Below are 72,089 nucleotides of genomic sequence, written 5' to 3'. Positions count from 1 at the left end.
TTACCTCCCCCTGAGACCCTCTTAAGAGGAGACATAGTCCTAAGCTACAAAGCAGAGGTACTAGTACAAATGCAATCACTGTTGTGCTAAAACTCTCACAATATCTATATATATCTATATATATATACATATATAGCATATATATATATATATATATATATATATATATATATATATATATATGCTTAATACTGCACAACCTGATGCCGGGTAGGTGTCTTAGGTTTGCCTGGATCCGCACTTTAGGATGCTTACTGCGCACAGCTCTGTCCATCTGCTTACAGGGCTCTGGGCTCTTAAAAATTGCCACCTGGCGCCTGCGCAATGGAGTGCCATGCACGGCTCCGCAACCACACCCCCTCCGGTTGGCTGCCTGTAGGTGTAAAAAGCGCGTGTGCGAGGATAATATGGCAGCAGTTGTGAACGAGGAGGAGGAAGATGACCACTTCCAAATACCCCCGGGACCCCCGGACTACGTGGGACCCCTTATTTACATTGACTTGTGACAGAGCCTGCAGCGGGGGATGTGAGCGGTCCGGAGACCTGTCTTCACTGAGCATGTATCCTGGAAAGGCAAGTAAGTATACACCAGGTTGCTCTTTACTCCCTCTAGTGGTGGAAACCAGGTAAGACATACAACTACTCTGTGAAGAAATCCATAATATGCAATATATATATGATTAACTTCTCTTACCTGTTCCCGCCGCAGGAACTGCTGAAAACAGACAGTTTCCAATCTTCACCCATCACGCCAGGTAGTGTTGTGCCAACCTTCAGGGTTTTTTGGGTCCCTACTCAGAGGAACCTCTTACCTGGACCTGTAAAAGACTCTGCAAGAACTTTCATGACATTGTTTTAATAGTACACCAAGTCTGGTTTTCCCAGAGCCCAGTCCTCCAAGGAGAGACTTACAGGCAAAACCTTGTTTCTTCAGATGGCGAAGCCCAGGTACCATACCATCTTGGGAGTCAAAATATTGGGCCGAGATATGGATCCGGTCAGCATAGCCCTTAGCCCCCCGCAGGGACCTGCATAGAGCTCTCTTTGTAGCACATGTTTTCTTTTTTTTTGTTTAAACATTTTATTGAGTTTTGAGAAACAGAACAGAAATAAAAAAATTTTGCGGACACAGCCGCCAGATGTAGTTAACAACAAAAACGTATCCAAGGTCAGGAACATTCAGGTAAAAAAATGACAATCAAGGCACGTAAATTCGGTTAAGTAGTATAAGTTACAGTTATCTAGTGACATAAATATTTTATGCGGCAAGGATAACCTTTGTACTTATTTCCGTATTTATAACCCATATCAGAGTGAATAGGGTGCCTTAAGTTATATGTCAACATGGGATTCATTCTGAATAGTCCTATATTTTGTTGTATTTTATTTACAGTGAATTTTTTTCACCTGTTGTTTTTAAAAAAAAAATTTCTTCCATCAATTACTGGCTCCCCTGAAGAAGCCTCTGAGTAGGCGAAACATGTCGGGATTTCTCATCTGAATAGCCAAGAATTTCGTTATTTAAACTAACTGATGGATCGTGAACACTGTCTGTATGGATATCAATATTTGTAGTTTCAAAATTTTGAACTTACTGTACCCTTGTGGCCATTTTTAGTATATTTAATAAAATATTCTTTTTTACAAATATATTATTCTTCTCACTACTATTAGCACCGTAACAGTCCCATTTATCTTTCTCTCTTTTTCTCCATATTTATTACAATTGGGATGAGGTGCGCTGTTAGATCCTTGCCTGACCCAGTTCTCTTTCCATAAAATATCTTTGGTGTCTAAAACACACCTTCCAAACAGGCGAGGCATTGAAATTTTTTTTACTAAATATCTGATTGTTTTTTCATTTCTCTTTTACCAACTTTTCTGATTTTTTGATTTGAGTATATGTTTAATCACAACAAGTGAGGAGATGGGACTGTTGGCGGGGAAATAGGAGGAACTGAGAATTTATTTTTTTTGTTCTTTCCCTCCCTCTTTTCTTAATTTTTTCCCTCCTCCCTCCTTCCCCGTCCCTTTCCCTTCTTTCTCGTATCTAGGTCCGCACTTTAGCTATCATTAAATTTATCGGTTGAATTGTTACATTTGATGTAAATTAGACTGTAGTCGGACCACACCCTTCCTCCCCCCCAAAAAAAAACCCCTCCCCTCTTTTTTTCCTTCCCTTTTAAGTGTTAATTGTTGTATTTGTTTCTTATTTTCTATTTTTGGTGGTGGTGCTGTGTTAACATTCTGGTCTAAATATGGCTGCTTTTTGTGGAAACGCATGGGATGGTCTTATGACCAAAGTTCAGGCTTCGAGGAAAGATGCCAACATTACAGATGCGGAGCTAGACCGATCTTTTATGCGTTTACAACGCCTTTTAGAACGAAAAGCTAGAACCCATTGGCATAAAGCTTATTTTGAAAAATATGTTGAACATCAAATAGTTCCATGGGGTCTGAGAATCCAAATCTTCCCCAATATGAACAAAATGAGTGATTCACTTAAAAACTCTTGGGAGAGCAACCTCCAATCTTGCTCTTTTCAAATGATTTCACTCCTGATTGATCAATATGTATTAGAATTGGAACAACTTGATACTCAGATCACCTCTTGGTATGAGGACAATAGTTTAATAGAAAATCCCATTCGTTTTACACAACGCGAGAATAATTTACGTTCCTACCTTGAACAATACACACGGAACATCATAAGTGTTAAGGAGGGTAAATTTCTTCGAGACAAATTGGCATATGAAAATCACTTTGCCTACAAATGGCAAAATTCTAATCAAACCACCCCTAAAAGAAAACCATACACCTCAAATGTTCCTCAAACAGATACATTGATTCCTAATGTTGTTTCTTTTTCTTCCAGCACTTCCACATCTTATCGAGATTTAACCCAGGACAGGATTCCTAAGAAAAGGAAGGGAGACCGTTCGGATACGTCCACGGCTTCGTCACCCAGATCTACGGGAACGGTACACCAACCCACTAAGGCCCCACCTAAGGCACACCGCACACAGGCCTCCACTTATTGCACCTATTTTTTTAGTTCAGACTCCGGAACCCAAATCACATCCACCCTCACTACCCCATTCACAAATACACTGAATCTCGAGGTTGTGAACCTATCCTCGGTCTCCCTAACTAAGGAACAAATTGAAATTTTGAAATTTGGTCTATCGTTTTGTCCATCAACTGACCTAGACAAATTCCAATTTGTCAAAGACATACATCTTTTTGCTCGACGCCTCCTGTTTAAGGTACTATATGACAAAACTGAAGGGACAATTGACCTTAACACTACTTCTGTGGAACCATCGTCCAGTGAACTTCAGGCTATGGAAGACCTGATGTCACTATGGGGCGATGGTAACACAGATGATGAACAGCCTCCTGATTTAACTACTCCTCGAGTATCAGTTCCGGGAGTGTTATTTCCTGCCCCGGCGACATTTAAACCGAAATCAAAATCCTTTCCTCTGCTCCAAAGCAATCCCAACATATGGGCTTTTGTCAGTCAACTAGAAAAATGGACGATAACACCCCAATACAGGGTCAGAGGGCGCTGATCACCCCTAGTATATTGGAAAACAAAAAAAGAAAACGTATCCCCAAATGGGGTTTTTTAACAGCGTATATTACCTGTAAAGACTAATGAATATGTGTGTGGAAATAATCACATGTAGCAAATAATTAATAATAACAAATATTTATTCGTAAAAAAAGAAGAGGATTACATAGGTGACACAGTGGTCATGGACTGAGCTCAACTATGTGAATGAAGATATATGTATTATATATATATGAACAAAAATACAATCATAATACTAAAACTGTAATGTCACTAAAGGTACAATAAAAATAGATAATGTAGACCCTTTACGCGTTTCGACCCACTCGGGGGTCTTCTTCAGAAGGTTTTTATCTATTGTAGAAAAAGGGAGGAGACAAGCATAAATATATATCCATACATGATGCACTGTACTGAACTAGAGATAATCTGCTGTAGGCAGAATATACATCAAACATTGCATGGTTACATAATTAGCAGCCAAATAGTATATATTGCACAATAAATACCTATATCGTTCACATAGGGAATCCTCTTTAAAAGACAGAACTGAAATCCGCCACTTCTCCCATATCCTTCACAGATGCGCCAGACTTGTGTAGTTGGAAAAAGTCGCTAGCTCCAAACGAAGGGGAGAGTAAGGGAACTGGGTCCGAGGGGAAAATGGCTTACAGGGGATCACATCCCTATTACTACCTCCAATCAAGGATAGTGGAGGAGAATATAGGTATGGGTAGCCACAGGTGAAAAGGGGGGCAACCTACAATGAAAAGAAAAAGAAGTATAAAATGTATATGTATGTAAAAAACCCCTATGTGGGGACTATCACCTCTATATGAGGGGATAGAAAATATACCCATACATGATATCCGGGGTATATGGATATAAAAAAGTGTATAAACCCTATTGTTTAATATAGGGTACTATACCAAATTAAAGTATAGATGGGTGCTGGAGATTTAAAGGTTGAAAGTGCCCAAGAAGAGAGACCAGCAACAGCAAGAGACACCGAGTGAGAAAAAAATGAAAAAAGTGAAGAGAATATGAGCGCAGCATGTGCAAAATCAAACATAACACAGCGTGATTGTGATAAAAAGAGAAAAAAATAATGATATGAAAATCCACCAGTGCTGTAAAGTCTAATATACCACAGCTTAACACAAGTGATACTGGGATTAGACTATATATATGTACCTGTACGCAATTTCAGGTGAGTGCACGTTAAAATCACGGAGCCCAGAAAGGGCGATATAATGACAATAGTGAAAGTCAAAAACAGTAAGCTTTGCAGGGGTTTTATATCTGCAAGTAAGTAAAAAATGATAATGTTATGCTCCTGCAGGCAAGGCCATAAACAAGTAATAGAGAGATTGTGATAAAGCATGGTGAAGTGATATAGTGACTTACCCTGGCACGTGGAAATAGTGCAAGTGCTGTCTTGTGATAAGCAAAGTGAAATGGCAGTATGGGAAGGTGGGGTTTAAATACCCCATGTTTCCCTGGATAGGATTAATCCCCCTTAATTCGTTCCACCTGTCGCGCCATAACCTTGTAGGTCGCCATATTGGCCGACCGGAAGTGGTCCCCTGGGCGTTCCGGAAGTGACCTTCCCAACATGGTGGGAGGTACCCGGTAGCGTCGCACTGGCGTGACGTCGGCACGTCGCGTCGCACACGTATGACGCGCGTGCGCAACGAGGTGCCGAGTCCGGTACCGTTCCGGAATGCCGCCGACCAGGTATATTGTCCCGGAGTGACAGGTGGTACCTACCCGTACATGTCCCGGGACAGGTCGGGGGGAGGCATGTGCGCACCGATGCCGCCCCCCTCTTCTGGTCGGGAAGCCATGCCCGAGGGATCCGCCCTATAATCAGCAACATGAACCACAAGTGACAACAATGGCACCATCTAGTGGAGGAAGAAGAGAAATGCACCCGGACTTTCAGTCATAGGATATATGGATCAAGTACAACATGTCAAAAATAAATACAATTACATAAAAAAGCAACAAAATCATTTCATAAGCGATATATATAATTTACAGGTAATCCGGGTATACATGAGGAAAAGAAATCTACTGGTTAATACATAGAACATGGCAGACCAATTTTAGGATGATAAGAACATGTATATTCCGTTATCGTGTCACACATGTGTACACGCATGTCACTCAGGCCAGAACAAAGCAGAAAGAGTAATCAGCCATCAAAAAGGATGATTAGTGAGATATCTATGTATATGTGGGCATGTGCACGTGTGCGACACGTCAGCCATATAGATGCCCTGAGGGGCTGCAGAGAAGAACCGAACATAGGATAAAAATAGAAAAAAAATAATAATAATAATAATAATAAAATAAAAATAAATGTAGATAACAATCAATGTACAAAAAACTAGAACAGAGGCAGAGGCAAAGAATATTCATATTTAAAGGGAGACGTGGAGGACATGTGGTAAATTCACTCGGCATTATTGTGTTTTACCTGAAGTAAATCCTTTCAAAAAAGGAGCAAATGATATAGCTTCATTTAAACCTGGAGAGGTGGTCGCATTTAGTTTAAAGATCCATCTCTGTTCGAGTTGGAGAAGGGCCTTATTCCAATCTCCTCCTCGACTCGGAATATGTATGCGATCTAAGGCAACGAAGGAGATTATAGGCATCTTGTAATTATGTGTGGTTACCACATGTCGTCCAAGGGGTACATAGAAATTGCCAATCTCCATATGATAAACATGTTTGGCTACCCTCTTGTGTAGTTCCAACTTAGTTTTCCCTACGTAGTATGCCCCACACTCACACTCCATGAGGTACACGACCCCACGGGTCTGGCAATTAACAAAATGGGACGGACGAAATGTTCGGCCGTTCGGAAGACAAAAGATTTTGTCTCGTTTGATATACTTACAAGAAGAGCAATGCCCACAAGGAAATGAACCCAAAACTGAGCAGTGCCCTGCTCGCTTTGCTTCATCTCTATATTCACTTTGTACCAATTTATCGCGTAAAGAGGTGGCACGTCTGTAAGTAATTGAAGGATATCTCGAGACTAATTTCCCAATTTTTTGGTCATCCTTCAATATAGGCCAATGTTTCTGGATGATGTGACGAATCGGAACATGCTGTCTGGAGAAACGAAGGATGACCCTGGCAGTACGTATACCAGGGCCATCCTTCGCCTTCGGGTGGAGCTAGCGACTTTTTCCAACTACACAAGTCTGGCGCATCTGTGAAGGATATGGGAGAAGTGGCGGATTTCAGTTCTGTCTTTTAAAGAGGATTCCCTATGTGAACGATATAGGTATTTATTGTGCAATATATACTATTTGGCTGCTAATTATGTAACCATGCAATGTTTGATGTATATTCTGCCTACAGCAGATTATCTCTAGTTCAGTACAGTGCATCATGTATGGATATATATTTATGCTTGTCTCCTCCCTTTTTCTACAATAGATAAAAACCTTCTGAAGAAGACCCCAGAGTGGGTCGAAACGCGTAAAGGGTCTACATTATCTATTTTTATTGTACCTTTAGTGACATTACAGTTTTAGTATTATGATTGTATTTTTGTTCATATATATAATACATATATCTTCATTCACATAGTTGAGCTCAGTCCATGACCACTGTGTCATCTATCTAATCCTCTTCTTTTTTTACGAATAAATATTTGTTATTATTAATTATTTGCTACATGTGATTATTTCCACACACATATTCATTAGCCTTTACAGGTAATATACGCTGGTAAAAAAAAACCATTTGGGGATACGTTTTCTTTTTTTGTTTTGTCAGTCAACTAACCCTAGAAATTAAGAATCTTAAATTGGACACACAAGAACCCCACAACCTATCTTTCAAACATCGACAGGCACTTCAAAACCTTCAAAGTAACCCTGACTTAGTTATCAAACCCGCTGATAAAGGGGGTAATGTATGCGTTATGGATGTCCAGGCATATAAAAAAATGTGCCTGGACATCCTTAACAATAGGGATTGGTATCGTCCAATATCCAAACTCATTATTGAAAATTCCACCACAAAGTACTATCAACTTATCTTTCGGGCTTATCGACATGGCATTATTGATCTTAACACGTGGAAGTACTTAAATGTAAAAAACCCACAAATCCCTACATTCTATTCGCTACTCAAACTGCATAAATCTTTGGTTAATCCCCCAGGTCGACCCATTGTATCAGGGTGTCAGTGTTTAACTGAAAACGCTAGTGCTCTAGTCGACAAACATTTATTCCCGCATGTATTATCCTTGCCATCCTACGTAAAAGATACCATTGATCTATTACGAGTCCTTGACGGCAAACAATTTCCCCCAGAGACATGGTTGGTTGCCCTGGACGTCGAGTGTCTTTACAACTCTATTCCGCATTCAATGGGCATCCAAGTCATGCATTCTTTTCTTAAGGAACGGGGCTCCATCTCTGAGAGCTATGACAACTTTGTGCTCCAATTATTAGAGTTCATCCTTACGCATAACAACTTTATGTTTGATCGTTCCCACTACCTCCAGGTGCAGGGCGTAGCTATGGGCACCAAGTGTGCCCCTACCTACGCCAATCTGTACCTGGGGGGGTGGGAACGACAAATCTTTTCAAGTGACCAATCCCGGGACTGGAGTCAGTTCATCCTGGGTTGGCATCGCTATATTGATGATATTTTGATTTTATGGACAGGTACCCTCGACGAACTACATGAGTTCTTCGATGGTCTGTCCGTTAACCAATTTAACCTCAAATTTACTATGGAATTCAGTCAGACTCAGGTTAACTTTCTTGACTTATGTATCAAATTGGATAAAAACGGTGTAATTGACTCATCTCTTTATCGTAAACCCTCAGCGGGCAATACCATTTTACATGCCGCCAGCGCACACCCTAGACCACTTCTAGACAGTATCCCTTACAGCCAATACCTACGTTTACGTCGAAACTGCTCTCAAGATACTGATTTTCAACTAGCTGCAAGAGATCTTACTATGCGACTCAACCAACGCGGCTACAGCAAAACATTACTCAAAAGTACCTATAACAAAGTGTTAGAATTGAATAGAAATGATTTAATTTACCCTAAACCCAAATCTACTTCCAACACACCACTACGTATTATCACGCAGTACTCACGCCAACATCATCAAATGAGAGCAACTCTTGTCAAATATTGGCCCTTATTATTGGCGGACCAAACAATTCATAAATATATAAAACCTTTTCCCCAGCTTACCTACCGTAGATCCCAGTCTATGAAAGACCGACTAGTTACAAGTCACTTTAATATTCGACAATCTGTAAAACCAACTCGCACCGGCACCTATCCATGTGGCCACTGCGATATTTGTCGTTTTATTGCAGGATCATCACAAGTCACATTGCCAAATGGTTCCATCCATACCATCAGGTATAATGTGACATGTAAAACTGTAGGAATTGTTTATATTGCTAGCTGTCCTTGTGGATGCTTTTATATCGGTAAGACGAAGCGCCCGTTTTTTAAACGGATTCGAGACCACATGTTGCCTCTATCTAAACGACTATGCACCACAGCATTAAATAGACATATAGGCATCTCTCATAATTTCAATTCTAATGGTGTACATTTCTCAGCTCTGTAGCATGTACCTATTCATGCTCGGGGAGGCGAAATTGACACCCGTCTACTCCAATTGGAAACACAGTGGATATACACTTTAGAAGCCACCAACTATCCAGGCTTAAATGAATACATTACATATAAGCATTTTCTGTAATTATCATTTTACACATGAGTAAACGAATAATGTGTTCAAGTTTTATCCTATAGAAATTCCCACAGAGTTAAAACTGTAGAAATCTAGATATGAACCTTTCGCAAACTGCCAGACTCTTTACTAGGCCCTCTTCTTCCCCCTTGGTTCTTTTCCTTTTCCCCTTCCCCCCCTACAAAAAAAATTGTTTTCTCCCCTTTCCCCCCCCCCCCTCTCCCCCCCCCCCTTTTTTTTCTGTCTGTCTGTCATATCTGTGTCTTGTTTGTTAATATGTGAATTAGTCTGTTGGTTCATTTGTTTATCTGTCTGTTGGTTTGTCTGTTTGTCTGCTCATTTGAATGTGTCATATGAATGTTGTCTTTTGTCTGTTTGAATGAAAACATTTATGTTGGTGTGTGTCTACCTTGGCTACACTTCATCACATAATTCTCTCATATTTTGAACTAGAGTGTGATCAACTTTAAATTACTATACATGATGTAACTGCCGGAACTTTTATTGTTGAAAGTATTAACCAATTAGATTAAGCCATTTATGTCTACACACATTATTCTAATTTACTGTTGAGTGTCATCTTAACTGAAATAATGTAGCTGTTTTTTTTGTCATTGTTTAAGATATTTATGCATGTCTCTAATCAGCAATGTATTTCTCATCATTTTGTTTTCTTTATTAGTTTATGTACTTCCGTGGAATCGGCCGATAAGCACAGCCCTTCTCTTTGCATTTTGCCCACTTGTCTCAAAAATTAATTAATAAAACTAAATTTTAGCGAATAGCCATCTAAATTGTGAGTTGTTAATGTGTAGATCAGCCCCAATGGTTCTGTCACATTATCATTGTTCCTCTTTTTTTGCTGCTTTTGAGTCTGCCCCTTCAGTTGAGACCCCTTTTGGAAGAGCGCGCCTGTTCCCTTTATCTCCATATTGGTGCCTGTACGGACGCTTGGGTCAAGCTATGTGGAAGCTAGACCTATAAATATGCGGGCTGCAGTACCAGCATATGCACCCCGCTGTGTCCTTTGATCGACAGTATTGTGGAGGGCTCTTCTGAACCCTCCTACTGTCTTTCTCACGATCCCCGCTACTGCCTGAGACGGCGTTTCAGTCTCCGTGGTTACGTAGACGCCGCCGCAATGCACTGTGGGGGTTGTAGGCTCACTTGCTCGGGACGCATGCGCAGTCCCGCATCTATTGTCCGCTCACACCCAGCGTCACTGATGCGACGCCAGATGTTGAGGGAGATAAAAGGCACACTCACAGTGCAGGTGTGTCGGCCCTGCAGAGCTTGACTGTGATGATCCCGCCGTGAAGGTCAGTCCTTAGAGAAGCACATGATCTGTCCACACAGCTCATGTTGCTTCTCCAACCTTTAGTTACATTTACCTTTATCCTTATGATTTTTCAGGATCTGTCCTGGTTTGTTTTCTATATTTTAGATCAATTCCTCTAGCTGCTGTACCTGTTGTTCGACTGGTTCATATCATATTGGCTTCAAAAAATCCTAAGGACCTTTCTATTTGTAAACTCCAGTTTCCCTTACGTGACATACTTCACATTAAATTGTTCAGGTAGGTTTCCCTTAATTTTAAAATCTACATCTCACCGAAATGAATTTTTCATTCTTTATCTAATAAATATATTTATGGGAGCCTTTTCAGGCCCCATGATGACTTTTTATGAAATTGGACCTTTGTTTGTTCCATTTGTCTCCTGCAGTCACCTTCCTTTTTTTGGGGGTTTCGGGGACCGGCTAGCTCTCCAATTTTGAGTGGTGTCTTCACTCTAGTGTATAGGCGAGGCTTTTCCATTGAGATTGGTAGGTATTATTATGTATTTATCACCATACTGACATACATTATTGGCTTTCTTTTAAATTTATGAAACCCTGGGAGATAAGTGGGCATAGTTAAGTGTTTAGGCTGTGTTCTCTCATTATGACCGGATCCACTAATTTTGTTGTATTTTATTTACAGTGAATTTTTTTCACCTGTTGTTTTTTTAAAAAAAAAATCTTCCATCAATTACTGGCTCCCCTGAAGAAGCCTCTGAGTAGGCGAAACATGTCGGGATTTCTCATCTGAATAGCCAAGAATTTCGTTATTTAAACTAACTGATGGATTGTGAACATTGTCTGTATGGATATCAATATTTGTAGTTTCAAAATTTTGAACTTACTGTACCCTTGTGGCCGTTTTTAGTATATTTAATAAAATATTCTTTTTTACAAATATATTATTCTTCTCACTACTATTAGCACCGTAACAGTCCCATTTATCTTTCTCTCTTTTTCTCCATATTTGTTACAATTGGGATGAGGTGCGCTGTTAGATCCTTGCCTGACCCAGTTCTCTTCATCTTCCTATATTCTGTTACTGACAGGCATATTGTGTGGGTTCCTATAATCTGGGACGAAGAGCAAGATGCTGTAGAACCTCTTGTACAACCTTATTGATGCCGAGTTATAGTCCTACAGCCTGTCGTCAGTGTATGGATTAGGTAATTCTTGAGTGGGTTTTATGAGACCCACCGTGGTGGAGAATAAACCATAACTTCTACTCCTAAGGGCTAGTAAGTGAAGATTCTGGACCCTGGTATTCCACTCCCCCTCCCTCTCACCCCTACTGGGATCTGACTGTGAGAGGGGTGGGGAGTCCAATAAAAAAAAAAAAAAAAATTATAAGGTACAAAAAAAAAAAAAAAAAAAAAGAAAGAAAAATTACCTCGTCCCATTGTTAGTGAATAATGACAGCCCAATCGTCAACTAGAGATTGTGACATGAAAGGTTTGAAAGTAACTATGTCAGTGAGGTTTAGAGACAGTATAAGGGTCAACCACAGTTGCTACTAATTGTTAAGTATAGGGGGGGGGGGGGGTAAAGGAGGTAGGTTAAAGGGAATATAGGATAGTGAGATACAGATGTCAAATATGCATATCCTGAAGTAGGTACGCACGTGAGGATCACCCCTAGGTCAAGCTATTGGTTACATAGAAGTGTTTTGTATTCCTCTGATTGTTGAAACTGCAGCCAGCAGGCCCATGTATTCTGGAATTTATGCAAGGTTTCTTTGGCTTGGTGTATTAGGGCTTCCATCTCTGCAATTCTGGATACCTTCTGCAACCATACTGCGACGTTAGGAGGGGTGTTTGATTTCCAGTGTGTAGGGATGCAAAGTTTTGCTGCGTTAATTGGTGCATAAGGGACTTCCTGTATTGCCTTTGTGGTAAAGAGGTGTGGTGAAGCAAGAATTGAGCTGGAGTAAATGTTGGCGTGTATGTCGTGATTTTCGCGATGAGATGGTGAACTGCGACCCAAAAGGGTTGGATTCGGTCGCATTCCCACCAGATGTGCAAGAGAGTTCCCCTGGCTCCCTCACACCTCCAACAAGTGGGTGGGACCTGGGGATAACATTTGTGTAGCTGATCGGGAGTTCTGTACCAACGTGAGTATATTTTGTAACCGTTTTCTTGTATCGACACGTTTAAGGAGCCTTTCTGTATATTAAGCCAAATATTATCCCAATCCTCTTGAGTCAACATTATGTTTAGGTCATGTTCCCATCTCTGGACGTAAGGGTTTTCCGATTTAGATGGCGTTGGGGATAGCATGGTGTACAGTTGGGAGATAGGGTGTTTAACAGGGTCCCTGCTATTGCACAAGGTTTCAAATGGGGTGAGAGCTCTACTCCATTGTTGTGATGTGGACGTCCGAAGTAAAAAGTGGCGAATTTGAAGGAATTGAAAAAACGATAATTCCCATTCGGGGAATCGGGATGTGAGGGTGGAGAAGGGGACTAATTCCCCCTTGTCGAAAAAAGCTCCTGCCTTCCTGGCGGTGAATGCCTTATCGAGAGTAGTTGAACAATTAAGCAAGCCCGGAGGAAAATCTGGGTTTTCATCCAGCGGGGTCATTGGGCCAGGAGTTTGAGCTATGTGTGACCTCTGGCAGACACGACTAAAGGTGTGTATGGTTGGGCCTATTAGGGGGTGTTTTAAGGTGTCTGATAACGTGGAGCGAAAGTTGATCCAGGGTAGGTGGTGTATTGGGATTGATGAAAAAGCACTCTCCAGTCTCACCCAAGCTTTAATGTCAGCATGTATGTGCCAGTCAACTATTCTGGACAAGAGGCAAGCCCAATGATACTTCTGTACATCTGGTAGCCCTATTCCCCCTTGCCCAATGGGTTTTACTAAGGTGTCCCATTTGATGCGGGGAGGCTTGTCCGCCCATAAGAATTTTAAGCAAATACTTTTGTACATGGAAAAAAACGCTAGGGGAAGTTTAATAGGGATTGTCTGTAGAAGGTATAAGAGTCTGAGAAGGGCGTTCATTTTCAGGATCGCCGCTCTACCAAACCAGGAAAAGGATTGTTTATGCCAAAGTTCGAGGTCCTGTCTGAGGGTGTTAAGAAGTGGTAAAAAGTTTCTGAGGTATAAGTCTCCCAACTTGGCCGGAAGCTGTATACCCAGATATGTGATGGAATGCGATTCACAACTAAAAGGAAAATTGGCTTTATATAACTGTACAACATCTTCAGATAGAGTGATATTAAGGGCTTTAGATTTACCAAAGTTAATTTGGAGATTGGAAATTTCCTTGAACAGGGCAAAGTCTTGTAATAGATTGGGTATTGTGGTGATCGGATCAGTGAGGAACAGGAGTACATCATCGGCGAAAGCCGCTACTTTGTGTTGGATATCCTTGACCTGTACCCCTTTGACAGATGGATTTTCCCTGATTCTTTGAAGCATTGGTTCCATGGTGAGAACGAAAAGTATGGGGGAGAGAGGACAACCCTGTCTGGTTCCGTTGGACAGGGAGAAGGCATCCGACAGGTGACCGTTAATTTTGATTTTAGCCGACGGGGACGAATAAAGTGCTGTGATATATGTTAGGACATGTTCTCCAAATCCCATCGATTGTAGCACATGTTTTACGTGACCAAATACCTCATACACTGGCGAAAATACTGGGAGGGATTATATAGGGGAGGATATGGTGAGGATATCTGTAGGGGTGGGTGAGCATGGAACACTAATACTCCTACAGAGGCACCATCCCAAGAAAGATTTGGTTCTAAAAGATTATTTTGAAATATATTTATATAGGGGAGGAATTCTCCTTAATTGGGGTTAGCCAGTGTCCAATCACCGAAGGCTTCCCCAATGACGTGTGGGTGACCCAGCCCCCTCTGTCACCTGTCAGTCCGCCAGTGGAGACAGAGGATGGATGGACTGCGCTGTGCTGGACGGAGAGATCACCCATCGCTGGATCAGATAAGCCATCACTGGACCCCGGAGAGACGATCATCCGTCGCTGGATAGCAAGAGTGGATTACTACCGCTGGAATCTTTTTTTATTTTTTTTTTATTTTTAATAAAGGACTTTTTCAAAAGTGTGTTTGTCTTTTTTAACATTCTTTTACACTTACTTTGTGAAATGGTAGGGGTGCTTTTGTACCCCCTTACCATTTCAAACGGGGGGGGCGGGATCTAGGGGTCCCCTTGTTAAAGGGGGCTTCCAGATTCTGATAAGCCCCCCGCCCGCAGACCCCCACAACCACCAGCCAGGGTTGTGTGGATGAGGCCCTTGTCCTCATCAACATGGGGACAAGGTGCTTTGAGGGGTCACAGACCCCCAAAGTATCCTCCCAATGTTGAGGGCATGTGGCCTGGTACTGCTCATGAGGGGGGGTGCTCTTTCATCCGTCCCTCTTTTCCTGGGGCCTGCCAGGTTGCGTGCTCGGATAAAGGGTCTGGTATGGAATTTTAAAGGGAACTCCACGCCATTTTTTTTTTAATTTGGCATGGAGTTCCCCTTAAATTCCATACCAGGCCTGAAGGGTCCGGTAATTGAATTTGGGGGAACCCCATGCTTTTTTTTTTTTTATCAATGACTTTCAATGGCTGTTCTCTGTATTACGGGAGCCAACAATTCATTATAGCCTCGAGTGCTTTTAAATTACCTTTTTTCCTGCATAAATGACACTTTGTGCAGGGACAGTTCTAAGCACGGGAAACATGCACCCCTTTACAGGCATACTACACACATCCCCCAGGTATGAAATTTAAAGGAATATTACACTTTTATTGTATCACTTTAAGCATTATTAAAATCACTGCTCCGGAAAAAACTGGCATTTTAAAAACTTTTTTTGCATTGATACCTGTCCCCTGGGGCATGACCCAGGTCCCCAAACACTTTTTAGGACAATAACTTGCATATTAACCTTTAAAATTAGCGCTTTAGATTTTGAACGTTCAAGTCCCATAGACTTTAATAGGGTTCTAAAGTTCACACGAAGTTTAGGTCTGTTCACAGGTTCTCGTGTGAACCGAACCGGGGGTGGGGGTGTTCAGCTCATCCTTAGTCTTCAGTGACATACACAGAGGCTACAACATTGGGAGAGGCTGCAAAGCCTGACAGGGACACAAAATCATCCTGTGAGGCTGCCTCCAGTCTTTCAGGGGGGATGGTATCCTGCAGGCATGCCCAGAACCCCTAGATCTAGATGGTGATTTCTTAGTGCCTCTTTTACCTGCCCCAACCTTCACCCATCACGGCGGGTAACATTACGCCAACCTTCAGGGTTCTGGGCTCCTACTCACAGGATCCTCTTCCCTGGACCTGTAGAAGACTCTGCCGGAAAACCTTTTGCGCAACTTAAATTTTGTGCACCAAAGCACTGGATCCCAAAGCCAAGTCCTCAAAGAGAGATGTTACAGGCAAAACCTTGTTTCTTATTTCACGAGGCCCGGGTACCATCCATCCATCTATCCTCACAAGAGGGAGGTTACAAGTGTGCTGCCTAACCAAATTTATAATTAATCAACCACTTTATGCTACTTTATCATCTGCTCACTCACTGGAATACAAATACTGCAGTATAATATGGCTAGCTGAAGAAAGAAGACAAGAGACTATGCCATTCATTATAAGGCCTTCTGATTCTGTTACTCTAAGATCTACATTACACAGCAGGGGGAGCTCTTGAGCATATGTACTGTATGGTATGGTTCTTTTTAGTGCTTGCTAGTGTACTGCAGGTTCGGTGGGTGTTTGTGCGGCTGTACTGGAAGTGGGAAGGTGGCCAGTGTTAAGGTGTTATCACTGTGAGCATTAGTCCCACTTGGAGACACGCCTGCATTCATAACCTAGGGAAGTTTTGAGTTAGATTTATTTGCAAACATTTAAGTTTAACTTTGTTCTAAATCTGTGCATTCTGAATTGTTATTGTGATTATTATCTTAGATCAGACTTCAGTAAATTTACGGTCTGGTTAAAATATAATTGGTGTGAGGGGTTGTTTATTTGCATAGCAGGTGGAACAACGGATACTGAGTTAATGATAGGGGTGCAATATATATTGCTATTGGTGGGTTGTTCCTTGTTATTGGGTTTCATACCAACACTGCTCCACAGCTGTGTCAAGTGGGTAGAGCAAATTCATTGGGGGGTGAAAGGCAGAGTCCCAATCAATTACCAGCAGCTCCTTTGGGGGTAAGTGCTATATATATATATATATATATATATATATATATATATATATATATATATATATATACAGTGTCTCACAAAAGGGAGTACCACCCTCACAGCAGTTTAGACATTGTCACATGAAAAGATATAATAAAATATTTACAAAAATGTGACTGGTGTACTCACTTTTGTGAGATACTGTATATACAGTATATGTAGCAAGGTCTTTTACCTCTTTTGGTCTAATGGGACCCTCCAAGGCCAAAGATAGCTGACATCCTTCAATATGTGGTGGGTTGTGAGACATAGTGGGTGCAAGGATGGCGAAAGTCATTGGGCGACAGACACTTCTTAGCCCTTGTACACACGGTCGGAGAATCCATCGGAATGTGTCCTATCGGACCGTGTTGTCGGATAATCCCACTGTGTGTGGTATGCATCGGACTGATTCCGTCGGAATATCCGTCGGACCCAATTTTCCAACATGTTGGAAATATTTTCTGACTAACTGGTTCGATCGGACATACTCCGATCATGTGTAGAGAATTTTGATTGGACCAAGTGCTCAGATCAAATTCCTACATCAAAGCTATTGGCTACTAGTCCCATCGTAACGAAATTACGCCATCACGTTCTGAATGATCGGATTTTTCGACAACTTAGTCCGACTGTGTGTATGCAACAGTTTCGGACAAGATCTGACGGGCAAAATCCGACAAACAAAATCCGACGGATTTGGTTGTCAAAATCTCCGGCCGTGTGTACAAGGGCTTAGATGTAAAAGAGGTTTTATTTCTTTTGACAGTCATTTTTATATATTTTGGGTGAAAGAGGTTTAGGGCCAGGACACGCTTAGATAACTTCAAACTCAACTTGCAGACTGAGAATTCAATAGGAGGACAGCCATACAGGAAAAGGCCCCAGAAAGGTGCAACTTTTGCATGTGCAGGATTGCTGTCTCTTATGGCAACATTACTTTAACAGTTCCTAACTCAAACGTATCAGTTCTTTCAGCTCCACTACAACTGCTCCTTGTAGTTCTTCAATATTGAGCTCCTGGTCTCGCACTAGACCCACTGATTCAGTGACTATGATTTCCTTCAGCTCATCAAAGGTTGGCGGTGGTATCCCCTCAAGCGTCACAGACGCTTCTCTGCTGAGTCCCTAGCTTGACACCCCTACTTCTCAAGCTTCACCCCTGCTAACTGGCTTAGTCCCTAGCTTAACACTCAAGGCTCCTCTGCAGGCATCTCCTCTGCTGGTTGGGTCCCTGACTTGATCACCACCTGAAGTTTCATGATTCTCCACCATGCCCGTTCAGTGAGAATATGATTCCGGTACTTGCTTCAGGTACTCACTGTGGTCCCTGGTAAAGGTGATTGGTCACTTTGTGGTGACAGATTCCCTTCTACCTCCAACCACTGACAGGTTCTCTGGCCGGCAGAACCGTCACTTTTAGTTGGACTGCAAGCCACAGTCCCAATCCTGTGCTGAATAATAATAGAACAATACTGCACCAACCCAAAGTGAAAAGCAGCCAACACAACAAGACTAATTGTGAGAAGATACATAGATAAAAAGTGTAGCACTCATAAAGTATAATAAATATGTGAAATCTCATACACCAGAGAATCACACCATGACCAAAAAGGCCACAGGGCTGATACTCTTAGCCCCTGTACACACGGTCGGACATTTGAACGGAAAATGTCCGATCGGACCGTGTTGTCGGATAATCCGACCATGTGTGGGCTCCATCGGACTGTTTCCATCGGAATATCCAACCGACAAAGTTTTAGAGCTGGGCTATAAAATTTTCCAACAACATGATCCAATCGGATTTTGCCCGATCGTTTGTAGAGAATTCTAATCTGACAAAGTGCCACGCATGCTCAGATCAAATTCCTAGACCAATGCTATTGGCTACTAGCCTGAACGTAGTCCCGTCGTAACAAAATAACGTCATCACGTTCTGAATGATCGGATTTTCGGACAGCTGTGTCCGACCGTGTGTACAAGGGCTAAAAGATGCCCTGTGTAAATGGTAAAATGCGTGTTCCAGAAAGTAAAAAATTAATACTCTGCTACAAATACATAATACAAGTATAAAACCTACACCATATGTGAAAGATAAATATATGGAAATCCACTTATGTCACATGTAAGTGATAATGGCCCTGTTCAGAACCTAAATAGAGTAAAAAGTACACTCAATCCAACACATATTAACAAAAGAAAGTTAATAAAACATAATCATATATGTGAATAAATATATGGTATGTATTCAACACACCGCAAAATGAGAAAACATATATCTTATGCCGCGTACACACGACCGGACTTTTCGACATCAAAGGTCCGACGGAACGATTCCGGCGGACCATTCGATCATGTGTGGGCTGCAGCGGACTTTTGATTTGCAAAAATCCGACAGACTTTAGAAATGGAACATATTTCAAATTTTTCCGCCGGAACTCCACCGGACCCAGTTCCTACCGAGAAATCTGCTTGTGTGTATGCTAGTCTGATGGACAAAAACCAACGCGAGAGCAGCTATTGGCTACTGCCTATGAACTTCCTTATTCTAGTCTGGTCGTACGTCATCACGTTCGAATCCGTCAGCCTTTGGTGTGATTGTGTGTGGCCAAGTCCGTTCATTCGGAAAGTCCGTCAGAACTTCGTCGGACCTAGTCCCTCGAAAAGTCCGGTCGTGTGTACGCGGCATCAGTCCATATAAATCCAATGGTAAATTACTGACTGAAAACTCCACTAGTGAGGGGTATCCACAGTCTTTAAGAGAAGTGTGTAAACAATGGAGACAATACACCCAGGAGTGCCTTCACCATCCAGGAAATGGGGAATATAAGAGGGTACCTTACCAGACGGAATGGACCCAACTCACCATACGGCGGTGGGTCTATTGAGCATGGAATCAGTATGGTATGATGTAGCTGTCAAGCTGTACAAGCCGACCATCCCCTCTGTGGACAGATGGAAATCCCAACGGACCAGCAGGCACAGGGTAAATATAAAGATCTCCGCCAGGGATATCAGTGATCACAGCAACTCCAAATGTATCCTGACTACTGAAAGTACCATTCATACACTGACAGAGCACTAACAGGCTGCTGCGCTGTCAGTGTATGAATGGTACTTGCAGGTTGTCATCTATGGTTATCTCAACCTGACTATGGAATATTATTATAAGGACACATCATATGATGCGCATTTGAAATCTCCTCACATACTTAAAGGAGCTATATACAGCTAACTTATATATTTATGACTATTATTATGATTTAAGGGTAAATTCTGAGATGTTAGGCAATATTTTCATTGTTTAATGTAAAATCAACATCATTTAAATTACATCAAATTATAGTACAATACCTTATACTGAAAGCTCCAAAATGTATCCTTCCCAAATAATAAACTGTATACTTTACACATCATATTCTAAATATTCAGTGTAAAAATAAAACACATTTACACAATTCATTGATTTGAATAAAGTTTATTGATTAGAGAATAAAGTTAGAGTTAAGATTTTAATGGCGCATGGATATGTAAGAAAGAAAATGTAAGAAATCAGAGAAAATAATAGATTTGATTTCATTTTTTTTTTTTTTTTCATGCTGTCCTATTTGCTAAGTTTGAAATCCAAATTGCACCTAGAAAATAAGTTCAAATGAGTCATATAAATAAAAAAATAAATATAATGCATTCAGTACTGCAGCATTAAGATTGTTGTATGTGTATCTCTTATCTGCACATAAAAAAAAAATGACAAGAATAACATAGATTTAAATATGTGACTTTTGGAAGTGTTTTGATCAGTAATTAGATTAAAAACAACATACATTAATATGTATAATAAGATAGAACCTCTTATGCCGCGTACACACGATCAGACTAGTCTGGCGGACAAACCGCCAAAAAGTCCGCCGGACTTTCCGAAAGAGCGGACCTGTCCACACACAACTGGTCGTTTCTGGCAGACTAGGTCAGCCGGACTATGGCAGGAGTCCGCCGTACTTTTGAAATGAACAGACTTGCCCACACACGGAGGAAAGTCTGTTCATTTTGAACCCGGCTCCAGGTGACCGGCCAGGCTGCGTGGTCAGATAAGGGTCTGATATGGACCTTGGGGGGACCCCCATGCCGTTTTTTCAGCATAAGGTTTCCCCTTTAAATCCATACCAGGTGACGGGGCCAGCAATGTGTCAATCTCGCTAGTCCCAGCTACCTGGAGCCGCGTTCGAAATGAACGGACTTTCCTCCGTGTGCGGTAAAGTCCGTTCATTTCAAAAGTCCGGCGGACTAGCACACACACGGCCAGATTGTAGTCTGGTGGACAATTTTTGAGTCAAAACTACTTTCTAAGCCTGTTGAACTTTTGGGGAAAAAAAGTCCACCGGAGCCCACACACGGGCGGATTGTCCGCCGGATAGTTTGATCTTGTGTACGCAGCATTAGTCCTTTAACACTGCTCCTATTAATATGAGATAATATTGAAATATTTGCTCCTCTGACATTTTGAAGCCAAAACCCTCTTCATCAATCTCCAAAACTCTTATGCTGCGGACACACGACCAGACTTTGACAGACTAGGTCTGACGGTCTTCCCGACTGACTTTTGGCGGAGTTCTGATGGACTTTCCAAACGAAAGGACTTGGCCACACACAATCACACCAAAGTCCGACGGATTCTAACGTGATGACGTACGACCGGACTAGAATAGGGAAGTTCATAGCCAGTAGCCAATAGCTGCCCTACTGTCGGTTTTTATCCGTCAGACTAGCATACAGACAAACTGATTTTTCGACCAGACTCGAGTCCGTCAGAAAGATTTGAAACATTTCTAGGTCCGTCTGACTTTTGGGAAAAAAGACCGCTAGAGCCCATACACGATCGTAATATCCGACAGATTCATTCTGTCTGACCTAGTCTGTCGAAAAAGTCCGGTCGTGTGTACGCGGCATAAGTCCTATAACACCACACCTATTCATACGAGATAATATTGAAATATTTGCTCCTCTGGCAATTCATAAATGTTTAATCCAAAACCCTCTTCATTAGTCTCCCAAAACTTGGTGCACTGTTCAGTTATGATTCCATTGTAATGGAGGCTGTGCATTAAAGTACTGAACTGACAATTTAGCCCTGTTCTCTAGCCTACAGGCCTAGTGAGTGATGGAGTCATTGTCTATGGAGGCAATGAAGTCTATGCATTTTTGTTGCAGAAGGTGGTGTTGGTGACCACAAGTGTGATGTCAGATGTGTTGTATATCAGAATTTATAAGATACAGTAAACTGAAAATATTCATGGTCAATAGCATCACTCATGGAATCCAAGAAGAAAATCATGAATATTTAGTACCCTCTTCCATCCTCCATCTCTGATCTACTCTTCCCTTGCCATGGTTCTCCTATTCTGACCACCACTCAGTCATCAGATTTGGTCCTATGCAATTTCCAGGCCTTTGTGCCTCCCCTTTCTTTCTTTTATCGTGTAACTTACTGTACACGCTTCTCTTCCTTTTCCCTCCAGATGTCTCCTCTTCCTCCTCTATACCATGAGGCATTTACCAGGCATTATTAATTATATCTCATATTTTGTGCCACCCTGCTTAGAAACCAAATCTGATTTACACTGAGTAGGTTAACCTGTTTGCCCATGTGCAATTTTCCCACCCAAATCCAGCACAACTCCAAGTCCTGTGACACTGGTATCACCCAAAGGAATGAAGGTTTTTTTGCGTTCTGGTTTTAAATGTCTCTTTCTATGGAACCTGCCCTGGCTTGATGTCACAATGTCATAGTCTGGTGGCTTCCCTGCAACTGTAAGCACAAATGTGTGATGTACTCAACAAAACATGACTATTCTGGAAGAATGTCTGGAAATAAGAAGGAAGAGCTACCATATGCTGTAAGTGCTGTCTGCTCACCAATACTGCTCTCACTACCTCCTTCACCATTTTTAGACATTTGGATTGTAAGTAGTGTGAACATTGGCTTTACCTCTGTTATGGTCATGTTAAAAATATATTGTTGGGCAGCATAGTAACTAGCACCGATCTCACGAACTCTAGCAGAACAATGAATGCAAATTCTACTACAAATTGTTTTAAAGACATTGTCGGAACCTGGATATAAAACAGTTGCATGTGGGTTGGTTTAATAAAACTGGAGAGCGCAGAATCTAGTGAAGCTGTGCATGGTAGCCAATCAGCTTCTAACTTCAGCTTGTTCAATTAAGCTTTGAAAAAAATGGAAACTGATTGGTTTCTATGCAGAGCTGCACCTGATAATGCACTCTCCCGTTTTAGTAAATCAACCCCATAGTTTGTAGAAATAAAGAACCCCTTTTCTCAATCAGTGCTGAGATCTCATGCAAAGCGTCAGCAACGGGCTCTAATACAGTAAGGCTGCTTTCACACTGGGGCGGTATTCAGGCGTTACAGCGCTAAAAATAGCGCCTGTGTAGCGCCTGAAAAAAACCGGCCCCTTTAACTCCAGTGTGAAAGCCGGAGGGCTTTCACACTGGGGCGGTGCGCTGGCAGGACAGTGAAAAAAGTCCTGCTAGCCGCATCTTTGGAGCGGTGAAGGAGCGGTGTATTCACCGCTCCTAAACCGTTCCTACCCATTGAAATCAATGGGACAGCGCAGCAATACCGCCGGCAAAGCGCCGCTGCAGCGGCACTTTGCGGGCGGGTTTAACCCTTTTTCGTCCGCTAGCGGGGGTTAAAGCCACCCCGCTAGCGCCCGCAGACCGCCGCTAAAATGACGGTAAAGCGCCGCTAAAAATAGCAGCGCTTTACCGCCGACGCCCGCACCGCCCCAATGTGAAAGCAGCCTAAGCAATGATCTAGGAACAACTATTTTTGCATGAATAGTTGCTACTTTTATTGCAAAGAGCTCAAAAACATTGCACTGATTCCCAAAAGTAATTGTTTCTTTACTACTTTTGGGGACTTTGGGGTGCGATTTGTATAGACATCTGTGCACAGATGTCTCTGAAATTGCCCCCAAAGTCAAACTAACATGCGGGAATGAAATTGTGCGAGTTCAATCTCACTGTCAGTGTGAACCTGGGTGAAGCAGAGATTGTTTGTTCTCAGAAGGCGAACAGAGGAGAAGTTTTTCTTCTGAGAACACCTGAGATCTGTGTAGCAGGGGGAGGGCTGCCTTGTGAGCTATCTTACAGAGCAGCTAAGTTTAAAAAGTGAAACCAAAGATACAAATATGGTGTAATTACACATTCTTTAAATGTGCACTTTGTCCCCTTTTTATTGTGCATTTTGGCATTATTTACACGCATTTTTCAGTTTTTAACATGCTGTTATTTTTTAACGAGGCTCTAGCGTGGGTTTTTTTTATTGTGCATTTTACCGCTTTTCTAAACACACATTTTGGCACAGGTTTTTTTAACACACACTTTGGTGTGGTGTGTAAGGCTCATCTTGGTGTTTCTTTTAGCATGTATTTTGGCACTTTAACGTGCATTTTAATTTGGTTTTTATACGTATTTTGACAAAGAGTACATTTGCTAGGCACTTTTGGGGTGCTATTAACAATTAATTAATTAATTCATTTTGCATGTGTTTCTAGAATGCACACAAAAATGTAGGAAAAAATTTGCTAAAATGCCTTACAAAAGCTGGTTATATGGAAGTAAGGGCATTCGAGGTATTGATCCTATTGTAAAACGTGTCTCTTGTAAAAAGACCACGTCTGCCACAAGATAAGGTAGTTCCTGCCACAGGCGTCTCCTTTTATGGGGTGAACACAAGCCCCTCACATTATAGGATATAATTTTCAATGAACTGGCCATTGTTTATGTCTTAGGTGGACATATATAGCTCCTAAATCATTGCCATGTATCTCAGTTTTTCCCTTTCTAGGCGCATCTGCAAAGTATACCAGACATCCAAAAAAAATATGAAACAACTTCACACTACACCAAAACATTCTACCTAGTAGAATATACCAACTAAAGGAAAGGAGGATCCATGTGGGTTCCATAGTCCTCACTCCAGAGCCACCTTTCCATATACCACCATGCAGATTATTTAGCCCCTTACAGGACCTGCCTAATGGAAAAATAACTCGTGGGGTGGGAAGTGAAGAGGGGGTTGTCTCTTTCTTCAACCACTTCTTAGCATTTCATAATGTTTTCAATTCCTTAAACCGATCCCTGCGCTGAAAATCTGTGCCTCTCCAGATGGGCCCGCATTGTGCCATAATAGGGAGTATGTCTGTGTCCATGTGCATGGGATCTGTATGGGAGTGGTTTTATAATTATCAGCTGCTACACCTGCAAGGCTCTAATGAGGAAGGCTGCAGGGTCTGCATCCCATTAGACATGATTTCCCTTTGAGAGTATCATACCAAAAATGACATATTTGTTGTAGGGGATGCTCAAAATCTGACTTGTGTCTTAGTGTAGACTTCTGGGAAAATCAGTGAGCCAATCACACAAACAGAAATTACATTTCCTGGGGGGTGTTCTGTACACCATCTGTGCATAGAACACCTCCAAGTAACCATACTGCATTAGGTTTTACAAAATATTTTAGTGCTGCAGATTAAAAAATAAAGGTAATTTTTAATAACATTAAATTACAATATGAGTTGTGTCACAACTATACATGCTATATTATTTATTTTTTATTTTTTGCCATGATAGTGGAGTTACCCTTTATTTGAACATGCTGAAATTAGAAACCAATTGGTTACTATGCACAGCTGCACTAGATTATGTGTGTCCCAGTTTTAGTAAACGTCCCCCTAGTATGTCTCTGCAATAAAACCCCCGGTTGTTGCCATTTTGTTATTCAGGGGTAAAGTTCTACTGAAAAGAGATAGATGACCTCTCTGATGCAATGATACTTACCGATGGCCATGCGCGATTGCAGGCACGAGAGGCAGAACAGGGACATGTGTGTAAACACACAAATCACTGTTCTGTGAGGAGAGGAGAGACAGATTGTGAGTCCCTAATAGCTAGGAACTAGAGCTGTACGATTAATTGTTAAAAATTTGCGATTTCGATTAACCCCCCTGACGATCTCTCCTGCTGAGAGTAGGCGATTCTTTCATATAAACAAGTGGGGAGATTATCTGCTCACTGTCAAAGGAAAGCATCCCGGGCAATCTGCCAAGTTTAGAACTTGAAACATTGTAACTAACTCTTACTTAGATCAAAGGGATAGAACTTCTTGTGTAAACAAATAATCAGGGCAGTCTGCCAAGCTTTCAACCATATGTAAATGCAGGAAGTTTAACCACTTAATGTCTAAATCTTTTTCTGCCACTGTATAATTTTAGCAGAGACCCTAGGGCAGTGATGGTGAACCTTGGTGCCCCAGATGTTCCGGAACTACGTTTCCCATGAGGCTCGTGCACTCTGCAGTGTGGTGGAGCATCATGGGAAATGTAGTTCCAAAACATCTGGGGTGCCAAGGTTCACCATCACTGCCCTAGGTTAAAAAAATGACAATTGCTGCAGAATTTTATGTCACACTGTATTTGCCCAGTGGTCTATCAAATGCATTTTTTGGGGAAAAAATACACTTCATTAAATAAAAAATAAATATTACACAGTAATCAGTGCATTTTTATAGTACAGATCACTGTATAATTGTCAATGGTTTAAAAAAATTGTCAAAAGTGTCTGATGTGTCCCCCATAATGTTGCAGTCAGGATAAAAATGGCAGTTTACTGCCATTGCTAGTAAAAAAAATAAAAAAAAATTAAAATGACATAAATCTATTCCCTATTTTGTAGACGCTATAATTCTTGTACAAACCAATCAATATACTCTTATTGCCAAAAATATGTAGAAGAATTCATATTGGCCTATACTGAGGAAAAAAAATTGCTGTTTTTTTTTTTTAAATTAGGGATATTTATTATAGCAAAAAGTACAAGATATTGTGTTTTTTTTTTTCAAAATTGTCGCTTTTTTTTGTTTAAAGCGCAAAAAATTAAAACCGCAGAGATGATCAAATGGCACCAAAAGAAAGCTCTATTTGTGGAAAAAAAAAAGGACGTCAATTTTTTTGGGCACTGCGCAATTGTCAGTTAAATCAATGCAGTGCCGAATCACAAAAAATGGCCTGGTTATTGAGCAGCCAAATCTTCCGAGGCTGAAGTGGTTAAGTATATATATATATATATATATATATATATATATATATATATATATATATATATATATATATATATATATATATATATATATATATATATTACACACCCACACTTTTTTTTTTTATAGTTTGAGGGGAACAATTAGATGATAGTGATGTCCTAATATAAAATATCTAAGATAAAATACCATTACATTTTATCTGGAAGAATAACAATATAGAAGCCGTCATTGGTGATATGGGTTTAAAGGGACAGGCTCTGAAGTAGTCACAAATTTGAACAAACATGTAACGGTGTATTTTTAAAAGACTAAAAACTCAGTTCCTGCTTGTGTATCCAAGGATAGCAGTTCACTAGGTAGTCAATCCAGGATCCAGGAATGCCCTGGAACCTGCACCTTAAATATAAAGACAGCATTGGCAGTCCCCTTATTTCTGACCTCACAGGTTCCCTTAAGATGAAATGTCTGATTTTCTTGAAGTAAAATTCTGATAGATGAATGAAAGAAAATACATATAATAATAAACTTACCACACATATATTAATGCAGTAAGTAGTTTCCCGCCTTAATTCACAATACAGGCTTAAGCTTGGGAAGAAATGAGATATATACATTAACTTACATTATATTAATATTTTACATTTTATTATATACATTAACTTTTGATAGAAATCCATATTACTTCATGTCAGGCTTGCAATAAATAGACTGTTAAAATATATATCAAAATGAAAAAAGCAGCCAATGATATGTCAACATCCCTAAGCTATATACATAGAAAAAAACCTCATAATGGGACTTTAGCCGCAGTAGGTCATATTTAGGTAAATAGAAAATGATTTTTAAAAACTTTTACAGATTCTTTAATGTTACAAAAATGTACATAGTTACAACAAACAATTTTTTTCCCCTTTTGGGATAAAGGTCCTACATAAATACATAAAATGTGATCATTGCATGCACCCCTGTCAGTGTTATAAAAACTTCATCAGTTTAGGCCAATATGTATTCTTCTACATATTTTTGGTATCACAATAAGCGTATTTTGATTGGTTTGCGCACAAGTTATAGTATCTACAAAATGAGGAATAGATTTATTGTATTATTATTACTTATTTATTTTCTACTAGTAATGGCGGCAATCTGCAATTTTTAGCAGGACTGCAACATTGCGGCTGACAGATCAGACACATTTAACAATTTTTTGGGACCATTGCCATTTATACAGCGATCAGTGCTATAAAAATGCACTGATTACTGTGTAAATGTCACTGGCAGGGAAGGGGTTATCACTAGGGGGTGATCAAGAGGTTAAATGTGTTCCCTGGGATGTGTTTCTAACTGTGGGGGGGGGGGTGGGACCGACTGGAGGAGGAGAGAGATCATTGTTCCTAATCACTAGGACAGCAGATCTCCCTCTCCTCCCCTGTCAGAACGGGGATCTGTCTGTTTACATTGACAAATCCCCGTTCTGGCCCTCTTTCCTGCGGGTGGCAGGCAGACATTGCGGCCTCTGTCTTAAAGTATAATGACGGCGGTTGGTCGGCAAGTGGTTAAGCAGCATCAAATACTTTCTAAAGAGTAATTTCTAGAGAAGATTTGGTTTGGACCAGAGTAATTCTTTAGGTGTAGTAGAATGTAATAGTAAACTGTTGGATATAATAATTAGTTTTTCACCCTCACTAACAATAAAGCTATTATTGTTAGTAAGGGTGAAAACTCTGTCTTTGAACATATACTGTTGCTTTAGATAAACTGTACTTAACCACTTGCTGACTGCATACTAATATATATATATATATATATATATATATATATATATATATATATATAGGGAAGGCGCTTCCGATTCTGGGGTGCCCCCCGGCGGACCATTCCCACTGTGATTAGACACAATGGGAGTTAATTGGTGGGTAGGACTTCATTTGCACCAGCATGCTTCGGTACATAGACAGAATGGCGGTCTGCCCATATACACAAGGCATATTGCCATTCTGTCAGTATAGAAGGCAAAGATCCTTCATAGTTCATAGTTCATAGTTCATAGTCCTGTGTCCTGTGTCGCTGCTAAGCAGTGACACCGATCCATGCCTTCTCCTAGTATAAGCACTTCCCCCAGAGTAATAAAGCACTGGTCAGGCACACATTTAACCCTTTGATCGCCCCTGATGTTAGTCCCTTCCCAACCAGTGTCATTAGTACAGTGACAGTGCATATTTTTTGGCATTTTTTTGTGTCATTGGTCCCCCACAATATCGCAGTCCCGCTATAAGTCATTGATCGCCGCCATTACTAATAAGTATAAAAAAAAAATCCCATAGTTGGTAGACGCTATAACTTTTGCGCAAACCAATTAAAAAACAAAAATATGTAGCAGAGTCCATATTGGCCTAAATTGATGAAGAAATTTGATTTTTTTCAATTTTTTCTTTTGTTTATAGCACAAAAAATAAAAACTGCAGAGGTGATCAAATACCACCAAAAGAAAGCTCTATTTGTGGGGAAAAATTACATTAATTTTATTCGGGGACATCGTCACACGGCCGTGCAATTGTAAGTTAAAGTAATGTAGTGCCACATCACAAAGAAAATGGTCATAAAGGGGGGGTAAATCTTCCGGAGGTCAAATGGTTAAAGACATTATTCTACTTTTATATATGAGTTAGCCAAACCCAAAGCAGATTATACTGACAATGTGAAATCTCAGACTAATGATATTTGCAAGCTAGCATAAGCAAAGCCATATTTACTAACAAATGCATTTCAAACTTACCAAGGTGCATGCTAAGTTGGCAATCAAATCGACTTTCTATAATAAAGATAAGACAATTAACACACTAAGGTAAAGCTATTTAATAAGTGGAATATTGTTTTAGGTCTTTATACTGTACATTTTTGAAGCTGTAAATAAACCTCATAAAGCGGTTACAAGACATTATTTTTCTTTACATGTAAAGTAGTTATGTGAAATTTCTATTCTGGAAAATGTAATTAAAAAAAAATGTTCTTTGATTCCTGGCTGCTTTTCTCAATCCCACCTCACAGTTCACCTACTGTATGTAATATCATGTAATATTAGCTGCATACAGCAGAATGAGGAATGCATATACCATATAAATCACAAACCAACAAAACATTTTACCCCAGTAAGGCCGAGTATATGTTCAATCAGTCCCTGAAGAAGTTCCGGACTGAGTGCTTCCAGTGCGTCTTCCTTAAAAAGTAAAACAAAAACATTTGTGAAATCCTGAACCCACACAGAGAATGTTTTAGAGGTTAATACAAAGTCCCATTATTTAATGTATTATTACTTCACATCTTTGCTGTATATTTTAGTTGGTTATATAATTGCTACGTTTTTATTGGATATTTTTTTATAACACATTGACCTTGGCATTGTTATTGCAGTGGTGCTCGGCCTTGAAACTTTTAACACTAATGCCGCGTACACACAATCAGAATTTCCGACAACAAATGTTCGATGTGAGCTTGTTGTCGGAAATTCCGACCATGTGTAGGCTCCATCGGAATTTCTGACAGCAGATGTTTGAGAGATGGATCTCAAATTTTCCGACAAAAAAATCCTTTGTCGTAAATTGCGAGCGTGTTTACACAATTCCGATGCACAAAATTCCACGTATGCTCGGAATCAAGCAGAAGAGCCGCACTGGCTATTGAACTTTATTTTTCTCGGGTTCGTCGTATGTGTTGTATGTCACCACATTCTTGGTGATCGGAATTTCCAACAACATTTGTGCGACCGTGTGTATGCAGGACAAGTTTGAGCCAATATCCGTCAGAAAAAATAATCCACAGTTTGGTTGTCGGAACATCCGATCGTCCGATCGGCATTACAGTATAATTCTTGCTATGACAATAAGAGAAAGCTTGTTAGCCTCCCTAGCGGTGATCCCGAGTCTGGCTCGGGTTGGGATTTTAGTATCATAAGCGGTAACCCCGAGCCAGACTCGGGATCGCATCGCTGGATACAGGGAGAAGTTACTTACCTTGTCCCCTGGATCCAGCGATGTCCACCGTGATGTGTGATCGAGCTGTCCTCTGCTCGATTCACACAGTGCCCGAATGCCACCGAGCTCCGTTCCCTGCGACGTTACGGTGCACGGGAGCGGAGATCAGCTTCAAATTCGAAAAAAGGAACAACACACAAAACACACACAATACTGTAATCTTACAGATTACACTACTGTATAAAAAAATTACACACCCCGTTTGTCCCTAGTGGTCTTTGCAGTGCCCTGCATGCACTTTTATATTATAAATGCTGTTTTTTCTGCCTGGAATTTGGAGATTGTCCATAGCAACCAAAAAGTGTCCCTTTATATCAAAAGTGATTTTAGACCAACTAGAAAACAGCGATAATAAATTATAATCACTTGCAGAATTGAGCAATAGCGATTTGTGGGGAAATTCGTCATCAAACACCAAATCTAATGACAGCGACAATTCTGCAAATGAGCAAATTTCAGTGTTTTTGCATTTGATTACATTATTGAATAATTTTTATTATTATATTATAAACTTTATCATACCCGGGATGTCTGCTAGACTCTGGTTTGAACAGATTTAAGTGAGTTATTCCTAAGAATTACAGGACTACAATATAAAATGCCAAATTTCCATGCAAAATAATTGTACTGCTTTCAGCACCTAAAACCAGAACTAATCATACCGCCAGGGAGGTTAAAGTATTTGGGGGTCAAACAATTCAGGTGAGTGTGTTCATTTTGGCAGCAAATTTCGATTTAGTTTTAGTCTTTTGACTAAAATGGCATTTTAATATTAGTCCCAATTTAGTCTTCTGCGATTGTTTTAGTGTCGTATTTAGTCGACTAAAACTCATTTAGTCGTCTAAAATCGAATTGGTGTAGTTAAATTTTAATGCATTATCTAGGCATTTCTCTACAATTTACAAACTCATTATATACTAATATACTAACATCTAATATGTTATTATATATGGTATTGAGGTATGAACATGCACTACAAACCAGTGTTAATTCTGAGGTCAAATTTGAATTTAGTTTTAGTCTTAAGCCCCGTACACATGATCTGATTTTCCGACAACAAATGTTGCATGTGAGCTTGTTAGCTGAAAGTCTGACCACGTGTATGCTCCATCGAACATTTGTTGTCTGACTTTCTGCCAACAAATGTTGGCTACTAGGTTCTCAGATTTTTCGCCAACAAAACTTTGTTGTCAGAATTTCCGATCGTGTGTACACAAGTCCGAGGCACAAAAGTTCACTCATGCTAGGATTTAAGCAGAAGGAGCCACACTGGCTATTTAACTTCCTTTTTCTCTGCTCGTCGTACGTCTTGTAAGTCACCACCTTCCCACAATCATAATTGTTGGCCAACATTTGTGTGACCGTGTGTATGCAAGACAAGTTGGAGCCAACCTCCTTCAAAAAAAATCCCCGATTTTGTTGTCGGAAAGTCATGTGTACGAGGCATAAGTCTTTTGACCAAAATGGCATTTTTAGTTTTAGTCCCAATTTAGGCTTTTGACTAGAATATCATTTTAGTTTTAGTCGTATTTTAGTTTTAGTCATATTTTAGTCGACTAAAATAGTATTCATTTAGTCGATGAAAAGGTTTTAGTCGACAAAATTAACACTGGTATGGGAACATTGAGGGGACACGGAGCACTTTAAATCTTATGATCTGTGTGTATAGTGTGGACTGTGTATGCACCAAGCACTTATCATGTTTTCTGTATATGTTATTTTATGTACTGTATAGCACTGTGTAGATGAGGTTTGGATTATTTAAGTGGATTAGTGACCAGTACTACACAGAAAGAAAAGGAGTATCACAGGTTTTTATTGTTTTTTTTGGTTTTAAAGAATGACTAATGAAGGTAAAGATATTTCCCTTTGTTCTACTGTAGAGTACCAGGGGGAGTGAAAAAGACAGTTCTGTCATTAAGTGCCAGTTCACACTGCAGCACTGTCTGGGATAGGATGTGATTCATATCGCACTGTAGTGCAAATCACATGCAATCTCTGTGAGATGCAATTTCAGCCATATAGATAGGATTGCTGAATTTGCATCACATTCAGACCAAACTCGCACAGGACCCTTTTTTGGTCCGCAGCACAATCAGATCCCATGGGTGTTCACACCCATGCAATCCGATTCCTGTCTGAATTTGCAGATCGCACTGAACAAAAAACCAAGTGCAACGTGCACTGAACAAAAGAAATCACATTTGACATCAATTACCATAGGATATGGTGCATTTCTGTATACAACGAGCAGGGTATTTCAGATAAACGGGTACCTAAAGCAGTTAGGCCATCCGAGGGAATGATATTCCAACACTGTCCTGCCTGTATGTGTGGGTTGCAGGGGATGAAAGGTGATATATATTATACCTGAGCTTAACTTATGAGCCATGGGGCTAGAGGTTAGCAGCAGGCCTTTGCTTTGTTGTGGGCACCAACATCAGATTTCAGGGGGTGGGTCTGTGCATATGGCTGCATCTTCCATCCATCTGTCCCATATTTTGTTAAACTTGGCTGTGCACCCCCTGTGTGTGTATAGCACTTTCTTATAGGGGAGTGTGGAATAAATTGATCCCTTCCATAGCTGGATAGTCGGAGGAGTTGTTCTAATCCAGGTGCGGGCAATTTGCATCCTGGCCAAGAATAGCATTTCTTGTAAAAATATACTGAGATATTTCTCCTCTTTGGGGAGAGAGAGGATGCCTAATAGACACTGACGGGGGCATAGGGATAAGGGAGAGCCCATTCGGTCATGGAGAAATCTGACCACCTGGGACCAGTAATCTTAGAGCTTCTGACAGGACCATAGCAAGTGATAGAATGTACCCCGAGGGTCTCCGCATTTGGGACACGCAGAGCTTTAGTTGGGTTTGAACTTAGACAGAAGAGTTGGGGTGAGGTATGATCTATGGAGTATATATAGGTGCGTGAGCCTATCTGATAATTTAGGGGATACTACCTTGGAGACGGTCAGTGCATCCATCGCCCTTCCTCCATTGCTCCCAAGTCTGCCTCCCGTTGGATCTTAAGTCGCTGCACATGTGAGGCGGTCGCGGCCAGTATGAGGCCATTATAAAAAAAAGGAACATCAGTCTCTTAGCCCTTGTACACACGGTCGGACATTCCGACGGAAAATGTCTGATCGGACCATGTTGTCGTATAATCCGACCGTGTGTGGGCTCCATCGGACTGTTTCCGTCTGAATATCCGATGGAGAAAGTTTTAGAGCCGGGCTATAAAATTTTCCAACAACATGATCCGATCGGACTTTGTCTGATCGTTTGTAGACAATTCCGATCGGACAAAGTGCCACGCATGCTCAGATCAAATTCCTAGACCAAAGCTATTGGCTACTAGCCTGAATGTTGTCCCATCGTAACGAAATAATGTCACGTTACGAACGATCAGATTTTCCGACAACTTTGTCCGACGTGTGTATACAACACAAGTTTCGGACAAAATCCAACGGATTTTGTTGTCGGAATGTCCGACCGTGTGTACAAGGTCTTAGGGTCCTGTCCGCGGATCACGTCCAACAGGGGCACGGAGACTCCAAACTGGATATTGAGAGCATGTTGGAGCTGTAAATAACGGAAGAGCATTCGGTTAGGCAATTCAAAGTCATCCGATTCTTAATTATTTTTAGTGGAATAGTGTTGTACAGACCCAGTGTGGATGAACTGTAAGCACACAACTGAACTGATAGCAGAACAGAGTGAGAGTTTGCCTAATCTTCTAATCATCAGTTTTAGGCTGTCCATACAAGGCGCAGGTGCATCACCCCTCTAATCCATGCACCCTTGGATCCCAATATTTTTTTTTTATTAGCACATGATTAGAACCAGAGGCTCTTATTATCTTCAAAAAAAGGGTTGTGTGACAACAGTAAATTAATATTGGCTATTGTCACCCTGATTCTCCTCCCAGCCAATCAGGAAGCCAGTCCTGAGACCTGTCACCTGATTGGCCGAGAGGAGAAGCGAGAAGAAGGGGAGAAGGGGGAAGGAGATGCAGGGGAAGCTGCCATGAAGCCCAGAAGAAGGAGATGCAGGGTGAAGATGCCGCCCAGAGGAAGCAATGCCTGCGACCTAGATGGGGTAAGTGCGGGGCTACCGATCGACCGGGGGGGAGTGGGTGGATTGTTTACCGACCTCTCCAAAAAATTATACCACCAGCCGCAACTGATTTTAGGTGTACTGTCTGGGCATCTGTCTTGCTTATCTTCTCCACTCCTAGCCTTAGTGTGACTATGAGGTCGGATCTTGTCATTATGATACAAAAGTCATTCTTTCATCAGTGAGTGGACACAAGATAGTTGGCTTAGGATGGCAAGAAGAATAAACGAAAAGGGTCTCGTAAAAAGCCCACCTAATGTCTACACTTCTTTGTGCAATGTTATTGAAACCTAAGGCTGAATTACTCCTTTAAATGTATTATTTTGCTTAGCAGTAAGTTTTAAATATATTATTGCTTAACAAGTGAGCTTGTGTTGAAACTGAAATTCGATTTGAGGAACTTGCATATGTACCAGACAATGGTGGTTATTTACGAAAGGCAAATCCACTTTGCACTGAAAGTACACTTGGAAGTAAAGTCACTGTAGATCCGAGGGGGACATGCAAGGAAAATAAAAAAACAGCATTTTAGCTTGCACATGATTGGATAATAAAATCAACAGAACTTCCACTCATTTCAGATCTAGCCTTTAGATTTAGAGCAACTGTACTTCCAAGTACACTTGCAGTGCAAAGTGGATTTGCCTTTCGTAAATAACCCCCAATGTGTCTTGACTGACAGGAAACCATAGGGTTTTTTTTTTGTATATTCTAAGTGACATAATAGTTCTGCTTAGATACAGATACAGTATGTAAAGAATTCTAAATATACGTATCATTATAATTGGTTAATTGAATAAGTAGGTTTATAAAGGAAACATGTAATTTGAACATGTACCCCTTATTGGTGGAAAATAATTAACACTCATCTCATCCGGTGTATTTAAGATCTTGTACAAGCCAAAAATAAATGAACAGTGTGTAGACCTGATCTGTGTTGTTAATTATTATATATTCACTGTTCCCTGTGCAGATCTGGGTGTGCCTAATGGAGTAATGCCAGCAATAAGGTAAGGTAATTTGAAAATAATAAGGTGATAGTTAGGGCTAGAAATTATAGGTTAAAGGAGCATCCCGAAATAAACCTTGTCCTGGCTCTTTAGACTGGTTGAGAAGACATAATTTCCTCAGTTAAGAGCACAGCTTATCAACCAGTTCCATATGTACCCCAAGAGATACCTCAAGCATTTTTAGGGATGCATCCGCTTGTAAAAAATAATCCATTATTAACAGTGTAATGTTTTGGTATATTAAGTCAGATATATAACAGATTTTGACCTTGTGTTCTTAAAAACACAATTTATTGTTTGAAAACATTTAGACACAAAGGAATTAATGATCAATGTATACTTGATAAGGGGTGCAGTACAGGATACAGCAATGATGAGAAGTGGTTGTCACAGGAGATGGACACTCCTGGAAGTGTCTGTTTCAGAATGATATTCACCCCAGGATTGCTCTGCATTAGAGAAGTGTGTAGGGATCAGGGACAGCAGGATAGTTAAAGAATTCCAGCCAAAGCTCGTTTGGCTGTACCTCTCCTATGGATCACAGAAGTGCAGTTCATTTTGCACTCCTGTGACTCGTTTTCAGCAGAGAGCGGGTTGGGGTCTGCTCTCTGCTGACATCAATTTCAGTCCAGGCATCACTCCATCCCGACCACCGGAGTCTGGATCCGCCAGATGCCTGGACTGACACCAGTCTCAGAGAGCCGCTGAGAGCCTGAGATGGTCGCTCCTCCCCCTCCACATCTCATCACTCCAGTGAGTGAGGAGCCCATCCCTCCTTAAAGGCACATGTATGTGCTTCCACTGTGGAGGCTCCCAAAAATGTATAAAGTTAGGACTGCAAATATTAGTGGGGTGCTGTAAAGTGTCTCTGCAGTAGGGATGAGCCGAACCCCCCCCCCCCGGTTCGGTTCGCACCAGAACCTGTGAATGGACCAAAAGTTTGCGCAAACTTTGGAGCCTTGTTAAAGTCTATCGGACTCAAACGTTAAAAATTCAAAAGTGCTAATTTTAAAGGCTAATATGCAAGTTATTGTCCTAAGGTTTGGGGACCCGCGTCCTGCCCCAGGGAACATGTATCAATGCACAAAAACAGTTTTAAAAATGCCCGTTTTTTCAGGAGCATTGATTTTAATGATGCTTAAAGTGAAAAAAAGGTGAAATATTCGTTTAAATATCGTACCTGGGGGGGTGTCTATAGTATCTGTGAAGTGGCATGTGTTTAGAACTGTCCCTGCACAAAATGACATTTCTAAAGGAAAAAAAGTAATTTAAAACTGCTTGCGGCTTTAATGTAATGTCTGGTCCTGGCAATATGGATGAAAATCATTGAGAAAAATGGCATGGGTACCCACTCAGCCCATTACTAGCCCCTTTGGGTCTTATATGGATATTAAGGGAAACCCACGCATCCACATAAAAAAAAAGAAAGGTGTGGGGCACCCAGGCCCTATATACTCTGGACTGCAGGAAAACAGGTGGTGCAAACAAGACAGAGACTGTAGGTTTGTTGTTAAGTAGAATCTGTTTATAATTTTGAACTGGTAAACATTTTTAAAGTGTAGCTCCAGCCAAAAAATCTATTTTTAAGCTTTTTGGAAAACATAGAGAAGGGTTATCACCCCTGTAACATTTGTTTTGCTGTATGTGCACCTCTTCAGAAGATTTCACCACACTTTCTGTCCCAATGACAAATGTTTTTTGAAAATTTGGGGTTTTTACTGAAACAAGGATTGGTGATAAAGCATCAGTGGAGAGGAGACAAGTTTTTCCCATATTAACTCTTACAGGAGAGAATTTCCCTTTCTAGGGGCATATTTCATCTCACTTCCTGTCTCCTTTCATTTGCAAGTAGGAGTCGTTTGTAAGTTGGATGTTTGAAAGTAGGGGCCTGTCCTATATATGTAGAAATTTGGGCCTTAGGTGTTTGTGTTGCCACAACACTGTAAGCCCAGTTACTCTTGGTAGGCACTTGAACAACCTGCTGTGAACTATTATATCAAGAATTGTAATTACATGCACCTGTTGAACAGGGGGAGAAAAATTGGGCCTTTGGTGGTGGTGGTGGTGTTTCCACAACACTGTAAGCCCTCACAGCTACTCTTGGTGGGTGCAAGAATGGGCCCTGCTGTGAAATATTAGATCAAGATTTGTAATTACATGCACCTGTTGAACAGGGGCAGAAAAATTGGGACTTAGGCACTGGTGCCACAACACTGCAACCCCTCACAGATACTCTATTTGGAGCACAGGAATGAGCCCTGCTGCAAAGTATTGCATCAAAAATTGTAATTACACTCCCCTGTTAAACAGGGACTGAAAAATTGGGCTTTAGGCACTGGTGCTGGTGTCACAGCACTGCAACCCATCACAGATATTGCAGAGTCTACCAACTGAAAAGGCAGCAGTTGAAGTGCTAGCAATTTTGCCAAGCTAGCATTCAACCACTGGGCATGTGGATGGCTGGGAGCGAACTTCTTTCGGTGCAGCAGCTGGGGCAAGGAAATTTGTCTGGTGCAATCTAACGTCGGTGTACCGATAGCAGATTGCCCGCAAGTACTTGGTTGTGACACACCTAATTCTATACCTTCATTCCTCTCAGTGCAGGACTGAAGGTATAGTGGGGTTAGAGATCCCAGCTGATGAGACGAAAGGAGGGTTCCGCTTTGTTCTTTGGTGTAGGTCTTTTAGGTACACTTGCCAACAAACTGTATGGCAAGACAACATATGTCTGGTCAAGCATGTGGTGCCCAGGTGGCTGATGTTTTGGCCATGCGGGGATATGCTTGAGATATATGTTGCAAATAGCAGCGGTGCGATCTGATGCACTCATCTCAAAAAAGGCCCACACCAATGAACTTTTGGAATAACACGTAGAGACAGCAGCACCCTGAACATGTGGAGCTCTACGGTGTGATGCAGTTGGTGTGCTGCCCTTAAGCTGGCCCCTGAAGGGCATCCTACCTCATTAGAGATGTGCCTCCTCCTCCTCTCTATCAGGCACCTACATGGAATCAGTGACCTCGACATCCCCTCCCTTCTCATCACTGGAGCAAACCTGGCAGTATGCTGCAGCTGGGGGAGCATGACTGCCAGATTGCAGTCCTTCTCAGGCACCTCCTCTCTCTGGGATCACGTTACTGCCTTCCTCTAGCTGGGTACCCTCATCTAGCATGTACCCAACACTGTGGTCTAACAGTTTGGGGGACTCCTCAGGTGCACATGACAAGCATGTCCCATGGCCACGTGCTGATGAGGATGCACCATGTCCACAACCAGCACTGTTGACACAGAGCCTGCTTGCCCTCTTTTATTGGCTTGTGGCTGTCTGCCTATCCTTGTTGGCCTTCCAGACATACTAATGGCCTGCAGTGTGATGTAGCTGCACAAAGCTGGGATGTATATATATATATACTGATTATACTGCAGCTAGCAGAATCAACTGCCTGACTGTAGTAGTATTAGTATGAGTACACCAGCAATTGTCTTCAGGTAGCTTTAGGTGCACACTGTGCAGAGGGCACAGTACACTAACTGTAAATACTGCAGCTGCCTGCCTGTGATATTAATAGGATCAGAAGAACACCAGGAATTGTCTTGAAGGTAGCTTTAGGTGCACACTGTGCAAAGGACACAGTACACTAACTGTAAATACTGCAAGTACTAAAATCACCTGCCTGACTGTCAGTATATTAGGAAGAGAATAACAGCAATTGTCTTCAGGTAGCTTTAGGTGCACACTGTGCAGAGGACAAAGTACACTAACTGTAAAATACTGCAAGTACTAAAATCCCCTGCCTGACTGTCAGTATATTAGGAAAAGAATAACAGGAACGGATCTAGCTAAACTGAATGCAATATATATATATATATATATATATATATATATATATATATATATATATAATATAAATAATATATATAATATAATTTGGTGCGAACGGCCCATAACTTTGCAATTCGATGAACAACCAAACAGGTGATGTTCGAGTCGAACATGGGTTCGACTTGAACTTGAAGCTTATCCCTACTCTGCAGCTTACTCATGTATTTGAATATGTATGCAAACTAAACCCCTGTTTTTAACGCAAACTATTAGACAGGTTAATTTGGTTGTTGGGAATTTCCTTTGGTTTTGTTTGACATGCATCGTCCTTCTATATGCTCCTTGCTACGAAGGCCAGTTATAGAATGGGGACAGTGGCCTATTTGTTTGCCTTTTTTTATACTAAAAGAGTCACTTCCAGCTGAAAATTATTGCAGTTATTATAAAGCCTGAAAAAATTAACATTGCTTACATACTTATTCTTTATTTTTTTATCTACAGCCTAATGGCAACAGAACCTGCTGGAGATGTTTCAAGAATTAGTTGTAAGAATGTACATTCATTTAGGTACATTTTGGAGAATATTCTTACCAGTGTTTTATCACTTTCCAGTCCAATCGCTTCACCCAAGGCACAGTCAATTCTTCCCTGTTTTAAAATGGGTAAAAAGGGATTTAATACATGAGATTACACACACACATATATATATATAATTCATATTCAAATTTGACACATTCCACAAGAAAACTAAGTATGCTGGAGCAGGAAAGCAGTAAAAAAAAAATATAACAATTTCAGTTTAATGTAGACAGCTGCACCAGATTCTGTGTGCACCAGCCCTTGGTGTCTGCCAGTTGGGTTTGGGGACTGATCCAGAAGTGACAGCAATTGGAGGCTCTTCTGAACAGTGATTTTTCTCAATTGCAGAGACAATTCTTCTAATGCCGAATACACACGATCAGACTATCCGGCGGACTTAGTCTGGTGGACAAACCGCAGTAAAGTCCGCCGAACCTACCCACACGCGGGACTTTTCCAGCGGACTAGGTCTGGCGGACTATCTGCAGTACTTTTGAAATAAACGGACTTGCCCACACACGGTGGAAAGTCCGTTCATTTTGAGCATGGCTCCAGGTAGCCGGGACTAGCGAATGAAGTCATTGTCGCCGCCTTCAGCAGCGAGATTGACACGTCGTTGGCCCCGTCACCTGGTATGGACTTAAAGGGGAAGCCCTATGCCAAAAAAATGGTGTGGGGGTTCCCCCTAGGTCCATATCAGACCCTTATCCGAACACGCAACCAGGCCAGTCAGGAAAGGGGGTGGGGACGAACGAGCGCCACCCCAAAGCACCTTGTCCCCATGTTGATGAGGACAAGGGCCTCTTCTTGACAACCCTGGCTGTTGGTTGTCGGGTCTGCAGGCGGGGGGCTTATCGGAATCTGGGAGCCCCCTTTAATAAGGGGGCCCCAGATAACGTCCCCCCACCCTATGTGAATGAGTATGGGATACACTGTACCCCTACCCATTCACCTGTGAAAAAAATGTAAATAAAACACAACACACATGGGTTAAAAATAGTTTATTGCACAGCTCCAGGGGTCTTCTTCCGTCTTAGGGGGTCTTCTTGCCGGGCTCCTCCGCTATCTTCTGCTAGTGGAGGAGCCCGGCTTTCTTCCTCGCAGCCTCTCGGGGATCTTCTTCCAAATTTGGGGGTCTTGTCCCCCTCTTCGGTTCTTCTTGCCGGGCCTCCTTCTTCCAGCTCTTTTACTGGAGGTGGCCCGGTCTTCTGTCGCCGCTGTCACCACTGTCGCCGATGACTTCGTCGCCTTCTGTTCTTCTGTTCCTCTGTTCTTCTCTTTTTCTCTTCTTGAGATGTTGCCTCGTCGCTGTCTCTGGCCGCAATGACAGGGACGCGGCGTGCAGCGACTTTTATAGGGACCAGCGTCCTCTTACACTTACCTTTCCAGGGCACCCGCAATGTCGGCCGCCCGAGGCCGACCCGTCCCTTGGTTCTCAGGTTCCAGCGCTGCCATCCTCACTAAGGGAAACAGACAGTGGAGCCTTAGCCCTTGTACACACGGTCAGACAATCCGATGGAAAATGTCCGATCGGACTATGTTGTTGGATAATTGGATAATAATGTGTGGGCTCCATCGAACTGTTTCCGTCTGAATATCCGATGGACAAAGTTTTAGAGCTGGGCTATAAAACTTTCTGACAGCATGATCCGATCGGACTTTGTCCGATTGTGTGTAGAGAATTCCAATCAGACAAAGTGCCACGCATGCTCAGATCAAATTCCTAGACCAAAGCTATTGGCTACTAGCCTGAACGTAGTCCTGTCGTAATGAAATAACGTTGTCACGTTATGTACGATCTGATTTTCCAACTGTGTGTATGCAACACAAGTTTCGGATAAAATCCCATGGATTTTGTTGTCGGAATGTCCGACCGTGTGTACAAGGGCTTATGGTTTCACTGCCCGTTTCCTACTGGACATGCGCAAGTCGTGCAACGCTTTGTGAATGGGCGCACTGTGTTAGGAAACACATAGTTCCCAGAACATAGCGTGCCCCATTACCCAGAAGACAACGTGAGGAGGACACCTAGTAACAGGGATTTCTGGTAAGGTAAAAAAAAAAAACATTTTTTTAAGAATATTAACCGGTTCCCGACCAGTGCACGCCGATGCACGTTGGCAGAATGGCACGGGCAGGCATATTCGCATACAGGTGCTTCCAATCTTTAATGCCGCCCTGCCATCAGAAGCGGGCCACCGGCGGCGTGCTCATGTGCTGGTCGGGACCCCCGTGAGTCCGGTCGCGGGTCCCGCAGACTCGATCACCGCGAGCATACCCGCGATCGTCTCACGGGGTGGCTAAGCAAGGAAATGCCGTTGTAAACAGCATTTCCCCGTTCTGCCTAGCAACAAGTGACGCTAATTTCTGCTCCATGTGATTGGAGCAGAGATCAGTGTTCACTAAATGAAAACAGTTAGTAACACACCCCTAGGAACACTTAACCCCTACACTGCCACCCACTGGTTAACCCCTTCACTGCCAGTGTCATTTACACAGGAATCACTGCATTTATATAGCAGTGATTGCTGTATAAATGACAATGGCCCCAAAAATGTGTCAAAAATGTCTGTTGTGTCCGTCATAATGTCGCAGTCACAATAAAAATTGCTGATCGCCGCCATTACTAGTAAAAAGAAATATTAATAAAATGTCATAAAACTATTCCCTATTTTGTAAACGCTATAATTTTTGTGCAAACCAATCAATAATCGCTTATTGCGATTTTCTTTACCAAAAATATGTAAAAGAATACGTATTGGCCTAAACTGAGGAAAAAAAACCTGTTTTTTTTATATATTTTTGGGGGATGTTTGTTATAGTAAAAAGTAAAGAATAATGCATTTTTTTCAAAATTGTCGCACTATTTTTGTTTATAGCGCAAAAAATAAAAACCGCAGGGGTGATCAAATACCACCAAAAGAAAGCTCTATTTGAAAAAAAGGACATCAATTTTGTTTGGGAGCCACGTCGCACGACCGCACAATTGTCAGTTAAAGCGACGCAGTGCCAAATCGCAAAAAGTGGTCTGGTCTTTTACCAGAAAAATGTTTTTTTTTTTTTTTTTTGGGTGGCCCTCCACTTTAAGATACAAAAGGGCCTTTCCCTCCTCTGAAAGTTTAAATATATTTATATACTCCACTATGTTATTATTTTTACTTGATTGCTATCTAAAAGGGTTAATAACCCATCATGTGATAGCATTGGGCAGATGAAAGGTACTCTTTATGGAGACATTAGGGGTCTAATAAAGCCCAATGCCTTTCCTGCCCCCACCATCTAACGGAGCACAGATTTTTTTGGTTAGGCCGCGTACACACGGGCGGACTGTTCGCCCAACTTTGTCCGCTGAACAGTGTTTGGGCGGACAGTCCGCTCGTGTGTGGGCTTTCAGCGGACAGTTTCAGCGGACAGTTGGACGGACAAGGTTTTTCGGAAATTCCGAAAAACTGTCCGCTGAAACCTTGTTTGAGCGAACAGTCCGCCCGTGTGTAGGCTTGTTCGTCAAACAAAGTTGCGCGCATGCTCAGAAAGGATTTTCACGCCGAAAGCTATAATGCAGTGTATAGGACGTCGTATTTTTCGTCCCGTCGTACGTGCCGTTCACGTCATCGCGCACGGTTTCAGCAAACTGTTCGTCCGTCGTGTGTGGCCATGTCCGTCCATGCTAAGTTTGAGCGGACTGTTTGCCGAAACTGTTGGACGGACAAAGTTGGGCGAACAGTCCGCGCGTGTGTACGCGGCCTTAGATGTGTTCCCTGGCTGTACCAGCCATGAATTAGAGGACCGGCAATTGGAGGTCATAAAATCATTTTTGCTTCTGATTCCTTTGTTTACAGGGGGTATCATGACATGGATTTCCCTGCTCTCCATCTTGAACCATCTTGTGGTCCCAAACATCGGGTAAAAGTAAAAGTGAGAGGACCCAGGAACCATAGGTGGCACTGGTGGGGGGAGGGGGAACATCACTCCGCCCACTCTGGCAAAGTGCTTGGCGGCTATAGAGCCACCAAATCACTTTCAATTTGAAGCCGGGAGCTGCCTGAGCAGACAGAGCACAAGGTAGAAGCCATCAATTTATGATTAAAGGTTCACTCTTTGTGCCTCAAAAGAGCTGAAATAGTTAATACACTTTTAGTTGCATTTTAAAAACTACACTGCAATACAAAATATGGACTTTTCTCTGTCTACTGTGTTAATTTCACCAATCCCTACTGATTTTACTTATTGTAATATTTTGGCAACATGAAGGGACGCATAGCAGCCAATTAGAGATGATTTTACTGACGTCAAGATGGACTGGATGCATTCTAATTGGTTGTTATCTTATAGCAAAATGTTTTTAAGACTTTTTGGAATACATTGTAGCAAATGTTCAGGAGGTTTGGAATTGAGTACATGTGAACAATGTATAGTTGCCATGCTCTGTGGGCTTATTCAAGTAGACATTTCAAGTATAGCAAACTGGATGTAGAATGGATATAGATTTCAACTCATTCCCAAAACAGAAATGATTGATAATTAGTTGTCATGTTTTATAATTCATTGCATTCACATTATAAAAGGTTCTTACCAATAGTTTTGAAAGTCCAGAAGCAACACCAGTTGCACCACTGTTCTTTGACTATAAAAACAGAAAATAATGAATGTAAATTAAAAATTTTATCCAGCACAGTGCTTATGGCATTCAAAATACTGATTCCAAATGTTCTGTATTGTTTGCTGGATTTAGAGTAAATTAATGTTAAAGCTAAATAATAAAAACATAAGTTGTGCTAGAAATGAAAAATCACAAATTAAGTGACATATAGTGCAAATGAATTAATTAATTAATAAGTAGTGAACATTAAAAAAAAAAATCATAAACACAAAAATAAATATAGAATAAAAAATTGATAGTGGGTACAAAGAGGACAAAAAAAATGATGAATGGATGAGAAAATGAATGAAAAAATTAGTCCGTTGAGGTAGTAAATTCCAGAGGTTATCCACCTCTGGAATTTACTACCTCTAGGAAGGAGAGGGTGAGAAAGAGGAAGAATCTCGATCTGAGCATAAGATCCCTGGGAGACTGGGACCGTCCAAGTCGGAGTGTATATTTCCAGATTAGAGTGACTGCTTGTCTGGACCCATCATATCCCTCTGAGTGGCTACCGTTCATAATAGGAGAATTTTGGAGGTGCTGGAGACCTACCAGACCCCACAGAGGGCTTAATCTGCCTGTGCATATGACCTCGCTCTTGATTGGGTCCACCTGTTCAGGTAAAGGTTCCCACTTACAGAGTGGGATCTTCTCCTCAGATCGAGGTTTTCTCTTTCTCCCCCTCTCCTTCCTTCTGGTGAAGGTGCATAAACTCTGGAATTTACTACCTCAACGACTCATTTTTTATTCATTTTTTCATCCACTCATCCTTTTTTTTGTCCTTTGTATCCACGATCAATTTTATTCTATATTTATTTTTGTGTTTATGAATTTTTTTGAATGTTCATTATTTATTCATTAATTTATTTGTACTATATGTCACTTAATTTGATGATTCTTTCATTTTTAGAGCAACTTATGTTTGTATTATTTCACTTGCACCATAGAGATATTTGATGGTTTTTGTTGCAGCTATTTTTTATTTTATTCTGTGTTGTACTTTAGCGCAGTATTAACCTGTTTTCTACCCATAATCTTAATGTTAAATCTAACCTAACCTGGCCACAAATGTTCTTGCTTTCTTTTAATGAAAAAATGTCAACTAAAAAAATATTATATTGTATAAAATTGCTACATAAACCATACTGTAATTTAAGGTCAATATAAACTGAAAATGTAATTTCCTGCTTGTATGATTGGCTGACTGGTTTTCTCAGAAATCTGCACTACAATGTCAAATTTTAAGCATTCTCTGCAATAGAAATGTAAGTTTTGGGGAGATACTCCCCATGGTTTAAATAAGGATTAAATACATCTAAATGGTTGCAGACACTGCGGCTTTCCTCATTAAAGCATTGGAAGTACACCACCATCATAATAAACCAGATCCTTACATTCAATCTACAATTAGACCCCTTTCACACCACACTGCCTATAGCGTCGGCGTTAAAAACGCTGCTATTTTTAGCAGCGTTTTACCACCGTATTTCCAGCGCATTTCGGCCGCTAGCGGGGCATTTTTACCCCCCGCTAGCGGCCGCGAAAGGGTTAAAATTGCCAGCAATACGCTGCAATAGCGGCGTTTTGCCGGCGGTATTACAGCGCTGCCCCATTGATTTCAATGGGGAGCAGCGGTGGAGGAGCGGTAAACACACCGCTCCTTCACTGCTCCAAAGAAGCTGCTGGCAGGGCTTTTTTCTGGCGTCCTGCCAGCGCACCACTGTAGTGTGAAAGCCCTCGGGCTTTCACACTACACGCAATGGTGCAGCTTCTTTAGGGCGGATTGCAGGCGCTATTTCTAACGCTATAGCGCCTGCAGAATGCCCTGGTGTGAAAGGGGTGTTAGTGTTAAAGAGACATCTATTTCTTCAGAGCCAAAAAAGTTTGTTAAAATGCAAGCAATGTATATTATTCAACCAGGGAAAGGAGGATATTTTTCTCAAAAAAAAAGGAATCAGAAAAACAAATTTTTTTTTTTTTTTTTTAATTCTAGAACATATTTAACCTTCTTGTGCCTGCGCTATAGCCGAATGACTGCTACAGTGCGGGCCTTAATTGCCAGGAGGCCATCTATAGATGAGAATCGGCTTATCGCAGATCGAAATAAGGGGCCGATATCAGTCTCTTACCACGTAATTAGCTGTCAGCCAATGACAGCTGATCACATGATGTAAATAGAAGATCTGTAAATAAATTCACATTTCTCCATGGTTTGCATCTTTACAAATTCTGCAAGCATAGAAAAATACTTGTTCATCCATTAAAATTCCAGTGAGCGTGTTGCTTCCTGTGTACTTTGCCTCTGTTGCACTGAAACTTTTTGGACTACAGAACATCTCCCCTCTATGCTAAGGAGGCAAGGTGGGGGGCACGTGTTTTGTTGTCTAGATCAGCAAAAAGCAGCCCAAAGTGATAACACTGCTCCCCCATATATTCAGTATAGTAGGAAAGAATTGTCACACTAGAATAGGAAGTGTACTAATAGAAGGAGCACTAGTGAAAATAAAAGCACCCCGATGTAAAAACCTGGGAAAAGAAAACTACCGCAGTCATCACCAGGCATGTACTGGCCATCGGGGCTACTGGGAGTTTCTTGTTGGGGCAATGGCTCAGTGGGCCGGTTTCAGTGACAGCCAGTGGCGTCGCTAGGGGGTGGCTTTTAGGGCTATAGCCCTAAATATGGCGTCCAGAGCCCCAAGTCCTAGGGGTCCCCAACCACAGGGCCATAGCCCACTACCATGCTGTGGCCTCTCTGCAGCTGTGCAGTGGGCAGCACGGGACAGCCAGAGAGCGGGCGGGCAGCAGGGGAGAGCCAGGCAGATGAGAGAGAAGAGAGATGACATAATTCCTAATATAAGTGAGGGGAGCTCTCTGGGGAACCTGATGTAAGTGGGGGGCTCTCTGGGGACCCCGATGTAAGGTAAATGCTCTCTGGGGACCCTGTTGTAAGGGAGAGGCTCTCTGGGGACCCTGATGTAAGGGGGCTCTCTGGGGACCCTGATGTAATGGGGGGGCTCTCTGGGGACCCCGATGTAATGGGAGGCTCTCTGGGGACACTTATGTAAGTGGGAGGCTCTCTGGGAACACTTATGTAAGTGGGAGGCTCTCTGTGGACCCTGATGTAAGAGGGGGACTCTCTGAGGATCCTGATGTAAAGGGGACGCTCGCTGGGGAGCCTGATGTAAGGAGGGGCTCTCTGGGGACCCTGGTGTAAGGGGGGGCTCTCTTGGGACCCTGGTGTAAGTCATTAATTCAAATCATGTCATTCTAAAGGCGTCTGTAATGTTGGAATGCATATTTTTCTTGAAATAAAGAGTTAAAAAAAAAAAGGAAGCCATTTACAATTACAATAGAATGTATGTATATATGTGTTTTTGCACAATTGCGTATAGTTTACATACTGTTTTTTATACGTGTTTGCAAAATTAAATTGGGGCGGTCTGGATGAAGCCCAGGGCCAAATTTTTGTCCCAGTCCAGCCCTGGTCATCACATCTAAGGACTGGTGAGCTGAACAATAATACAATATAATCATTTATTTTTGGGTTTACATACACTTTATAACCATAGTTTTGACTTGGGCAGAAGTAAAAGCCCCATGTGGAGGTTGGGTGTAGGATCCAAGCAGGGCCGGTGCTACCACTAGGCGGACTAGGCAGCCGCCTAGGGCGCACTGCCGCCTAGGGCGCCCGGCCACTGGTGACTCTCTTCCCTCTCTCTGCAGCCAGTAACTAAGTCAGTCTCAACACAACAGGCAGCCGCTCCCCAGTCCCTCTATACAGTGTCAGAGGCGCAGCGGCGGCGGAGAACTGTGTCATCCCCTGCGCCTCTGATCATCACAGTGCCAGAATGCTAGTAACCTGTCTGTCTGTGTTTCACTACAGCCAGATCTGCCTCTCTCTCTGCCCAGTTCCCATATGCTGCACGGTCCGTTCTCCCCCCATAACTCCGCCTCTTCCCCTCTCCTCAGCCTCTCCAGCAATGTCTATTGTCCAGGGCTCGATGCTTTTAGCCTCTACTGTGCGGGCACTCTGCAGGATCAGAGCGCTCTCCCACCGACACAACACTGCCAACATCCCCTCTCCTGGTAAGAGACTTCATGATCTCTGCTGCTGTTTCTTCTCAGCTCTGTTTTCCTCCCAGTGAGGCTGTGGTCACATGTAGTGGAGCCTGGAGAACAGGCACATGTCCCGCATGATGCTGCAGCCCAGTTAGAAGAAGGTAGCTGAAAAATATGTCACCAGGCAAACCATGTGTACTGTACAGGGTCTGAGCCAGGAAACAGGACACCAGGGTGGCTGGGGAACTGCACATACAGAATCCTCACAGTGTGTAGTGGGATTGAGCAGCAGACTATAGCTTTGGGAAGGATGTCCTGTCACTGCTTCAGCGCCCCAACAGGTATGCAGATGCACACAGGTTGGGTGAGACACAACCAGAGTGATGGTAGTATTGCTCATAACATCATGTAATACTGACTGAACTGCACTCTACACATGTGTCAAATATAGTATTATGCCCTACACTGGTTGACAGACCTATGCTGCTTGCTGTCTCTTGTATTTATGTGTGCTTTAGGCTGGGTTCACACCGCTGCGGGTGGGAGACCCGGATGTGATTCGCACCGCACTGCAGTGCAAATCACATCCGATCTCTGTGCGATGCGAGTTCAGCCATACAGATAGTATACAGATAGTATACAGATAGTATGGCTGAATTCGCATCGCACCCGCCCCAAACTCGCACAGGACCCTTTTTTTGGTCCGCAGCAGAATCGGATCGCATGGGTGTTCACACCATGCGATCCGATTCCTGTCCGAGTTTGCAGATCGCACTGCGATATGCGGACTGATCTGGGGGTGTCATTAAGATTTCATTGACACTCCCAGCAGTCCGCATAGGGCAGTGTGAACTGCCGGCGGGAGGCATGCGATGCAGGAAAACGCTGCGGATTCACGGTGTTCCCGCATCGCTCCAGTGTGAACCCAGCCTTACACTGCTTTCAACTTTGCTTTGTCCGTTTTGCTACCAAACACAGACAGATCATGGATCCACTGCATCCACTTAAAATTCCTTCCAGAAAGTATAAATAAAATTGGACATCCCAGTGATTGTAAGGTTAGGTGGGCAGTCTATACAGATGTGACTCCCCCAGCCTACGTACAATAAGTGTGTTTTTTAGTGGCTGATTGTGTGTTAAAACAACATTGTCTTGAGTGGCGGTGTAGAATATTTGATATTTAATATTTATTCTTTTTAGTCATTGTGCCACATTGCTTTTTAGATGGATTTTATTTCATGCTACATCTCACAAGGTAACTTATTTTATTAGCAGCAGCTATTCTTTATTGCTGCTAAATTTTTTGTATTTTGGAGGGGGAAATCCTCCATAAATGTACAAATCACTGTTCAGCCATCTTTGATCTGATCTATCATCCCTGATCACTGCCCAGGCCTGGAGTACACAAAGATGAGGTGTCCAGGGATCTGTCCTGTCAATACCACCTGGTGATTGCTGGCATATACAGAGCTGGCCCTCACACACCAGACTTTTAGCCCCAGTTCACACTAGAACGCGGTGCAGGAAAACCACCATCCATGTGCATTTTCCACACCACATTCGGGGGGGGGGGGGGCGGCAAAATTAGGTTTTGTCTAGGGTGTCAAATATCCTTGCACCAGCCCTGGATCCAAGGTGCTCCACAGGAACACTGAGATCAATCTGAATACTGTCACAGGTCATGAGGATTATCAATAAACCCCACATGGTGCCAGCTTCTGGGCACTGTTACCTTAGGTAGGTAAGATATTTGTTTTTATTAATGATTTGATTAACAAAAAAAATCCCACACAGTATAAAGCAGTTTTATAAAATCACAGATTGTATGAAGTAGAGACACACATGTTTTTACTAACAGAATGAACAATTCGATTATTTTGGATTACTTGGGGGAATATGCCCCATCATTTATGTTTCATTTTGCCAGAGCTGTAATATTCCCTAATATTTTTATGTTTGAATACGGTATAATAATATCTAGGTAAGAATTACCTTACAATAAAGATCTTTCAGGTCAGTTAATATGTCCGGAGTAATTTTCTGAAATGAAATACAGCAGTTCACATAACAACTCATATCCACATGACAAACATTTATTGAATAAGCACAAATAATAGCAAAACTGTTTATACCTTCATATATAGTATTGAGATGAAAACAACCTTAGCAGACCTGACTTTCCCCCAGAGATTGGTCACTAACCGTCTACTATTCTGCAGCTGTCACTATCAAAAACATGTATGGATTGTATTGACTCAATAACTGGATTAAATATTGTTTCTTAAATCTGCAGGGAGTTCATCTTGATTAACCGTTTCCCGACCAGCTCACATAGACATACTGCGGCACAATGGCACAGCTGCGCGAAACCCCTTACGGGTACGGGTTCTCCTTTAGGAGCTGCTAGAGAACACAAGCTTGCGCCTGCTGCACGGCGGAGGACCCAATGCGCGTGGCAAGTGTGTGCGATCGCTGCTGGTCACACACGATCGCGTGCAGGAGAGCCAGCACAAAACACACAAATCCCTTCTGTGAGGGGAGATGAGACATATCGTTTGTTCCTACTAAGTAGGATCAAACGATAGGTCTCCTCCCTCAGTCAGTCCCATTCCCTTACAGTCATTGTCCTGCATTTTAACATGTAGTTTGAGACTATAATTTTATTCTGCACTTTGTGGTAATTTAGTTAAAACTTGGTCTTATTCTGCAGTATGTGGAGTGAGACTCCACATGTTGATTAAACTAACTGCAATCTAGTGAAGATTTTGTCTCATTTGCAGCATGTAGAGTGATACTCTGCATGTTGCTTGCAGTTAATTTGATAAGGCTACTGTCTTGTATCTTCAATTGGTTATTGCCCTTGTACAGTGTGTGGAGCAACACTTCTGTCTCGCTCCGCGCTTTGTCTACTATAAACCTAGCACAGTCTTTTCTTGTATTGCAACATGTGGAGGGAGTTTTTAACTTCACTGGAGACTTTTGTTTTTATTTTGCAGCATGAGAAGTGAGACTCCACATGTTGCTTATAGTCTATTTAGTAAGACTATTGCCTTGTATTTTCAATCTTTGTAGCTGCATCAAGCTTTCACATTGTTAGTTATAGCTTTGCTTGGTTTGCTCTAAATCTAAAATCATATTTATATATTACTATGCTTCTCCTTGCTCACGCAGTTTGGGTCCTTCTTATTCTTTGCCCTTACGTCTTTGTATGTTTTTTACATACATGTTCGTGCGGGCAAAATTGGATTAATAATTATGTTCCAATAGTCAATTTTAATTTTATACATGGACATTTTTATATCTGTGATGGCATTTAGTATATATGCTTTTTTTTACTTTTTGTATAACAATTTATATCAAATCTCTTGCAGGTCCTTTTGATGATTAATTTTATTTTGTATATACTGGTAGTCCTTTTGTAACTTTTAAATCTGTATCTGCATTTGTATTATTATCTATTATACATTTTCCTTTATTAGTTACAATTTATTTTAGCCTTCGATTGCACCATATTGGGAAGCTGCATTTAGCTTACGACCACACACACACATTTATATATCTATCTTTTTATTTATTCATTTGAATTAATTGTATTTGTTTGCTCTTTGTTTCTCCCCTCCAGGTGCCATTCATTTTGAGCTTTTACAAGGTCTTATTTTATGGGGAGGTTTCTTTCAACATTCCTTGCATTTGATTGGCTGTCTATTTTTCATTAGCTCCATATCTACAGATCAGATTTTGTTCATTCAGCTATGACTAAGCATTTGTTTGTGATGTGGAAAGCGTTAGCTGGTTGTCCCTGGTTTCTATGCTTCAGCTATGACTGTTTTTGGATTTGAATCTTTCAATAAAGATGCCTTCAGCGGTGTGCGGCCATTCAGGATTTTTCCTTCCTTCCTAATTTGAGCAGAGCCAGCACTTGCAAGATCGTATAGGGTGGGTGTCTTCAACAGGTCTGGAGCCTTTGAGCTGCAATTTCTCTTCCACAAATCTTTCCCATAGTTTGTAGACGCTATAACTTTTGCGCAAACCAATCAATTTGCTTATTGTGATTTTTTTTTTTTTTAAATACCAAAAATATGTAGAAGAATATATATTGGCCTAAAGTGATGAATAAATGTATTTAAAAAAAAATATGAATATTTATTATAGCAAAAAAGTAAAAAAATATAGTTTTTTTTTTTTTTTTGTTTTTTTTGTTTATAGCACAAATACCACCAAAAGAAAAGCTCTATCTGTGGGGAAAAAAAGACGCAAAGTTTGTTTAGGTACAGCATTGCACGACCGCGCAATTGTCAAAGTGACGCAGTGCCGAATTGTAAAAAGTGTCTGGTGAGGAAGGGGGTAGAATCTTCTGGGGCTGAAATGGTTAAAATAGCATGAAGCTATATTATGTCCATTACGCTCTGTGATAAATCTGTAAAAATCTCTTAAGTAAAAATCTATGTTTAGTATTAGACAAATGTCCAAATCGTATGTAAATGTGTAGATTCTGGTCCCATAGCAACCAAAAATTCTAAACATGACAGAGTCTTTTTTTTTTTTTTTTGCCATTTCTAGTTTACAGATGATATGATATGATATATACATACCGTGAGGGCTTCCTGCAGGCATGGTGATTGTAAAAGTTTCCCTACCTATTGGAGGATATGATTTCTAATTAGTATATATGGGTAATTTAAAGCTATACATAAAGAAATAATGTAAGACATCATACAGGAAAAGAAAGACATGCAAAGGTAATACACCATTTTTAAAATACAATATGAGAAGAAATATTGTATTTAATAAATGATATACAGTATGTTTTACATGAGCAGGGTGTTTGGTTTCTTCAAACAGTTATGGTGGTCTCATTGATATAGTGCTAATTTTTGTTATAGTCACACATATTTCATAGCAATAATATACCAAATTGTATAAAAAATAAATAAAAGTAGTCCTTATTAATTGCCTAATAAAAATGTATTTACAGAGGAGTGCATTGGAAAATATGAAGTTATTTAACATAATAAACAAAATGTCTCAGTTGTCAATATACAGTTTTGGCCTTACCAGTGCGCAAACAAGCTTTGTCTTTAATTCATCTATTCCCAGTTTTTTCTGAAAAAACAAAAGCACAAAAAAGATCATTAGTATTTTTCTTTACAAAAATGATTGCAGTAAGGCCAGTACCCTGTCCACATAGACGTCAATGGGCTGTATGCACACAACAACTAGTGGTTCAAGCCACATAAACATGCGGCCCATTCACAGACGAATGGTCCCAGCGCACCTGTGAGTGAGGATTAAAAACACAAAAAGTATTCTTTCCTGAGAACAATAATAATCTCATTCAATCTTCAAGTTGTCCCCCTTTCTAAGTGTATGTCACTTACACGATCCTAACTCATCAGTCTCAGCTTTATCCCCTTACTTTCTTGGGACAGGTCCTCTATATCAGTGGTCATCATCAACCCTGTCCCCGGGGCCCACTCATTTGATCTCATTTGCTGCTCAGTGATTTGCAGTATTCTAGTCTGCATCTCCCCCAAGGTAATACATAAAACCTGGCCTGTTAGTGGGCCCTGAGGACAGGGTTGATGACCACTGTTCTATATATTGGAAAACTATGAACCAAGGGTTTTGATTTACTAATGTAATACAGATGGTTTGTGCAAATTAAACTTTTACTTGCTGGCCATACACATGAGGAATTTCAGATAATTTCTGCAGAATTGGCCAACATTCAAGCCATAAGTGGTCCTGCAAGCACCACCTAGCTCAACAAAATTAAATCTAAGGCTACTTTCACACTGGGGCGGGCGGGCGCCGGCAGTAAACCTGCGCTATATTTAGAGCCACTTTTCCGCTGCTAGCGGGGTGGTTTTAACCCCCGCTAGTGGCCGAAAAAGGGTTAAAACTGCCTGCAAAGAGCCGCTGGGTTTGCAGCGCTGCCCCATTGTTTTCAATGGGAAGGGGCGCTTTAGGAGCAGTGAATACATCCGTTCAGGTCCGCCTAAAAAACTGACAGGTGGACTTGAACGGATCTGTTGTGTGAAAAAGCCCTAACTTGGATGGGGCAATAGACTGATTTCTCTATTTGCTTGTGGGACTGAATGACATACACCAAGCCAAGCCTTAGAAAACTAGATGAATCTTTGTTCGCTTTGAATGCAGAATAATGCGCAAAGGAAATAGACAAAAAGGATTTTTGCCTTCATGTGATTGGAAGATAGTTTAGTGAATAAGGTAGAAGTTATTTTCAATCCAGAGTCTCTATTTCTTTAGTAAATAAACAAGTAGCATTTACCATAGCAGAAAATATTCTTACTAGAAATCAACTAATTAATTCTTTAAAATCACCTGTTCACCTTCTCTTATTCTTAGGACCATGGCACACTAGAGACCCTGAACTACTGATAGAGTAATTACTCAATGATGTGTTGCTTCCTTGCAGGTCTTATGAGCAAGCTATCTGTGGTCGAGTGATATTTTGTAGTATTTTTGTCATTTTGGCAGTTACAGCACATACAATTAAAGCGGAGGTCCACCCTAAAATGGACCTCCGCTCATCGGAATCCCCCCCCCCCCCCCTCCGGCACCACAATCGGCACCTTTCAGGGGGGAGGGGGGTGCAGTTACCTGGATAATCCAGGTAACTGCACCCACTTCCGGGCTAGCTCTCTGCGGAAAGGGGCGTACGTTACGCCCCTTTCCGCAAGCGCCCACCCCCTTCAGCAAGTGCCCCGCTGCCTGCTGGGAAACACACAGCTCCCAGAGGCAGCGGGGACCGTCCGGATTGCGCCGCGCGGCTCGCGCATGCGCAGTAGGGAACCGGGAAATGAAGCCGAAAGGCTCCATTTCCTGATTCCCATACCCAAGATGGCGGCGGCACGAGCGAGCGATCGGCTTCGGGTGCCGACATCGCGGGCGCGCTGGACAGGTAAGTGTCACTATTTAAAAGTCAGCAGCTGCAGTATTTGTAGCTGCTGGCTTTAAAAAAAAAAAAAAAAACGCGGAGTCCCGGTGGACTCCCGCTTTAAAGAAGTATGTATAAACCAGTGAATATGGCATTACACAATAATTCACTGCAGGTGAATATCCCTAGGGAATTTGTTTAAATAGGCAATAAACTATTCACCACCAGTGAATGTTCAGTGAATGCCACCTTCACTACATAAATGTACTGAGCTGGAGTAATTTTATAAATATGTGATGCATACTTTTGGGGGTTTTGTCCTGCATTTTACTATTTTAGTCAATTGAAGAACTGCTGTCTCTGTCTTTTTTTTTTTTTTTTCAATTATATCTATTCCAATTTATAACAAAATAGCAATTGCAGCACTGATTCAATAATACAGTATAGAAAATGATTCAGTGTGGAAATTCATGCACAATAAATCATTCAATAAATACTATGATAGAATAAAGTTTTTTTTTTTTTAAACTAAAGGCATTATATTTTTAACCAAAATTAATTTTAAACTAAATAAGTTCAAATAAAGCAATCCAATAGTGTAACGACTAAAAAAATCCCCATCGCCAATATTATTTTTCCAAATAAAGAAAAATCTTTGGTTCAAGGTGACTACTACCACTAATACGGGAAAACTCACTTACCAGAAGCGTGCGCCTATCTCGCTACAAGACCAGTGTTTGTCGAGCCTTGTAGCGAGATAGGCACGCACTCCTGGTAAGTGCATTTTCCTGTATTGGTGGTAGTAGTCACCTTGGATCAAGGATTTTTCTACACTTGGAAGAATAATATTGGTCATGGGAATTTTTTAGTTGTTACACTGTTGGATTTCTTTATTTGAACTTATTTAATTTAAAATTAATTTTGGTTAAAATATTTTAATGTATCCTTTGGAGGAATTTATTTAATCGCAATGTTTATTGAATGATTTATTGTCCATGAATTTTCACACTGAATATTTTATATTATTGAATCAGTGCTGTCATTATTTTGTTATATTACTTTTTGTATTTATTTATAGCTGCTGGTTATTGGTAGAATAATAAGTTATTTGGTTCACAGTTTTGCAATATAATTCTCTTATAATTTATTCTATCCCTCAGCCCTGAAAGGTTTATACACTAGACATGGGCGCCGTCAATAAATTTGTTTAGTTTAGTTCTATTACGGTTCGTATTAGAATTAATTCGTACTTGATAATTCGTGTCCGAAATTCAATTTCAATTCGTACGAAATACGAATTGTCGTTAGGTTCGTTAACTTGTACGAACATTCTTTACAATGAATTTAAAGGCAAAAATATATATCTATACCTCAATATGACAGTTGATGCTGATGGAAGTTTGGTTTTTATCCCCTGCTGTGCTCGGTATGTCAGCACAGCACAGGAATGGTGGAAGCCCCTCATAATGAGCACAGCAGGGGTACAGCCCCAGGAGGAGGTCAGTATAGCACAGGGATGGTGGGAGCCCCTCATAAGAGGCATAATGAGTCCTCGGCGACGACTGATCCAAAATTCGTAAACAAAAGTTCGTATTTCGTATAAAATTCGGACACATGGCAATTCGTATTTCGGATCCTCCCGAATGTACGAATTTAGGGAAATTCGTACAAAACGAATCTAACATGTCTATTATACACCTATTCCAATGTCCCTGAAGAATAAGTAGCTCTTACTTTATAGATAGATGGGCTTATCTGATACAGATATGACAATATCCAAATTAGTCATATAGCTAATTTTAGATGATCACAACTGGATCAGATAAATTGCCTTGTAATGCGCTTTACACTGTCATCTTTTTTGTAATAAATAAGCTTATACAAAGATCTGCTGCAAGCCCTCATCTGACTCCACCTTGGCCTGATTTACTGAGACTGGGGTGTCCGTTTATGAAGCAGTGATCAGTGGAGATCCAGAGGATCGCCGCTGATCACAGCCCATAAACAGTTTATAAACCAGAGATAATCGGGGGAGAAGTGTTTGAATTTGTTCTCCCGCCGATTACCTCCACACACTGAGAATCCTCATAGAATGACACAGTAACGGCCAGTTTATGAAGCTGCGATCTCAGTGCTTCACTGGCGATTTGTGTCAGAATTCACACTCCCCGATTCACCAGCTCAGAGGTGGAGAATCGGGGAGTGAAGAGAGAATGTGAGGGGATCTGAGGAGGAAAGAGGAAGATAATTAACTTCCTTATGCCTCGTTCAGACCCCCCCAACACTGTAACCATGTCCCCCTGTCATAGTTATGTGTATACACACACATATATATATATATATATATATATATATATATATATATATATATATATAATGTGTGTGTATATACATGTATATATAATGTCTGTGTGTGTATACATGTATATATTATGTAGGGGGACGCTTTATTTCACTAACATTAATCACACCGTTTGTCAGTGTATTGAGCTGTGATAATTTATCACTGCTGAATAAATTGACATCTCTGTGTATCAGTGAATTTCTAGTACTGTAATCTCATAAAGTCTCACGAGATTCCAGTATTAGGGGCCGTTCTCCAGTGTTAGAAGCGTTTGTAGATCGCTTCACTTCTCCAAGGGTGAAGCGATCTACTCCGCTTCATAAAGTGGCACACAGAGGAGAAAGATCTCCTCTGAGAATGCCGGAGAATGAAGCAGTGAATAGATTTCACTGTTTCATAAAAGGACACCTGATTTACTAGGAATTGAGAATCTTCACATTATAAATTGAATGAAGGTTCACTTCAAGAATCCAATTATAAAAATAAAAACAACTACTCCCTGTTCACTTATTTCATCTGCCCATGATTGGGTAATTTATTGGGGAATATTCTCAAATCATTCTCAGTATCTCTCTGACCGGCTGATATGAACAAACAGAAATGAAGCGAGTGAACAAACAAACTTACCAAAATCTCTATACCAGTGGCAAGGGCTTCTACTCCAGTTCCTCCAGCTGACACCAAAAGGTCTTCCTATAAACAAAATGCAACACGATTGTGTATGTAAACATGCCAAATATTTCACATAATACAGATAAGGTGTAGCTTTAAAAATTTCAGATGATTTATACAGAACAAACAAGTTAAAATTTCAGAAAAATGAACTTACATTTAAAAAATGTTTTTTTGTTTGTTTGCATTGTAGATGTATGTGCTCATTTATGTTTCTAGTGTTGACATTTTTTTTCTTTTTAAATATTACATTGCTGTATCAAATTAGAAAGTGATCACAATATCTACAATATTCACAGTAACAGATCCCAAAAAAACATGGAGATATATTTACGGCATTAGGAGCTTTGATGTTTTATGATAAGAGGCACATACACTTTTTATATGTCTTTATTTTTGTCATGTAGCCATTTACTATGAAAGATTGTGAACTTTGATATATATGCCTGTGAGAATGGAATCATTTGTGAATATATATAAACAATCCAATCCTGATGCATGTACACAGAACATGAGCGATACCCTCTGCTCCCATAAATAGAAGATACGCTACAATACTTGTCATGCAGCACCTCGGGTGATTTATTTAAATATTTGCAAAATCCACAAACTTCATATGTTATAAATTCATGCAATTTGTATAACATTTTTGAAATGCCCAAAGTCCTTCCTCGGGTCAAATATAAAGCTGAAAACAAATCATCTCCATCTTAAGCCCCAGTTCACACTGAATGCGGCTTTGCAATAGCACTACCTCGGTGCGATTTCATGTGCAGCTTGTTGACATTTGTGCAAATCCATGCACAGATGTCAATGCCTAAAAAGACAGCAACCAAGGGTTCATACATGTCACAGCCACAATGCTTTGCTTCATGGCCAGAGCAGGAATTACACCTACTGTTGCATTCTGTAGGCATTACTATCCACCAAACGTGACACAGTCAAGTGAATGGAGCCAGTCTACAACCACCCCACAGCCACATACATTGCACATGGTAACAGCACAGTGGTGTGGCATTTATATGGTTAAAACAGGTGGTGAGGAGGTGAGATATTTCCTTCTTAAGCTGGTCATTCACTATTCATCATTATTATTTGCTGAATGTGTGATACATATGCATATTAGTTGTATAGCTATTTAAGCGCCGCACATTTGATATATCAGTTTGCATTGTCACATTTGGCAAAGTGTGGGAAGTGTTGGCAAGCTGTTTTTTTATTTTTTTATTTTATTTTCACTATTTTTATTTTATTTTTTATAGATTGTCACTTTAGGAGACTAGTTAGGCCTCTCACCTGGTTCAAGAGTTTGCATGGATTTATTACATGTAAAGTTTTTGGATTTTACAAATATTTAAATAAATCACCCAACGACCGTTTCTGAAGTCTGGTGATTGGAATATATGCATCTAAAGCTGGCCATACACCTATAGATTATCTGCAGATTTTCCATGGTTAAATGGAAAAAGTGGGAGATTCCTCCATCCACATAGTTTAGCGAATATGGAAGAAATCTGTTGTATATTTTCCATCTAACCATAGAAAATCTGCAGATAATCTACAGGTGTATGGCCAGCTTTAGTAGTGGGGCTGTGAGGCTGATGACATCATTGTGTGCTGCTAGAGAACAGGAAGCGCTGTGATCTGTATACTACTGTACTGCTGGCTCTGTTATGCTCTTGTACATTCTACACCTGTGAGTGTTTTTATCCTTTTCTTTCTTCAGTAAAACAAGGGTGAGCATTATTTCAGTTTATTCTGTTTTATATGTACTGCACTCATTACAACGTCTGAACCTTGGATGGATCTAAGGGATCACGGCAAATGCAGTATTAGATTCCTTACTTTCCCTTAAAGGGAAGGAAGCACTTTTGGCTTTTACGTTTTTATGTCTGGATTGAAGGTGAGCTGCCTAACTTACCACTGGTGGAAATTGCACTAAGTTTATGCATGAGGAGGTTCACTTTTATCACACCAGAAGAATCATTTATTGTGGAAGTTTGGATAATTCACTTAAATATTCAGTATTATGTTAGTTTATGGACTTTTTTGGCACAAATATACTTTATTACTGATGCACTTCAACCTCCCTGATGACATTCCCGAGTGTGGGTTAAATTTCAATACCATTAGTGGTAACCCCAAGCCACACTCGCGATTGCATTGCAGATTTCTGTTACAACGTACTTACCTTATCACCAGGATTCTGTGATGTCCCCCCCGCTGTGTCCTCCTCCCCGATGCTCTGTGTTCCAGGCTCCATTCACTGTGAGCGTTAAGACGCATGGGGGCGGAGCCCAGTGGAAAATTCAAAAACTACAAAATACATAACACATACAGTACACTGTAATCTGTAAGATTACATTACTGTATCAAATCATTTCACCTCCCTTTTGTCCCTTGTGCTTTGTCCAGTGCCCTGTATGCACTTTTATATTATATATACTGTTCTTTCTGCCAGGAAATTTGAGAATGTCCATGGCAACCAAAAAGTGTCCCTTTACGTCAAAAGTGGTTTTAGACCAGCTAGAAAACAGCGATAGTAAATTAGAACACTTGCAGAATTGAGCGATAGTGATTTGTGGGGAAATTAATTATATAATTAAATATATTTTTTAAATTATTTATATTATAATTTAGGATTTTATGTTTCAAATTTTATCATACCCTGGATGTCTACCAGACTCTTATTTGGACAGATTTAAGTGAGTTATTCCTAAGAAATACAGGCCTCCAATATAAAACGCCAAATTACCATGCAAAACAATGTATCACTTTGAGATTCAAAAATCCGACATAATCATACCGCCAGGGAGGCTACTGGGATTTCATAATTGGATACACTTATGTATTATGTGTATAATATTTTATTTATTTGTGTTTTATTCATTGAATTGAATTTTGCATTACGCTACCTTTTTTTTAGTTCAAGGTAGTGCTGCGCTAACGGGGCTAAAAATCACCCAAAGTGTTACAGACCAGGTAATACATTGGGGCCAGTTTGCGGCAACCAGGTGAGGAGTACAAGGACAATTGTGTCATGCCTACAGTCAAGCATGGTGGTGTGAGTGTCATGGGCTGGGGCTGCATGAGCGCTGCCGACACTGGAGAGCTAAAGTTCATTGAGGGAACAATGAATGCCAACATGTACTGTGACATACTGAAGCAGAGCATGATCCCCCTTCCTTCAGGGGACTGGGCCAAACGACAGTATTCCAACTTGATAACAACTCCAAACACACCTCCAAGATAACCACTGTCTCGCTAAAGAAGCAGAGGGTAAAGCTGATGGACTAGCCAAGCATGTCTCCAGACCTAAACCCTATTGAGCATCTGTGGGGCATCATCAAACGGAAAGTGGAGGAGGGCAAGGTCTCTAACATCCACCAGCTCCGTGATGTCACCATGGAGGAGTGGCAACCTGTGAAGCTCTAGTGAACTCCATGCCCAAGAGGGTTAAGGCAGTGCTGGGAAAAGGGTCACTTTGGGCCCAATTTGGACATTTTCACTTAGGGGTGTACTCCTTTTTGTTGCCAGTGGTTTAAACATTAATGGCTGTGTGTTGAGTTATTTTGAAGGGACAGAAAATTGACACTGCTATACAAGCTGTACACTTTACATTGTAGCAAAGTGTAATTTCTTTAGTGTTTGCATGAAAAGATTTATAAAAGATTAACAAAAATGTGAGGGGTATACTCACTTTTGTGAGATACTGCGTGTGTGTATATATATATAGATAGATATAGAGATATATATATATATATATATATATATATATATATATATATACATATAGATATATACATGCATACATTTACCATAGTGTTTGTATTGTTTTTAGATGAGGCTAAGCAGAAATTATTTAATTTCTTTCATTCATCAAAAGTGTTGCCAATCTTTGTAAAAAAAAAAAGTTACCATTATTTTAACCTACAAATGCAAACTGCAAGCACAGTGACCAATTGACAATAAGTAATCATTTTTGTTTGCTCTGTATGCTGTAATTTAATGAAAGGGAAATGTGATTGATTATCATAGATTCCTGCACTTTGCACATCTTCATTGTTCATTGAAATTGTTTACTGAGTTGAATTTTTGTCATGGAGCAAAAAATACTGACATCTGAATATCAACTCATGAAGAGAAGCATTTGAAAATAGAATTTTGATTTGAAGATGTTGCCTTGTACATGATTGGATGATGCTTTATTGAATCAGGATTACTGAAATCATTTGGATTTCTGCCATTTGTCATGTCTGAATGGGGCTCATGAGCTGGGAACACATGTCATACATTATATTAAAATGAGATATAAAAAATATAGGTAGATGGAGAGAGACTTACTAAATTTTTATCACCAAGATCAAAATGACAGGATACACACTTCTGCAACAAGAGTATAAAGTAAATTGTTTTAGATAATAATAATAATAATAATAATATTGATAATAATAACAGTAATAATAAAAAACTTAAGTGAAAATAGTAGATAAGGGGATTCTGTAAATTTTTGTGATTTGAGTAGTATCTTTTTTCCATGACTATTTATTCTCTGCATTAAGAAAAAAAATGTTTTTTTTCAGCTCCTTCCCCCATCCCCCATTATACTTACCTGAGCCTGATCTCTATCCAGTGCTGTACCTGAGAGCAGCAGCTCCGTCCACTCTCTGTCTCTCCTCTCTGGCCATGGAGGCATCCATCGGCTACTGATACTGTCAATTACAGCCATTGAGCAAAGAACAGAGGTGGGGCTGAGCTGCGCTGTGTGTGTTAATGGACACACAGAGCCCAGCTCACGATCAATGAGCTTTAATGCCCCCCTAATAAGCCGCTTGCTATGGGGGCACTCAGAAGGGGGATGGAGCCAGGAGCACCGGCGGGGACCCCAGAAGAGGAGGATCTTGGCTGCTCTGTGCAAAACCATTGCACAGAGCAGGCAAGTATATATGTTTATGAATAAAAAAGTATTGTTTGGGGAAAGAAAATTAATAAAATTCCCTTCACAGTACAATTAGCTTAAAGCTTAGGGGCAGCAAAACTCAAAACAAACAAAGAAAAAAAAAACCTTACAGTCAGTAGGATGTGTCCCTTGTGCTGATTCCTTTTCTGGTGAAAACCTCCTCCACCCTGTGCCCCCCAACCCCACCACTCTAATCTTCCAGTGTGGTCGGATTCCATTTTCTTTTACTGGATAGACTTTAGTAAATATTTTCCTATGTTCATGTTGGCCATAAAAAGAAAGGTCTTACAATTAGTACTCCATACCAGTACACCAATGAATATTTCTGCTGCATCGTTGTAATTCTTTACATTTCCATCCTCCTAAAAAAAATAACAGAGTCAAACTTACTACAAAGGAATGTGAGAGCATCCACTGCCATTAATCATATAATACATGACAAATGGTTTGTATAAAATGAATTGTATACAGTTATTGTAATTGCCCTATTAAAAATGTAAAGCAATTTCAAGGAACGAATAAACTTTAATAAAAGACTTTGGCTGGGTGACAGCTGGTTTCTGTGCCCCTCTATGCCAGCATATTCTATAGCAGTGTTTCTCAACTTCAGTCTTCAAGGCGTCCCAACAGGTCATGTTTTCAGGCTTTCTCTCAGATAAAACAGCTGTGGTAATTACTAAGGCAGTGAAACTGATCATATCACCTGTGCAAAATAATGGGAGGCCTGAAAACATGACCTGTTGGGGGGCCTTGAGGACTGGCGTTGAGAAACACTGTTCTATAATAAGGCCATTGGCCTAAAGTGTCATGGCAAATGTAATTTTAAACTGATATATGCCACAATAGTGACTATCACTTATCTCCGCTGTACAGCGGTTTATGTGGCTGTGATGAGGAGTGGAGATGTTGTTCTGTCTCCCACTGCAGGAAAATCAGAGGAAATGATCTCCCTCCTCACTTCTCCACCTCAGAGATGGTAATAGTAGAGAAAGAGAAGAGAAACAGTCACAATGTGATGAGGGAGCAGATGAATGTCACTGCTTGGCAGGAAAATCACAGACTCATTCAGGTTTATATATTTACCTATGTGTGTGTACATATACAACTATAAATATACAGCATATGTATTTATACATGGCAGTTTTTTGTGGGGTGCAATATATTGCCATGCTTCTTATGGCTTATAAAAGACAGAGACATTTACACCTTAAAAACATTTCCTATTACTTAGGAGATCATGCTCTTTTATATTCCCCGGGATCTAATGGGGTATATTATCACTAGACCTCAGTATATTCCCGTCCTGTATGTGGACAGTAAAAGTAACAATAATAAAAGTCCTATTGAATGGAGACCCTGCATGGATAATTGTGTTTTATCATAAATACATTTGGTTACAAATGTAATAGGAATGTCTTAATATAAATAAAAACACATTTTCTTGCAAAACCCCTGCCCAATAAGTCTTTTATTAACAATTGGTTTTATTTTCCCTGCTTACTTCAATATTATTATTTTTTTATTTAAGGGAATTTTCTCCTAACTTCCAGTACACATCATAGTCATTCACTGCATATTCCATCCACTTTTATTGGAGAAGAACAATTGTTAATAAATTCCCTCATCTGAGGGATTTATATGTAGTGAATATAAAAAAGTATGTAGCGCTACCTTTTAAACAAAAATAGCAATATTAAATAAACCACCTAATCAGTGACACAAATCAATATACTGTACATGTATAGATATAAAAAAATGTGCAAATCTAAAAACTGTGCATCAATAAATAGATAAATCTGCAAACACAATGGTGCAAAAATATCCAATAGTGGATATCAAATTATTGAACAGCACTGGATTCTTTTTGAACACTTGAATTGCACATGGACTTTCTTCTTTTTTGCTATTTTGCACTGTGATTGTGTCACATAGTTTTTGCGATATTTGCACATCTTATGATATTGGACTAACCACCCATGTTGTATGCAATTTTGCACTTTAGTCATTGTGATATTTTTGCACCATTGTGTTTGCACATGTATCTATTTATTGATGCACAGTTTTTAATTTGCACATTTATTTATATCTATATATGTACAGTATATTGATTTGTGTCACTGATTAAGTGGTTTATTTAATATCTCTATTTTTGTTTAAAAGGTAGCGCTACATACTTTTTTTTTTATATTTTGCTAGATAGTGTGGAGATCATTATTTATGTTAGCAGCTTCCTTTAGTTCTATTTATATTAGTTAGTTTCGTTTGGGGTTGTTGATTTGGGGTTGTGCGCACTAGTACCTTATCTATAATATGTAGTGAATAGCTGTGATATGTGCAGGATAGATTGCACCTTGTTAAATGGACACCTAAGAAAACAAGCAGTGCGTGACAGGATTAATTGCAAACATTAAAAACATCATGACCCTTATTTTTAAATCTTTTCTCTACCACCTCAAACTTCTGAACATCCTGGCTTTTTGTATTATTTTCTGTATGTTTAAATAGTTTTTTAAAGTTTAAAAAGGTTCTGTATAGGACCCCGCAGAAAAAAGAGCAACTGCATTTCAGGGGCTTAACAAACTTTCCCTTCATCATGATTCAGGTCTGTTTTCATGGACTCAGATAAACAGATATCAGACAAATCAGTGGTTTTGCCAGTGTTAATGAGCACATCAAAGGACCTGATGAAGGGGGAGTCTTTTTGGCCCCTGAAATGCATTGTTTTTTTCTGCTATGAACCAGTTTTATTAATTAAAGCTTTGGTTGCATGTCTGGTGCTCTCATTAGCATGTACATAGAGATTTCCTCTCACTTCCTGATGCATCTTCAGAATGGAAATTAAATTGAAATCTTCCGTTTTGGTACGCAGACAGCAAAAAACAAAGCGTAATGGGTACAATAAAAAAAAAAAAAAAAGTGAGAAAGCTTGAACATTTCATGCTTATTTAGTTATATCTTTATTTCTTTTTTTTTTAAATAACTATTTAGTCTACTCTCCTGCTGTTAATAGGCTAAACTCAAGTGAGCTGATGATGGTGAAAATTATTATTTTGAAAGAATTATTCCCAGGCACGTTATGAAGATAACAACATCTCTATTACATATCTCAAATTTCAGCTTCACTTGTTATTCTCAGCTCTCACCTCTGTTTTACACAAACTGCTTCACAATGGTGACTGGTGATAAACTTTTTTTGGGGGGTGGCAAACAATCTCTCCCCCAGGTCCGCACTCACGCATCCACCTCTGTGGATTCCCAGGTGTTCCATCAGATTACCGCTACCTTTCAGATCATGAAGTGTTTGGAATGCATAGCACATGTGCAGTAAGTATTGTTTGGTGGGAATGTCACTTCCGATACACGATCTGATGGGTAACTGTAATCTGATAGAACACCAGCTTCCTCGGCTGCTCGTCCCGGCCAACCCAATCTGCAACCTGTCCTGATTGGCCTGAAGTAGAAGCTGGAAGACAATAGCAAGTATTGATTTGCTAGTGTCACAAGTAGGTGGGTTCAGGGCGCAGTGCTCTGCTCCCCAATCCCAACCTTTTTCAAGTCAATTAGAGCCTCAGGCTCTAATCATATGGCTTGAGAAAAAAAAAACTCATAGAAACCTGAGTCTAGCGCCCTGCTTGCATCCCTGCATGCAAACTAGGGAATGGCACACTAACTGGAGGGAGCAGCGCCCTGCACCCCTTATGGACCGGACGCTCCTGCTACTTCATGAGCCAAATAATCTCATTGTTATACTTAGTAGTAGATAACTGGAGGTGAATGTCATTTTCCTTCGATTTCCCTTCTAAATGTTTTTTTTATTTGTCTGAATTTCTCACTTCCTCCTTCTCCTCAGTAAACTTCACATCATCATCTGAGCGGTGTTTAGTCAGCCAGCACAGCTTAACAGGAAGTGAGAAATTCAGACAAAGAAAACAAAGAAAAAAACATTTAGAAGGGAAATTGAAGGAAAAGGTAGGTGAACCAACAATGCACTAGCTTAAAGGAACCTATTTAGAAAATAAAAAACGAACCTTTACAACCCCTTTAACTACAACTAATTCTACCATGACCTGGGTAAATGAGATGCTCCACAGACATTATTTTTGTATAGGGACTTCTCATAAGCAGTGCTTTCAAAGCAGGGTTATTTAGTAACACCTTGTTATAGTCACAATAAAATGATGTACCTGAAATTTATTGTATGCACAAACATATTTGCCAATAGCGGGAAGTAAATATCCAAGTTTCTGAAAATGAACAACATATGTTAGTGGTGAATATATCCAACACTATTAACAAAGAAAAGCATTGTAATAGCACAGGGTTATGACAGTTTGTTTGGCAAGTAGAGCTTTTGAAATGAATGGAGCTAATTTAGTAAATGAATAGAGACTGTTTAGTGAATGCCTTAGTTTAGTAAAATAATGACACTGTGTTCACTTCAATCACGCAATCATAATTAAGCCAGCCATACATGGATCAAAATTTGGTCAGTTCAGCAGGGACCGGCTGAATTCCGTTCCATGTATGGGCTAGCTGTTTGTACATAAGTTGATCTATCAATTGATTTATGCATAGTCTGTTGTTTTTTCCAGAATGATTAGTGCCACCAGCTCCACACCCGACAGAACACAAAAGCTCTGCTGCAGTGATTGCCCCATCCACACTGAGTGTGTGGATAGGGGAATCTGATCTTTTCTTGTTTAACCCGCTGGTTGAAGGAAAACAAATATTAGTGTATGGGCTGCCTTAACCACTTAATAACCGGCCTATAGCCGATTAACGGCTATAGGTCGGTTTGCTATCTCTGAGAGGCCGTTAATTAACGGCCTCCCGGAGAATCGTTCGTGCGCGCCCCCTGGGGCGCGCACGCCGGAACATCCGTGCTCGCCGAGTTCACGGGACCCGGCGCAACACGGATTGCGGTAAAGGACCAATGGCAGCGGTCCTTTACCACGTGATCGCTCCGTCCAATGACGGAGCGATCACAAATGTAAACAATTCGGCTTGCCGGGTCAAGCTAAGGTCATCAGTCTCCTCTCCTCACACCGATGCAGCGTGAGAGGAGAGGAGAACATTCCAGTGAAACTAAAAAATAACCGTGAGTGCCCAGCAGTGCCCAAATAGTGCCAGAACAGTGCCAGACCAGTGCCAGACCAGTGCCATCTATCACCTGTGCCACATCTGTGCCACCTGTGCGACCTGTGCCACCTTTGCCACCTCTGTGCCACCTCTGTGCCACCTCTGTGCCAGCAGAGCCACCCCAGTGCCACCCCAGTGCATACCAGTGCATACCAGTGCCACTACAGTGCATACCAGTGCCACACCAGTGCCACACCAGTGCCACCTGTGCCCATCAGTGCCACCTGTGCCCATCAGTGCCACCTGTGCCCATCAGTGCCATCTGTGCCCATCAGTGCTCATCTGCGCCACTGCAGTGCCACATCAGTGCCGTCTGTGCCCACCAGTGCCACCTGTGCCCACCAGTGCCGCCTGTGCCCACCAGTGCCGCCTGTGCCCACCAGTGCCGCCTGTGTGCTAATCAGTGCCACCAGAGCCACACCAGTGCCACCAAAGTCACTATAGTGCCCATCAGTGCCACCTGCGCCCATCAGTGCCACCTGCACCCATCAGTGCCACCTGCGCCCATCAGTGCCACCTGTGCCACTGCAGTGCCCCATCAGTGCCGCCTGTGTCCATCAGTGGCGCCTGTGTCCATCAGTGCCCACCTGTGCCCATCAGTGCCCACCTGTGCCGCCTGTGTCCATCAGTGCCCACCTGTGCCGCCTGTGCCACGACAGTGCTCTGCAGTGCAGCCTCACCAGCCACAAGAATGGCAAAAAAATATTTTACTAGTGAGGAAGCCTACAAGCTTCTAGGTGGTTGAGGTATTAGATGTGTAATTTATGCTCCTAGAACGCCTGAAGTTGCTACTTCAATGTTGGACTTGTGTATGTGGCCAGGCTGTGTAAAAGTCTAACACATGTGGTATCACCGTACTCAGGAGGAGCAGCAGAATGTATTTTGGGGTTTCATTTGTGGAATGTATATGCCGTGTGAGAGAAATAGCCTGGTAAAATGACAATTTGGTGTGAAAAAAAATTAAAATAAAAAAAATCTTTATTTTGCAAAGAATTGTGGGAAAAAATTACAACTTCAAAAAACTAACCGTGCCACGTACTAAATACCTTGGAATGTCTACTTTCCAAAAAGGGGTCATTTGGGGGGTTTTTGTACATTACTGGCTTGTTAGGGTCTCCAGAAATGAGATAGACTGTCAGTACATCAGCTGTGATCAAATTGATACATTTTCAGTGATTGGCACCATAGCTTGTAGACCCTATAACTTTCACGCAGAATAAATAATATCCACTAATTTGGGTTATTTTTACTAAAGACATTTAGCAGTATACATTTTTGGCCAAATTTATGAAGAAAAATTACTTATTTGCAAAAAATTTTAATAGAAATGAAGAAAAATGCTTTTTTTTACAAAATTTTCGGTATTTTTTCATTAATAGCACAAAAAATAAAAAACGCAGAGGTGATCAAATACCACCAAAAGAAAGCTCTATTTGTGGGAAAAAAAGGACGAAAATTTCAGATGGGTACAGTGTTGCATGACCGAGTAATTGTCATTCAAATTGTGAGAGCACTGAAAGCTGAAAATTGGTCTGGTTATTAAGGGTGTTTAAGTGCCCAGTGGTCAAGTGGTTAAATAATCCTGTGTATTAAATGTAAACACAATTTTTCCTTACTCACTTTGCTATGTAAACAGCCTCTCTATATCTTTAGTACAGTAACCTTGTAAAAGTGAGGATTTTTTAATGAAACAAATTCAGGATAACATTGCTTTTAAACTTAAAATTAAAGATGCAATATATCTGTAGATGACAAAAATGTAATACAATTTTGTAACAAAATCAACAAAATGTATGTAACCAAAAACAGTTCTATACCATAAGATATATGGGACCTACAACCCATTCTATATTCCAATCGTAAAATTAGAGGTGACATAACAACATGATTTAGTATTTGAACAGTTGTACTGGATTTCACTTACCCATTCAATGCATTACCCAGATTCATATTGAACTAAATTAAAAATAACACACTCTATCTTGTCTTGATGACAAATTAAACAAATAAATAACAAAAAACAATTGTTTATTTTAATTTTAAATTCTATGTTACCGTTACTGATTTTGCCAGACAATTAGGGTCATCTGCATAAGGATTAACTGGACAATCAGTACCTATAATGCAACATAGACATAGTTTATTGCTCCTTGAAAACAATCTAGCAATATAATACAAATCTTATTTAATGATTAATAGTGCTTAACACCATTACTCTCACCATCAGGCGTCTGAGCTTTGGTAGCGACGGCAAACAGTGCAAAAAGCAGGATAACCTTCATTGTACTGATTGCTGATTTCAACTCAGTGGGTGGTTGCCTGTACATCTCAGCTCCTCTTTTATACTTGTTAAAGTCAGTGACATCATTAAACACATGACATTGACACTGGCACATGTCCTAGACATCTCTTTCATGATCGTGAAACATCCAATCAGATCTGTTGGCAGCAGTTAAGAAAGCAAAGTGTGCTTGCCAAGATTACATTTAGGCTTTCAAAGACAAGTCTTTTTAGTTTTAATTTTGCTTCCTACCATCTCATCTTTCTGCACATCATGGCCTTTGTACGATTTATTTGTATTTTATTATAATGTTTTTAAGTGTTAAGAATTTTCTGTACCAGGCTAAACCATTTGTCTTGGCACTTTCCTTTTTAATCCAACTAGACTTTGTTTTTATATTTTATAGGTAAAATACAACAGACGGTTCCAGAATAAGTACTCGGATAAATTGTTATATTAAATATTATATAGTGTATATTTTATAAAATTATATGGAAAGTATTAGATAGATCCTGCTATATTACATTCTTTAAATTGTCATGATCAGCAATGCACCTCATC

At 40.8% G+C, this 72,089-nt stretch overlaps 1 protein-coding gene across 1 annotated transcript; it reads right to left on the bottom strand.

Annotated features, from left to right (window-relative positions):
* Positions 1-28,040: 28,040 nt before the first annotated feature.
* LOC143927137 (ranaspumin-like) lies at positions 28,041-71,643 on the bottom strand. The gene is made up of 14 exons (XM_077451090.1): positions 71,469-71,643; positions 71,303-71,364; positions 68,293-68,352; positions 64,414-64,470; positions 63,493-63,534; positions 59,104-59,169; positions 54,287-54,334; positions 53,824-53,868; positions 51,224-51,271; positions 45,104-45,154; positions 40,543-40,599; positions 30,118-30,189; positions 29,749-29,784; positions 28,041-28,049 (listed from the first exon to the last, which is right to left on the bottom strand). The coding sequence occupies exons 1-14, from the start codon at positions 71,641-71,643 to the stop codon at positions 28,041-28,043; spliced, it is 828 nt and encodes a 275-aa protein (XP_077307216.1).
* Between the last annotated feature and the right edge of the window lie 446 nt (positions 71,644-72,089).

This window comes from Lithobates pipiens, unplaced genomic scaffold, assembly GCF_037356315.1.
Source record: "Lithobates pipiens isolate NorthernLeopardFrog02 unplaced genomic scaffold, aLitPip1_a1.2 Scaffold_23, whole genome shotgun sequence".
Taxonomy (NCBI): domain Eukaryota; kingdom Metazoa; phylum Chordata; class Amphibia; order Anura; family Ranidae; genus Lithobates; species Lithobates pipiens.
This window is presented reverse-complemented; position numbering and strand designations above follow the sequence as displayed.

Excerpts from the sequence above, each read along its gene's own strand:
- LOC143927137 (XM_077451090.1), bottom strand. The coding sequence starts at position 71,643 with ATGTGCCAGTGTCAATGTCATGTGTTTAATGATGTCACTGACTTTAAC. Across the intron at positions 71,365-71,468 it reads CAAAGCTCAGACGCCTGATG|GTACTGATTGTCCAGTTAAT; the intron begins GTGAGAGTAATG and ends GTTGCATTATAG. Across the intron at positions 68,353-71,302 it reads GTCTGGCAAAATCAGTAACG|AAACTTGGATATTTACTTCC; the intron begins GTAACATAGAAT and ends GTTCATTTTCAG.